A 72,089-nucleotide genomic window follows, 5' to 3' on the forward strand; every position below is an offset into this window, starting at 1 on the left:
AAAGAAAATGTGTTTTTACGAATACATATCTTTCTGATAAGAGTCTTTATAACATAAAGGTATTTAATGTGTGAGTAACCTAGCTTATGCCTTCTTACATCGGATATCTGCTTCATGATTTCTTACTTTATTATTAATGTGAGTGGCGTCACGGACCGAATGGTCTTTTTTAATAGCACCATAAAAATGCTGTTAAATTTAAATGTGATTTGATAACTTCCAGGTATAGCATAACGGGTCTGTATGTTAATTCCTTTTTATTTCCTCTGCCCTTTTTTCACAAATCCGATCTACCACATGTTTTTTTTTCTACAAAGTATACTTTAAAATATAGTTTCAATAAATTGTCTAACCAGAACAGCCATTGTGGTTAATTTTTCATGAATTCATACGATTGCGAGTACAGTTTCATAGATGGATAGAACGTTGAAGACGCGCAATACACATGAAACGGTACTGACAGAGACTTTAAGCTTTAATGGTTATAGTTCAAATATGGAGACTTGAAACATGTCCTGAACTTATTAGTAAAGTATAGCGCTTTGATGCGGCTTCAAATGGACTTGTTTGTTAAAAATTATTGGCTTTTAGATGAGTGTATGTCTCCTCAGATCATAAAATACCTTGCAAATAATTACTTTAAAATACCTTGAGTTTTCTATCGATGTTTGCTCATATTTATTTTTTTAATAATGCAACTTTAATGAGTTGATGCATATATGTTTTCATTTCTGTGTAAAAGTATAAGTTATAATACTTTAAGTTCCATAACATATCATTCGGCCTGATCCCATCTCTTAAACATGTTATCATTTTGAGCCAGTTTACACTTGAGGACAGCATTCTTCAAACCTATATAACATCAACGTCGTTAACTCGTTTGTAAGTGTCTGTGGAGAAGTCCTCTACCCCAATATGTGATGAATTAGATAAAGCGATGATGAAAATCCTATGTCGAAATAATGTCATTCGTCGTATTATCAAATAATTTTTGCAATGAAGGTACTGTTATCTCATAATAATATCATCCAATGTCATTTTCAATATATTTCGGTTCCATTGATTCAGGTATGCCGTTGACGTCCGTACATTTAATAAATCGTCAAATTACACTTCGTCAATACTGAATGCCGCTGTGATCAGGACCTTACGCATCTTATGAAACAATCATATTGATACGCTGAAACAAGATCTGGACGTCACAACAAAACGATATGGAAGGTTTTCGGAGGGTATGCATTATCCGGACATTAACTAGCCGATCATCTTTACAACAAAAATTCGTTTCTTATCAGGCACAAAGCCACAGTCTTAGTCCATTAAACGCAGTTGTCAATTCTGCTACTGATTGAATATAATAGTATAGTTATATTTTTTGTTTGATGACGACTCATAGCTGATCGCCTAAAAAACTCACTGTTGCGCTAGAGACCAAAACGCAAAGGAATGACCTGAATATCGGAAGTGTGCATGATGAGCGTTTTTGATATCGCAATACGGTCGATAAGGATGATCGGTCGTAACAAGACAATACGGTCGATAGGGATGATCGGTCGTGAAAAGGCAAAACGGTCAATGAGATGATCGGTCGTAACAAGGCGATACGGTCAATAGGGATGATGCGTCATACCAAAGACTGCACATATGAAGGTGTTGAAAGCGCAACTGTCAATTAACCATTGTATGCAGTCCTAAGGAACTTCAAAGGGCCCTCGGTCGTAACCGTCCCCAACATTTTATGTTCCGTCGTCATTTTGTGTCTGCATCCATAACAAACATTCTTACGACCGTATATCCAGGACGTCGTGGTCAGTATGCGAACTTATGCATTGGGCGGGGTGGGGTTTGGATTTGGGGACCGACCGAGACGCCTAAAACGCATTCAGGAGGCCAGTCAGTTTTGCATGGCCATTGTTAAATAAATAAAATATGGGACTGATGGAGACGCTTAAAAACGCATTCAGGAGACCATTCTGTTTTGCATGGCCATCTTTAGATAAATTAAATATTATTGCTAAATTTATATAGCCTTACAAATGGATTCAATGAAATGCAAATACATAGCTAACGATGTAATTAATCCTGTGTTATTGTAGTCGGGCTTTTGTTTGATTACAATTCGTTATCCCTCGTTGTTAAATAAGCTAATTATTCTCATGTAAATATTTGTGTGACCCTGTTTTAATATTTCGTTGCAGCCAGCCATATGCTCAATAGAGGTGATCTATGACTTAATATGTTGAGGTTATGTATACTCACAAGACCATTACTATAACGACTCCACGGGACTTCTTAATCATATTATGACGGACTGAGCCTAGTTCTTGAAGCAGCACGTTAGGTTGCCAATGTATTAAACACTGTACAGTGTGTTATAAAACGGAATATAGTTCTCACCGGTGATAAATTGATATACTGTTACTATATTCACCATTGAACATTTTAATAACGACTTCAAGTTACGGCTAATAACGATAATGAGGGATTTAGCTTAGTTCTTGGAGCAACATGCTAAGCTGCCAAGTAATAAAACATTGTAGCAGACTGATTTCGTGTTCACAACATTTATACTCTCAGTCACCATCTGCAATATTTATTTGGGGCGATATCACCAGAGAGAATAGTCCAAGTCAAAGGGGCATGCATTCAGATTGGGTAACATTATATTAAAACTTTGTTCCATATGACAGACAGAGTCTTACCTCGTTTTGTTGTAATTACTTTTGCGCATTTATCGTTTATGAAGGAAGATACTTTTTGAGAAATGTGTTCAATTATGGACACGATCGTCTGATTAATTAAACAACAGTAGCCTGAGGGTTTGAAATATCCATTTCAACTTTTCAACCATTCAAAGACTATTTGCTGTACTTCGACAAATCAATCCAAATTATAATTAAGTGTAAAATCTGTGTATTTTGTTAATTATTGATACATATTCGGAATGTATAGAAAAATAATCTGTGACATGAAAAACTGAAGAAGTATATACGCATGAATGCAATTTCAATCACTTTTTATACAGAACACAGATCTTCTTAAATTAAAACTAAAACATGTGAATTGACATCAATCGTGTAATCCCTGAATATATATCGATTAGCGAGTTTTATGAAGGCTGACATGTTGACATTTAAACAAGATTTTTTCTATAACGTCAAGTGAAAATAATTGTGTTAGGCTGTGTTAGTTCATGATAGGTAAACTTAAACTTCGTTACAAATTACACTGATATTTCTACATGTCTTGATTTCGCAGATCTCTGTGATCAAGAAGAAATCTTCTAAAAATCTGTACCGAGTTATTATTATTTGATAAAAATCTCAAATATGAACGTAAAAGTAAAATAGAAAGCAACATACAACTTCGACAGTCTTCATTTCTAGACCTGTCATATCTAATTCTGAACATCTGCCAAAATCTAAGTTAAAAATTGTTGGACTCGTTTTGGGAAAAGGTGGTTTTGGCAATGGGAATCCAACCTAATAACTGCTATAAAATCAGCAAACTATGGCCTTCAATATAAAATACTAAAGTCTTATTCTTTTGGGCATGCCATATAAATAAATAAATTAATAAATATAGATATATATATATTATCAGTATGTTTACTTGATGAAAGATATTTGCAATTTCATCAATGGCGACGTCATCATAATACAAATTCATTAACAACATTCTTGCATCATCTTGCGTTAAAAATACTTTATAATGATGTTCAAATTTATTTCAATACCCCAAAATGAAAATTGCATTCTAAAGAAAAATTTACATTAAATAGATGTTAGGCGTTCCTTTTTTGCAATTTATATTTAGTTTGGAATATCTGGGACACGAATATTTATATAAAAAATGCTTTTCAAAGAGTGTATTATATATGCAGTTAAACATTTGCGTAAGAGACCACTTTTGGTTACTCCCTTAAGTGGTCTCTAAATACAAGATTGACTGCATGTGGAATACATTTTGCATATTAATTTGTGACATTTAAATGTATTCTGCGCTTTTAGTCTTTTTTTTTGTATTGCAACCTAGTGTGTAATATTTGGATGATATGTTTACTGCTTATTGTGTTTGCAAAAATATAGAAATGACACCTTCCTTTGGATATCACTTACAATGAAAATGACATAGTCAAACGATGTATATTGGAAATTCATCATAACAATATTTCAGAAACTTCCGGGTCGAAACTAATTTGGGCAATCACGCGTTTGATATTCCAATAAAATAGAATGCAAATACAATTACGTCGAGTTCTCTGTAACCACCATTATGGACCATATCACTGCGTATGAGTGCTAATATGGTAGCAGGTCCAGACATTCCAGAACAGATGGCCATTTATGCTAATGTCATCCAATGGATGTAAGTAATCTGTCGTTCAAATAACATTACTGACGACGCTGATATACATGTATACCCTTATGTCGCACAATTGCTGTAAGCGGTGAGTAGTGCGAATGACATAACTGATGACATTAATTACATAAAAGAACTTCATAACCTATGAATATCAGTTGACAGCATGAAATCTGTTTAAAATGCATGACATGTGATTTTAATTGTTTTAACATACAGTGAATAAATATGTTTTATTCAATGAGAGGTACTAAATTTAAATAAAGGTGTTTAGTTCCGAGTCGGTGTATGTTCACTAGAGAAAGATCAAATTAGTTTGTTTATGTACAGTATTTGCAGTGGATAGATTGTCACTTGGATAACTAATGAATGCCATTTCAGTCCGGCAAATGGACATGATCAGAAAACCGCGGTATATGTATTACTTAGCATTGCTTGATTTCCGTTTTTTTCCAGTTAAACATTGCCCATTATGTTAACGTTTGCAGAAAACGCGTCAGTAAATAGAAACATGAAATGCTCTTTCCTCACGCTTGCACAATATAGGAGAAACATAACAACGATTTATTTAGGCTTATGGTTTATATATGTAAACAAATTACTAACAAATTTGAACTGCGATTTACGAATTCGGTTGCGAATGTTTGACCAATACTCTACAATATATCGACAAACATGTTGTTTCGCGTCCACAGACAACTTAATGTAGCACATTCAGTCAGAACGCAGGGTGCCGTTATAGGAAATGTGTAAATGTAAGGAATGGAGCTTTGATGCCAAAATTAGCGTTATTGAAAACATTTAAGAATTTAAAAAGTAAAGGTTTCAATTAGATTGTTATTTTAGGGAATTAGCCATTCATTCTCGACGATAGGGAAGGTCCACGTCGTTATATTACCATGTAAGCTAGGGACAATTTTCATTTCTTCTGGCATATACTTTTCAATGTAATTGTCAGCAAACCTTTAATTTTAAACATGCTATTTTCAGGAAATGTCTTGAAATAAAACACCATTTAATCACCACGATATTATTAGTTAAAAATCCCGATAAAAAAGGCAAAAAAACGGTTGAAAATCGTTACGGCGAATATCACATCTGATGCCAATTACAGTTGTTTCAAAATTTGCGGGAAAAAGGAAATGCCTACTATATAGTACTCTTAGTTTATAAATTTGTGTGAGCGAATACTTTATTTTATATTGTCGTTGATATCATGCAACGTTATGTCGTTATTAATTTCATCGTTAATTTATAGTAAATGTTGTTTTAAACGTTATATAGTAATAACTCTTACTTTCCCGATTTTCAAACCCAAGGCCTTATAACTTGAACTCATGTGTTATTCAAATTACATTATGATTATACGCATAATGAACGACGGACATTGTGGCACACTAAACCTTTGCAGCAAAATCAAGTTGTTTTTAGTCTACGCGTCGCACTGACTTGCAAATTAATGATTTTTCTTAAATATTTGCTTTTTGAAGGTTCGTTTATTTGTTCCAAGTATATTTATCTGCTATAAGAATGCAAGTAGGTAACAATCTTAAGTTTCGAAATCAACTTACTAGTTAGTATTACTCATCTGACGAGTTCGCATCAAAAAGACATATGGTTCAAGAATACTGTTCAAGATAAGTTAAAATAAGACATGTGTAGGCAGTAAATAAAAGCTATACACATATTTCCAATGCGAATGCTCTGTTTATAAGCTTACACACGTTGGTATATGGTTGTAACTTTATATAAAACATAATAAAAACTTAAGTGGCCATTTGTTTGTATTATTAACTCAACAATAGCAATTTCGGGCGGAAAAGGTTCTTTATGAATCTATTTATATTTGAAATAATAACGATGCTAAATGTCGTATATAAATTATCTGCCACTATAGCTTTATACATAAGCGTAATTAATGAAAGAAAAAAAGGAAATAATATAAATATATTTTTTTCATAATTTTGCGTTTGAAAAAAAAATCAAAGGACAAATAAAATGGAGTGGCAAAGCAGTTGGTACGTAATGAAGACTTGTGGCTCAGTTTAGTTGTTTTTAAATCTGTATTTGTCATTTTGAGGAATGCTTTTTTTTTTTGAAGCAGTGTCTGCATCTGCATTAATGATTGTATTTGCAAATCATTTAAGACAAATATAGGATCGTGATTTCTAGATAAATAAGCCATCGAACGTGTGTAAATAATAGCCATACCCAAAGTTATAAGAATGGCAGAATTCATCACGTTCTGAATTTGGACTTCATGCTTAACAAATATTGGTATTATGCCTTTGATGGATTGGATGTACTTTCATTACCATACTGTGACAAACTGAATATTGCTTGCACGAACATCAATCATCGAAAACATTTGAGTTTTAATCAGAAATACCCATACACAGAGTAAAGCTTCTTTTACTCAAGCATGTATTCTGCAAATATACGGTAACTATAACAAATATCTTTGTGTGAGCGTTTTATTCAAGCATGTATACTGAATATCTACGGTAACTAAAAGAAATACCTTTGTATGAGCGAAAGCGTTCATAGTTCAGTTAAAAATTGCACTCTTGAACTCGATCATCGACCAATCGAGCACAGGCAATCATGAACAACAATGTTTCAGATATTCTCTGACAGTTAAGTTATTATTTCCAACGTAAGATACGGAAATATGACACAGCGGGGTATCACGCGACCAAAAACATAACCAAACTAACCAAAATGGCTAAACCAACACTCGGTTAAGGACGAACATCTGAGGTATTCTCACATCTCCAAAGGCTGTTACAAGCGAGGTAGCCCATGGAAACATATGGTATTTTGGTATTTTCTGAGAAGTTTTGGTTTTGTCAAACACACAATAATCATCTAGAGATAATATCGAACATCGTACTAACAAGTTTTATGTACATTATATTGCTTTAAACGACGGTAATAAACTCATAAGCAACACTTTTTGTGTGAATAAATTGTTACTGTGTCGCTCACAAAATGATGCATTATGATTCACCCTTCTAAAAGAACACAAACGATGTTGTTAGACAAATAGACCATAAATATTAAGCCAAGATTTCACAAATACATTAAACAACTATAACATACAAATATGTCTCTTTCAAACCGAACGATCGTTGACTCATTTTATTTTCAATTTATTGTTTAAATTGTTTTGTATAGTTTTGTTTAGTATCTTGTAAAGCAAAATGTTAATCAGAGACATGATGTGTGCATGGTTGAATCATGTTAGTGTGGTAAATATAGGTTTTTAAAATGTCGGACGCGGTCCATTTTACAAATTCTTTGATAAAAAATATTCAAATCATGAGAACAATCTATTGAGAAATTCGAATAAAAGAACAACAAATGATTTTGTTTAAATTGAAATGGTTCGGAACGTATAATAGTACTTTTTGTTGGTAAATTGTTGAATTTATGAAATATTTCAAATTTGGATAGTGGACACCATACTTCAAAAAAAGCCTTCAAAATTACGTGTCCAACTCATGGTGGTTAAAGTAGAACACTTCATGACCAACTTTGAATTTGAATAATCACAAAACAAGGAAATAATCGTAGTTGTGGTTACACATATTTTGACTTCGTGGAGTGCGTATAATCAATTTCTTTATTCTCATAGAGGGCAGATATAACCTATGCAACACAGTTTTGTTAACCATAAAATGCGTCTGGTTATGGTTAAGTTCTTAAGTGGACCATTTTTGCTTTTAATAGGACACTCAAGACAAATGTGCAGGTTATAAATCGCCTGAACGTTCTTTTATGTAAATGCATCATCTGAACAGCTTCGATGCCCACACGAGGTTGAAAAAAAAATGAATAGAAAGATGAAAATCATGAAGAACAATATTATGATTGTTGTTTGTTTTCAAGGGTTTATAAAAATATGGTTCGATATGTTTAACATATATTTTCAATATAAACATATTCATTAAAAAAATTACACTGACGTTTATCCTTTATTCAGGCAATTAAAAAATATCAACGTCTTGTCCTTAAATGTCATACTAAAAAACAACACATTCAGAATTAATGACGCTGTGCTTGTGTTGAACATAATCTATGGATTAGTGCTGTAACATAACGTACATTTTGGAAATTATTGAATTTATATAAAATAATCGACATTTGTACCAATTTTAATACAATCTTAAATAGACAGTCACTTAGATCAACTTTTCAGTAGCCTCGGGTTATCAAACGTCAATAAGTACCAGGCACGAATATTTGCTTACCTTATGCGCCATTCTTCCGTCAATTCCGTATGTATTCGTTATGTGTCCGTTGCAAACGTCATATTTACGTTGCAGACACGTGATTTCACACGACCAATCAGAATTGCACACGTAGCAATCAAAGCTTTCGTTGTTTATATCTATATTAATAAGATAGTGAAAGGGCGCAGCCGAAAATAAAAGGCGCATTATTGCTTGCTGTAATGGGCAGGGGCCTGTTGTGGGTCTTTGCTTTTAATCTCGAATTTGACAAACATTTGGAAACGTTGTGTTGTGTTAATAAGCAGAAATACAACGTATAGAAATCAGAATTGAACTTTGTCCACGTTTATTGTGTTATTGCGTTTTCCGTCAACTACGTTACAGTGCGAGTGAATCTTCATTTTTGTTTGTTTAAAAATATGTCATTTTCATTCATTCTAACATAAGTTTTATTTAAAACTGTTCGAAAATTATATTTAACATGTAAAAAGAAGTCGACCTTTAAAGTGTAATACCTCTATTGTACTTCTGACTTTGATAAACATTTGATATTTTACAATTTAGATTTCTGCATTTCATCACGACATGTTACGTTTCATTGTTCGTTAACTTATGTTTCATATTTACTTATTTCATACATGGTTTCATACTCTTATATAAGTTTTTTGTTTAAATAATAATAATCTTATAGTCTCATATTAACGCAAAATCAGTAACAGGGTGACCTATTGTTTTTTATTTACAAATATTTTGCTCTCTATCAGAGCCTCTCTCCTCTATCGCGCGAGCGCGCTCGCGCTCTCGCTTCTCGCTTCTCGCGCGCTGCGCCGCTCTTCGCAGCCGCTCGGCTCTCCGCTCTCGCGCGCTCTCTCTCTCTCTCGAGATAGAGATATATATGAGATAGAGAGATAAGAAGGGCGGGCTCGCCTCTCTCTCTCTCTCTCTCTCTATATATAATATATATATATAATATATAATATATATATATATATATATATATATAAGGCTTTTAATTAAGTATACTAAACAACCAGTTTTTATTACATGCTTGTCGCTTTTGGCAAAAAAGACTGATTTGTTTGAAGGGTTGAGGGGGGAGATTGCATCTTTGTAACAGCATAATGCAAAAGAGACTTCATATGTAGGAAAATCATCCCAAAAAGCATGTTAAAAAATATGCTTGACAAAATCATGCGTTAAAGATGTAAATCACATTATGATCGGCGCAAGCCGATATGCGTCAACGCTGATTTAGAGGAATATCTGATAAATCAAAGCGGTAAGTTTAAAATTGCGAATCGATGACTTGACTCAATTGATAACCTCATTTTCAAATATTCATATTGTTAGCCAATTTAAACGTTGATGCAGGTACGTGCATTATTTTGTAACGATTCAAACAAAACGCGCTTATTAATTTTAATACTAGTTACGGTTCGATGCTGTCGTTAAATAAAAGTAGCAAATGTACGACACATTATGACTGTATAGCTACTACATGGTACAATGTGTGGAAACTCTTAGAGTACCAATACTTGTATAAATACACTTCCGAATGCACTTTCCTCATACAATTCTTTCCGTACACTTGTATTTTGTTGCAACCAGCACACACTATTGACATTTTCTTTGCTGATTTAGAATGTGTTTATTGAAGACCATACAATGTCCGCTCCAAATCCGTGCAAACTATAAACGAATACACATTCGCATGCAATCAATCAATGACACCGTTGCTGTTATAGTCTGGAGCAAAATTAATAACAATACTTCGTTATGGCATGTTATAGCTTGAGAGGGCGCCTGTTGAAGGTCCTACATTGCCGCCGAATGCTGATCTTCGTGTGCGTCCTTATCGTCCTCGAGTGTCTGTGTGTCATGGCGGAACTTATGATTGATCTTCATAGTCTTAGAGGTAACCCTGAGTGTATAAATACTATTACGTCTTTAATATCATTACTTTACTGTCATCTGCATATGGATGCCTAAGCACACTATTCGAATATACTCTTCGAATATACATGCACTAGTATATGATCAATACAGTATATAAAATAATACCTTACGCAGTTTTGTCGATATTTTTGTTCCTCAAACATTAAGACCATACCCTTTTCCCGAATCATGAAAAAGATCAGTAGTTCGATAAAAAATATAACTTTTAACTATTAGTTAAACATTTGTAAGTTTCCTGAGAGGTTTCCTCCATCTTTAAAGTAGTGCCTACCCACAGGTTATTTAAGAAGCAATAAAAGGGGGCACCAGGAAGTTGCCCTGGGGCCGTATTCCAGTAGGTTCTTAAGTTTAAAAGTAACTTAAGTTGAAATATTGCGCAATATGTTTTCTTATCTCCACCATTTTTTCTTTTAACATAAGATTTCACTTAAGTAAAATTCTTGTAGCTTAATAAATTAATACATTTCTTTACCATGTGTATTTTTTCCCATATATTTAAAATTAAGTTAACTTCCTTTTACTCTTAAAGCAATTTCTTAAAGAGAAATACTAAGCGTCTCATTTTTTTACATTTCAAATTTAACTTTAGAAATTTATTTAAGAAATTTCTTAACTTAAGTGAAAACTTAAGAAGCTACTGGAATACGGCCCCTGGTATTGATTACCAGCTTGTCGATGTCAGGTGACATAGACCATAATAAAACCTCCCATTACCCGAACAATATATTAGATATTTAAATAGTTGATAATAGAGAGCGATGCGATGTTTATGTGTCACGTGTTGCATCAGAGTCTAGTCAATAGTGCATACTCAATAGACAGAACATTAACCAATACCCAACCATCATATTGCTATGTATTATGCATATATTTTTGTGAATAAAAACGATGCATCTGTACATGTTTACAGTGCAATATTAAATAACGCACGACCTTTTATTGATATAGGGTTTTAACCGATAATGGACTTTTTTATTGCTCGCATGAGTGCATTGGCCTTATGTTTAAGTGCTTGCTTTTTAAAATAACATAAAACCCCGTAAAGGTCTGTATTAATAAATTGCTCAGTGCAGGTATTAACTTTTTCTTTATCTAAACTTGCTTTGCTTTGTTTTCATTTTCACGGAAATGAGAATGGGATCACCGTTATAAAAGGTTTGATTATAACCCACATTTTTAAATAGAGCATTATTACAAAAAGGGCAGATATCCACATTAAATGTGTATTGATGTTTTACGGAGCAGCTAACATAACGATGGCTCAAGTGATCACTCTGCTTCATGTCTATTTAATTTCCATCGCATGCATTATTCCTGAATTTGATTCGAGCCAACGTTAACATATATTATACCAGAGAGACTCTAGCCTAATCCTTTGGACTTAAATGCAGGGCCAACAAAATAACAAAACAAAAGGGCAATTATATAAACATATCTTTATATCCTAGTCATCATGTAAGGAAAAACCGTCTAAGCTGTTGTCATTTTAAAATATTGCTTGATATCCGAACCACTTGGCAGACTTTTTGTGAATTGGTATTCACTTTTTAATGTGCATGGTTATTTTTCTGACCAGAGTTATATTACAGCCGCCAAATAGAACTTCTTTTACATTATGTTCAGTTATCGAAGCTAAACATGACTATTTTTTTCTAATATAAAACGCCAATTTGATTATGCTTCTCGTTTAATTAAAACGACAATCAATTAAATAAAACACATACTGACAGCATAAAACCCTGTTATAACGATATGCATTCTGTATTTAATTGAAAGGCTGAAGTAATGAACTGCCCAATGTCAATGTTTCAGTCAGATTTGATCATGAGGAGTTGGAGATCAAGAAGTTAATTAATGAAATACGCTCTGACGCATCGCAAGGTCTGCAGGATATCCAGTCAACCACCGACCTTCTAAAATATCTTCGCACCAGGTCCCTTACAGAAAAGAACACTAACCGTAGTGCGTGTGAAATCGAAACGAGAACTACACGTTCCCTATCGACTCCGGAGCTTTTCAGCGGTGGGCGCGCACATTCTACAGTAGAAGTATTGCGACGACCAGGATTTCATAATCGCACTGACGTATCAGATAAACACGAGATGAAAGGGCCTTATTACCGCTCTCTTAGACGGGGAGGCCCTCGAACATACGCAAAGCTGACGCGGTATAAAAGTTTGGTCCAAACCAATGAGCATAGTGTTAATAACATAAACGAAAGTCCAAACGAAACAGTGAACAATGAAAATACACAAAGTGATGCGAGCCAAATGACAACTGTATCACCTAAGTCAGCCGATGAACAGAGATCTAACGTCATCGAAGGCGACTCAAAATCGAGAACCGGTCATTTAAAAACTAATCAAGCTGCATACATCTTTGAGAAAGACAAATATACCGAACCAATTGCAGACAAATATACCGAACCAATTGCAGACAAAACCAAAGATGAAATAAAATCAGATGACGATACTGACAGATCAGTTGATGGCAGCATCAATAAAGTAAGCAAAAGGAGTAGTGATTACAAAGAAACCATCGAATGTTCGGTGGTGAAAAACTTTGTTTTCTCTTTTCAAACGGATACCTATAAGCACTTTTACATTCGTTCATTTGATGAATTGGATAACCGGGGTATCCTCGACGAAGACGAATTTATGTACTATCAGAAAAAGTACGGAGATTTCCAAAAGGCTGCTCACTTTGTCAAATATCTAGGATTTGCTGTGGTATCAGTGATGATGTTTGAGGTAAAGTGTGTTTATATTACTTGTATTTTTAATATTAGGTAAACCAACTGATTGGCATAGACTGCTTATAACATTATAGTTGAGTTAGATTCAATCCATGTTCATATTATAAACACTTAATTACTTTTTCTGAAGTAGTCATCTCTTTGTTCACAATGACTGCGGTTCACATCTGTTATCCAAAACATTATAATATTATCCTCGCTCTGACAAAATTAGGCCAAATGCATTTGAGTAAAACAAAGTCGTCCAAAATTCGCCTGTGCAGTCCGAACAGGCTAATCAAGAACGCTATGTTTCTTTTCAAATTGACTTTCGTTGAGAAGAAATATCCTTAAAATAAAAATTCCATTAAAGGGGAAAGGGTCGTCCCTGTTTAGCCTGTGCGTACTGCACGCGCTACTACTGGGCTACAATTTACGCCTAAACGTTAATCTTAATTTTTCCACAACGAACCTCGTATGTTGGAAAACAAAATTTGTTTCGAACGTTCATATACAAAATATAAGGGTTAGATTGATCCGTGCTCTGTGAAAATGGTGTTTAATACATGTGCGCAAAATGTCGTCCCAGATTAGCCTTTGAAGTTCGTACAAGCTAATCAGGGACGACACTTTACGCATAAACTAGATTTTTGTTACGAAAAATATCATTTAAACGGAAAGTGTCTTTCTGATAAGCCTGTGCTGACTTCACAGGCTAATCTGTGAAGAAACTCTACGCACGTGTATTAAACCCCATTTTCCTAGAGCACGTCCCATATTAATTCAATCATAACATAATGTATGAAAGACTTGAAAATGTGTGAACAAATACATATGTTGACTTGTTTTGGAATACAATTGTTGACGCGATTGCAAATTATTTACATTTCTACAATATTTGTACGTGCACTTTTTAGCTCACCTGAGCACAATGTGCTCATGGTGAGCTTTTGTGATCGCCTTTTGTCCGTCGTCCGTCGTGCGTCGTGCGTTGTGCGGCGTCAACATTTGCCATGGCTGCCAAGGGGCGGGGCATTTTTCCTTATATGGCTATATATGGCTATAGTAAAATTTTGTTGACACTGTAGAGGCCACATTTATTGTCAGATCTTCATGAAATTTGGTTAGAAGGTTCATCCCAATGATATCTTGGATGAGTTCGAAAACGGTTTTGGTTGCTTTAAAAACATGGCCACCAGGGGGGGGGGGGGCGGGGCATTTTTCCTTATATGGCTATATATGGCTTTAGTAAAACCTTGTTAACACTCTAGATGCCACATTTATTGTCCAATCTTCATGACATTTGGTCACAAGATTGGCCTCAAAGATATCTTGGATGAATTCGAAAATGGTTACGTTTGCTTGAAAAACATGGCTGCCAAAGGGCGGGGCATTTTTCCTGATATGGCTATATATGGCTATAGTGAAATCTTGTTAACACTCTAGAGGCCACATTTATTGTTCGATCTTTATAAAACTTGGTAAGAAGATTTATCCTAATTATATCTTGGACAAGTTAAAAAATGATGCCGGTTTGTTAAAAAATATGGCCGCAAGGGGGCGGGGCATTTTTCCTTATATGGCTATAGTAAAACCTTGTTAACACTCTATACGCCACATTTATTTTCCGATCTTCATTAAACTTGGTCAGAAGATTTGTCCCAATGATATCTTAGATGAGTTCGAAAATGGTTACGGTTGCTATAAAAACATGGCCACTAGAGGGCGGGGCATTTTTCCAAATATGGCTATATATTGCTTTAGTAAAACCTTATAAACACTCTAGAGGCCACATTTATTGTCCGATCATCATGAAACTTGATCACAAAATTTGTACGAATGATATCTTGGATGAGTTCGAAAATGGTTCTAGTTGCTTTAAAAACATGGTCACCAGGGGGCGGGGCATTTTTCCTTATATGGCTTCATGAATCTTCATGAAACTTTGTCAGAATATTTTTAAATGATATCTTAGATGTGTATGAAAATGGTTTCGGTCTGGTCAAAAACATGGCTGCCAGGGTGTTCACTAGTCATGAAAGTTGGTTGAACATTTTGTTCTAATGACATCTTGGGCCGCACAGAACAGGTCAGTTCCTTTGAATCTCAGGTGAGCGACTTCGGGCCTTACAGGCCCTCTTTTTATATTGTTATTTTCTTCATATCAAATAAATAACGTTTTGTACTATTAAAAAAGAATCAACCATCCAAAGTACACTTTGTCATGACGTACATATCGGTATGAGCATTTATCCACCGTTCGAAAATAAGTAAATTTCCTGTAAAATGCAGTTACAGTCGGTGATCAAATTTTTTAACGAAAACATGTCAGTTTCATTTCATTTCTTAAATATTTTGACCGTGCCTCGGCTACTTAAAGGATCTTTGTTTATACCTTCTTCTATTTTTATTGCCGCAATTTATTGCACTTATATACCAAACACATAAAAACACTAGAAATCGGGTGTAAACACTTGAGATTACATACAACTTAATTTATAGGGATGACTATATATAGTCCTGTTGTGACAATGCAGACGGTAAGGAACATCGTTTTTAAAGCTAATAGGTAAATGTTATTTCTCTAAACCGTTTTATGCCACGGAAATGTGACACAAATTGTATAGATGGCATTTAAAACCTTATTAGATCTAAGCATTTACAAATACTATTAGAATATTTCAAGCGAGTGTATACTACTCTTGACAATATAGAAAAATAACAAATTTTCATATCATTTATTTAAAAAATCACGTAGTGCTTTTCCGGTGCTCGTTATGTAGTTTGCAGATAATAAAACAAATTAATAATATAACATAGTAGTATGTACTTTTATATATTGCAATAATTTTGTTTTATATATAAACACGTAAATCGTTAAATGCTGTCAAGAAATGAAAACAAAACGGTGAATTCAATTATCGAGTTTTTAAAATGTAATATTGCGTTAATAAATCGTTTCTAAAGGTACGGAACATGTATTTCCTATGTTTATTTTCATGGATATCATTGAAACATCAAGCTTTTTGTTAAAAACTATACATTCACATTTAAAAAAATAACCATGGATATTATGTTTAGGATTTGGTGTCTAGCCTTCATTTTCATATGTCACGTTTTCTTAACTCATTTATACCTAGAGTCTATAAATAAGGCCTTGGCAAACAGCGTAGACCCATATGAGACGTCGCATGATGTGGCGTCTCATCAAGGTCTGCCCTGCTTGCTTAAAGGAGTTTCTGTAAGAAAATTTCTAAATATAGAAATAAATATACTAGACATCCCTAATTTTGGAAATAAATTGATCAAATTCAGAAGGATGGGAGAGTCCACTAGGCATAAATGGGTTAAAAAATTCCCCAACAATATTCGTCGTACGTGTCGCCAGCATCCTCTGGACCTTATTACATGCCAAACTGTCTTTTAATATGTTGTCATCTTATTGCAGATAGCGCTTAAGTTTATTTGCCTAGGATCAACATTTTTCCGCAAGAAGATCGAGGTATGACCATTTAGTATTAGCATTAAACCCTCTTGAGCAGTTATATGATCACTATAGCTGTTTTACTAAGAGACATATGTGGGAAAGATTTTAATAAAATGCCATTGATACAACGTAGAAACCTATTTTGACGATGTTGTTTATTTTGAATAGTTTAGGAGTAGTTGTAACTGACATTTGATAAATTAAATATCACTTAAAATGCCTTTATACTTATTAAAACAGTATACTTTGGCAAATAATTATTCGATTGCTATAAGTTGATAAAATTATGTTATTTATGTATATATTTCAAACTATTTAACGTTTTCATTATGTGTTTAGTTCATTGATAACATTTAGTTAAAAAGTAAAATTACATTTATATAATTTTTTTAGTAAACAGTAAACACGGAGCATAATTAAAGAACAAAAAAAAGTTTTCACAGCTCGGTCCATTGTGTATAGTGACATACGTTAAACAACTTTTCTTATGACCTATATATTCCCTTGAAATACTTTATAATATTGTATCCGCTCTTTGGCTCGCGTGTACTTACTTTCCCCTTTGCGTGTTAAATAGTATGATTATCTAATGCCTTATTTCCACGTCGCTCGCTTTCAAATAGCCTTTTCCTACGTCTCTCTCCTGTAAAATATTCCACCTATTTAGGTTTGCAGACCTCGACGTCAAAAAGCCCTCCTGTATTATTTAAAAAAGAAAAGCTACAGTATGTACATGTACTATACATCATTATGTACGACAAGATGGTAATTATTTGCTCTGCTATTAAAAGGTATTTGATGTATGCATCGTCATCATATCGTTCGTCCTCGACGTTGTGTTTATCGACAGCAAATGGTATGAATCGAGGAAGGACGCCACCACCATCCTGGTTTTACTTATGCCCTGGAGAGTTGTGCGCATTGTTAACAGTAAGTGTTTGTAACTTGGAACCAAAATGTTATGTTTCAACTATGTACTCATCTTTGAGAACTCCAGAGTTACATAAACATGTCTAAATGTACTTCAAGATGTAAATCGTACAAGAAATATACGTTTTCACTTAAAAAATTGCATACAATAAATGTTAAGTAAACCATTAACAGCCAGTTTTCTTTCAGACCAGTGGTATATGCACGTTTTACTCAAACGTAGTGTTTTATAAATACAGGATTTATGAACTCGTGTTCATGGCTTAATATGTGGTATTGATTTAAAACAACAACAGCATAATTGTTCTTATACATTTCACTGTCATTTTGGCGAACCGATTGTCAGAACATGGGAATCAGAGCAAATTGTTACATCATGAGAGCAGTGTCCAATTATCTACCGTGTCGTTAATACGACTGCGACAATCACATTTCGCTGTTGAACGTTCTCCATGTACATCGTTTTACCATTTTTCTTCAAGGCTGCACGTAACAGAGGAATATGGCGAAATGATATGCCAATATTCAGGCCTGTTTATTCGCGGTTGTTTTAATGGACAGAAAAAAAAGCATATATGAGTTTTAAACTTTCTCTCCTGATATAAAGAGAATTTTGCAACTTAGCTATTTCTTTTGCGTTTTTGTTCTACTATCTTACACAACACGTAAACATACATTATGTGTATGTTGATGGGGATTTGGTCGAAATATGATTAATCCGTAACAACAGCATACTCATTTGTTGCCAATACTTTAAAACTCGTGGCCACGACTTCATACATCTTGGCCTCAAAGACACGCTTACATACATATAATGACATTTCAACATTAATTAATGCTGTCTTGCTGGTATTCTTATGGCGAACCTCCACAGGACAAAGACGCCAACAATATGCCAAGACTGTAGGCTTGGTTTACAGCATGAGATCGGTGACATTCCTGAAGCCGTTTTCGAAATTGCAGGTTTTTATTACATATAGGTCGCCGTGGTGTAATGGATATGATGTCCGCCTAGCGACCGGGAGGTCAAGGGTTTGATCCCCACCGTGAGAGCGTTCTTTAGATCTCCCCAAAAGACACAAAGTACTGGTTCTAGGCCCAGGAAACGGACTCGAGAGCATTTATACAAGCCTTAGGCTTTCGATGCAATCGAGCTAAAAAAAAATAGGTTTAAACTAAAACTGCAGGTTTCCTGATGACGATCAACCACAAGCATCACATAGAAATGCTGACCCTGAGGCGGGCAAAGAAGAGGGTCGACCTTAAGCTGAAAAAACTGCGACATCTCATGCTAGAAATGCGGGTAAAAAGGCAGGATACGATCTTTGAAAATATAATTTTGTTAATTTGCCCGAGAAGATTATTATAGATAGAACATATGCATATGTTTAAAGTTTGTACTAGATCAGAAGCTAAAGGACGTAAATGAATATGTTGTAGATGTATTCTAAGAGTTGATCAAATGACAAATGAATCCAGATTACGGAACAGATGCCACTTTGTTTACTTAAAATAAAAGAAAAATATTATCACCACACAATTGTGATAAATTATAATATTTTTGATTTGAATAAAAGACGCAATCTTCCAAAATAGTTATTTATAATACATGTACTATACAAATAAGGTTTCAACGTTGTTGCTTTTCTAAACTATTTGTAAAGGAAAAATGATTTTCCATCTTCACAAATATAAAGCGTTTCAGTAATCTCGCTTCGTAAAACTCATAAATATCAATTTGATGTCAATAATAAAGAGAAGCTACGGTTCAAGACATAAGCCAGTCCCTTCTACTGTAATAAATCTGACGAAAATCAAAATCTTCATAAATATGTCGTCTGTCGTCTGCAGTAGACAATTAAGCAGACGAGATTTGTTTGGAGTAAGGCTGTCATCGCCCGGTCAAAAACGATAATGCCGAATGACAATATTTGCATAGACATCGGAGTACGCTCCTTCATGGCAGTAAATCCATTTTCTCTTTCAGCGCGATATTGATTTGCTTATCGGGCTTGCCAAACAGCATGGGGCGACAGAACCGGAAATCGTCAATTGTATTTGTGAGTATTTTCTTACACTGCGATCGGTAATTTCAATATTAGGAATTCTCTTAATTTCTAATCAATACGTATAATTAAAATAACGTTTTTGTTCCGCCTCTGCCTTTTCGAGAAAAAGGACATTCTCAACTGTAACGCATAGGTTAGTCAAAAGCAGACGGTGGGCTGGTTCGATCATTCATAGATGATGTATTTTGATACGTCTGTCGTGAACTCATTTGTTAAAGTAAACCTGTGTACAAGCATGATTGCAATATTTAAAGGACAATATCTTTAAACAGATTTATGACTTAATTTTAATAGTAGTCGTGTAGAAACACCCTAATGAGTCCACCTGATATTACATTAAACGCACAACTGGTATCTGCCATATGACTTTTTTTGAGGCAAACATCAGTAAATATATTTCAAATTTGGCTATTAACGACATTCCATTGTGTACGTTAATTGCGACATTTCTGACATTGTATGGAGACAAAGAAAATATTAACACGTTTGAATCATACAACAGTCTTTCTTAGATCTATCAACATGTTTCCAAAGCTAGTTGTGTGCTGTCATGTAATGAAAACTCTTAATTAATCGACCGTGTCTTTACTTCCGAAGGTTATAATACATTCTGTTTCAGACGGGCAAGGTCGCGGAACAAAATCCCTTGCGGCAATCACCGGCCTGGCTTCCCTTATGTTCATCAGCACACTGGGTAAAGAGCCCAACGCTCCCATCGACCCCAACGAGAACAATTACATGTACAACATGCTCATCAAGGAAATACTAAGCGACGAAGAGGACGCGGATAACTCGGATCCCTTTACGATGGACACTACCGATACTAAAGTAGGACTTTAGCCTTTAGCAGCAAAGTTTTGAGCAATGATCGCTTAAATTACTCATTATAAATGAGCAAACATTTAATTTAGAAGGATCAAGAATAAAACATCTATTATTCTATATTTTGCTCCTTCTGCTTTACCGAAATTTGAACGTATGTACCGCTTTTGAGTTTGCAATAACTCAGCTCACTCTGAGAAACGATTTCGAAGAAAATGGAGCTTTTACAATATACACCACGATAAATAACATCGATGGCAAGCGGAACTGCAAATTTAGATGTAGTTGAATGGATCGCATTTAATTTTGTAGTTAGTTTGTTTTGGTTTGTTGTTCATAGGTTCATTGGTCCACTGAGGGATTGCATGTGTGTGAATAATTTAACTTGTTCATTAGACCTATATCATCAGCATCTTGCCAATAATACATTCATTAATTTTGAAACAAGATTCATGCAGAATCAATTTTTTTGAAAATATGCGTATGTTTTAAAGTAGATTTTTGCAAGCCGGAGTCTTCCACTGTTCAACCCTATGAATGTCCTTTCATTGCAATCCGTCGTTATATGATATTGGAATTCGATTTTAAATGGCTAAATAATAGGGGAAGTAACGAATGTGCATACTGTTGATTTACGAATATTTTGTTGTCTCCCTTAAATTTATGTTAACTTATATAGAAACACTTATAATCCTCTAAAAAAAACTATTGTTCGATTCATAAATGAATGTAATTGAATTGGTTGGTATAGTGGTCGTAAGACAGAAATATCGTATGCTCGAATCCTGTTTCTTAGCATGTTTTAATATTTTTCCCACGGGCTTTAAATTACATGTATGAACACGTAACCGGGGGCATCGATATGAATGATATTATTCACAAAATTCGTTTGGTGCGTAGTTCATCGTTTAAACAAAAAATGCGCGTGTAACGCAAGTTTAAGACGGTCGGGTTTTAATGAGTCATCTCAATACATTTATATTAAGTAGGATCATAGAATATGATCTGAAAATCACTTAAAACATGCTGACCTCAGCCTTGTCTCGATCTAGTTTGCCTTTCAACCAGCGATCATAGTCAGTGGCCCGCTAGCAAATAATTGAGCCGCGTTCGGAGAAAACTGGGCATTTTGCATGTGCGTAAAGTGTCGTCTCAGATTAGCCTGTGCAGTCCGCATAGACTAATCTGGAACGACATTGTCCGCTTTTATGGTATTTTTAGTTTCAAGGAAGTCCCTCCTTTCCTTACCGAAAATCACGTTTAGGCGGAAAGTGTCGTCCCTGATTAGCCTGTGCGGAATACAGAGAAAGCCGAATTATTGACTAACTTTATTACCGTAACACAATTATCACTTGAAATTGTGATGGAATATCATTTGCTTCAAGCATTCACCCTCAGTGGTAGAAATACGTAAGGTAGAAAGGCACGTTGTATAAAGAGCATTACATATGGTGCCAAAAATTTTATTTTTCTATGACGTCAACATGAGAACGGATATCAGCCCGTTTCAAGCACTGATTCGAATGTTATAATTGTGTAGTAGAAATGGTTTTAAAGTTAAAAGTATCAAGGGGTTTACAGTTTTAATTCGCATGATTCAATTGTATGTGAGCGACATGGTGGACATCGTATTGCAAACGAATTTATGATGTAAGCTGATTACAGAAATAAAGTCTCTTTGTCGAATGGCATTCTTTCCATGAAATATATGTTTAATAATTAAAGTACATGACACTATCCTTTTTCCAATAAGTGTTCCACGAGGTGTCATAAAATAAAACGAGTAATGTGATAGCTACATATGATATGAGTAGCATGCTAGAGCCGACGTGTCTATGTGCATGTGATTATAACTCAGGTAAATATGTGTCTTGTTCTATAAAAATTGGGCAAAATGCATGTGCGTAAAGTGTCGTCCCATATTAGCCTGTGCAGTCCGCACATGCTTATCAGGGACGACACTTTCCGCTTTTATGGTATTTTTAGTTTCAAGGAAGTCACTCCTTACCGAAAATCAAGTCTAGGCGGACTGCACATGCTTATCTGGGATGACACTTTACGCACATGCTTTAAGCCCAGTTTTCTCAAAACAAGGCTAAATTGTATATTATTTTTGCTTATCGTTGTTAACCTTCCTAATAAAACGTAACGTGGCTTGATTTCTACGCATCAAAACTGCACATAATTGTTTATTACCTGATACACATATTTTACTGTAAGTAATGTCTTAGACATGTATATGAAGGTAAACTAACCATTCAAAGTATTAACACATTCTATTCACTGATTTTTCTCTTCGTAGATAACAAAACCATATAACGGCTCTTGACCACTTCAAAAACAATACATTCAAACAACAGCCCAAACAACGAAAAATTGGTTGACAAACGATTATCAGTCGAACGTCATTTCTAAATTTAAATTTTCAGTTGGAATGCGAAGAGGCAGGAATCTGCATGGAAGAAAAGGACATTCGACCACAGCACGTTAAGGAAATCAGGGAAGTAAAGAAGATTCGCCGGCGCGTGACGTTACCAAGACGACACAGAAGTTGTAGCGATGATGAAAAAGCGGTGTATTACATTAATGACGGATATGACGTTACATATGACGTCGAAAATACCGAAAAGGAAGGAACTACAGGCCAGTTTTCACGACGAGATAATAATTCTGTTAAAAGCATGCCGTACTTTGAAACTACCCAAGACGGAAAATCGATTTTGGTACGTAAAGTAATTCTATTTATATTTAAGAAAATCGGGCCCCGATTTCCCGAACAATCTTAAGCCTGTTATAAACATGATTTACTTGATAAGTGTGAGAATTGTGTAATAAGTAAGATTACCACTCTTTGAACTAATATTACTTGTTAATAACCAAGAAGGTCTGCTTTGTTGATAAATGTAAACTTTATAAAGTACTTTTAAATAAGCAACTTGAGCCAGATACTTCTGAAACTACCTTTATAATGCTTTAGAAATGGACTGTTTATCAACACTACAAAACGAGGTGGAAATATTTAAATATTTGAATTTGCTCAATTATTCTGACCACACACAGCTATGATGTAAGCAAATAATACAAAAATAAAGTCAGCTAAAAGAGAAACGGCGAAAACGAGAGTTTTTTCATTGCACTAATTTTTATGCCCCCGGTAAGGTGGCATATAGCAGTTGAACTGTCCGTCAATCAGTATGTCAGCATGTGTGTACGTCCGTCCGTCCGAAAAAAACTTCAACATTGGCCATAACTTTTTCACTATTGAAGATAGCAACTTGATATTTGGCATGCATGTGTATCTCATGGAGCTAAACATTTTGAGTAGTGAAAGGGGAAGGTCATCCTTCAAGGTCAAATGTCAAATATATGGCGTCTGTCCGTCCGAAAACTTTAACATTGGCCATAACTTTTTCAATATTGAAGATAGAAACTTGATATTTGGCATGCATGTGTATCTCATAAAGCTGCACATTTTGAGTGGTGGAAGTTCAAGGTCAAGGTCATCCTTCAAGGTCAAGGGTAAAAAAAGTAAAAAACACAATTCGAAGCGGCGTTTTTATGAAGCTGCACATTTTGAGTGGTGGAAGTTCAAGGTCAAGGTCATCCTTCAAGGTCAAGGTCATCCTTCAAGGTCAAAGGTCAATTTTTTTCCAAAGCGGCGTTCTCATGAAGCTGCACATTTTGAGTGGTGGAAGTTCAAGGTCACGGTCATCCTTCAAGGTCAAGGTCATCCTTTAAGGTCAAGGTCATCCTTCAAGGTCAAAGGTAAAAAAAAATCAAAGCGGCGTTATCATGAAGCTGCACATTTTGAGTCGTGGACGTTCAAGGTCAAGGTCATTCTTCAAGGTCAAAGGTAAAAAAAAAAATCAAAGCGGCGTTATCATGAAGTTGCACATTTTGAGTGGTGGAAGTTCAAGGTCAAGGTCATCCTTCAAGGTCAAGGTCATCTTTCAAGTTCAAAGGTTAAAAAAAATAATTTCAAAGCGGCGTTCTCATGAAGCTGCACATTTTGAGTTGTGTATGTTCAAGGTCAAGGTCATCCTTCAAGGTCAAAGGTAAAAAAAACACAATTTCAAAATGGCGCAATAGGGGGCATTGTATTTCTGACGAACACATCTCTTGTTTGGGATAGGTCGATAATTATGTTGCAAATCATCCATCACAATATTATACCGCTGATTCGCTGGATATTTTCTAAACGCATTTAATTACTGGATGATGGATATATTCGCTAATAATGTAATTTGCATTGATTGTTGCCACTTAACACATGTTCACAAATACTAGTATATACTAGCAAGTTAATTTACTCAAAACAACATACAAAACAAATGAGCATTATATGAAATTCTGTCGTTTTATCAAGTATTTTCAAAACACACTCTTTATCTAAGTAAATGACACTTATTTGATTCACTTTTTTCTATTTGAGACGTTTGAATTCACCACGCAGGTTTGGTGACTTTTATTTGCTTTACTTTTATTATTTCAGACGTTTGAATTCACAACGCAGGTTTCGTATTTGTGAATCAGAAAAATGCTTCAGAAGTTTCGCTGAACTTTGCTTGCAAATTCCCGGTGGACCAAGTTGACTGCATAAAATCGTTGCCACGATCAACGTCCACGTTACCGCAGTTTAATGATTTAGTCATGTCATGGCCTACACAGAAAACCCAAAATAGTCATCGTTAATGATCGTTATTTAATGTCACGTGAATATAAAGGCCACATGTGGCATCAGATAAGGATGGAGCTGTTTAAAGCTGGCCTCAGTCTAAGATTTGTAGTAGCAATTTGAATAGTATTTGGGTCCGCTATTGATATATAAAGTGTGTGTACAGCTGCCAGCGTGTTCTTTTAATGCACAGGGGAAACCCGGTAATTAAACAGCACTAAAGGCTTCGGTTCTTAAATTAAGTTTGGTTTTGCTTGGTACTTGTAGTTTTTGTCACTAATATGATCACACTGTGCTCATTGTCAGATTTCGTGATCGCCTTTTGTTCGGCGTTCGTCGTCCGTCCGTTGTTCGTAAAAAGTTTCGCTCGAACGATATTGCATCATAAACCGCTTAGTTGCTTTTAACCAAATTGCACAGGATTTATCCTCGGGTGACCCTGTTTCCTAAGTTGTCTGTATAGTTCCGGTGGGCTTCATATGATGGTCACAAGTTTTGAAAGAGATTAGAAAATATGCTAACAATCTTTCCACAGAAAGCGCAAGGCTGAATGCTGATATATATGGAACGTGAAATTTTGTTGTCGTCTCTTATTAAGCCTGTCCAAATTAAAAGCGATCATCTTTCCTTGTGCAGGTATGAAAACTACATGTCTCACATGTCCAGTATTTGCTAAAGAATGTATTAATGTGGCCCTCTGAAAATATTCTTGAAACTATGCTCCCGAAGCCGTTGACATATTTGTATGTGGTAACGTACATAACATCATGATGGGCTTCTGGGCTTCTAAAATGTTTCTCATTATGGCCTTATGTGAAAAAGGCCGTACCCCGCTTACGGGATCATTTGCTCTTGTTGATCTCACTACGTATTATTAAATGACTTTAACCATTTTCTTAACATTCATGTGCTTTTGTGTTCTTTTATTTTACAAACAATACACCTGGTGTCATTAGATACCACGCTTTTTAGTCACGTTGCTTATTACTTAAATTAGAAAACAATATATATAAATTTTAACTTACAATAAGTTATTTTACATCAAGTCGTGGAGTTTGAAAGTCATTTCATTAAGTAAAAACTGGGCAACCCGGATATCGTTTGGATCGTTTTAGTCTTGATATAAAAATCACCAAAAACCTCCAGAACGCAAATACGAGACCATCATAATAAGGAGAGCGATCTAGGTGAATTAACCCTCTCATTTTGCTTTAAGATATGTTTATATTTGGAATTGAATGGCAGATGCTCGCATGTTTCAATAATACAGCATAGTGAACAATACAAAATGTTCATCCGTTTTAACGATTTCAAGAATGGACGAATGGCGATAACATGTTTGCATTTACTAATTGGAACGTTAAGGTTGTTTATTTACATGATATTTACTGTGAACATTGTAAATACCTGTATAAGTCACTGTATTGTAAATGTTTTTTTTAAAGTATGCGTATTTTATCAGAGCAATGTTTAACCCATATACGTTATAAGTCGTTTTGAACAATTGCATTTTGTGAAGTATTATTTAATAAAAAAAATAAAGTGCGTGAATATTTATATTTGCACCCGATCTCTTGTCCTTTATGTTTAATTTATTTACCTTCTTGCAACTCCTTTATGAAAAACCCAAACACGCCGCCATCTTGGAAATAAGTTCCAACTAACCTCGCTTTAACCCGGTAAGCTTCCGTATACGCAATCCCCCCCCCCCCACCCGCCCTGGTAAACGACTTGTTCCAGCCGACCCAAATGGATACGTTCGAATATTTTATTAGCGGTTTCGAAAGAAATCCCTAGAAACATTGGCTACACTTATAATAAGCCATGTGGGGACACGTATAATGTCATATCCCGGATTGTATTTATTTCTACGAATACTATTGTTTGGTTTGAATATACGCGCACTTAAAAACTCACATTTAATAAGATGGATTTGCGACCCACAAGTGAAAAACAATAACAACAACAATTTAAAGTATGTTTTTTATTTAATTATTTAAAAAGGAAATTGTTTTCAACTTTCTTTCAATATAAGGTTATACGCCGAATATATTTTAAACAAAGTTCGTGTTTAATATTGCCTTCACTACCCACATTAGCTAAACACATATACACCTATATATACAGCTGCACTAAGATTGTTTTGAGTTAATGAATTCTGATTTGTCTTACGTGGCGTTAGGCAACCTTTTAATTACGGCATTGCAAAACAAATTGATTAATTTTCAAACGATTAAAAAAATATGCGTGTTCATGAAAAGCTGCACACAAAGACTCGCTGGCAATTACGTAATTTTCGTAATTGGCACAGATAATAACGTAAAACTTGTCTTAGAAATTGGTCAAATATAAAAAGATCTTCGATTGGTTGTCATATTGAATTATACGATTGTGCGTTTTTGGATATGCATTTTTGTGTACATGGGTATGGTCCCAACTGTCCATTTAGATTTGGTCCCTCGACAAGATGAACACATTTGCATTTTTAGACATTCAGACGTTTTACCGTAATCGTTAAAAATACATGTCATGTAAAGATATTGTTTTAAGGTGGATGTGGGAGTTTGACCTCAGAAAGCATGGTGGTAAATGAAAACGTATATCAGAAATGGTACACAGTTCGAGCTCCTGAAATAGATTCCATGTACACTTCTTTTTAAAAATTATATATTACATAATCAGTCCACTAAGATATACCGTGTTTTGTGTTAAACTTAATATATTAAATTACAAGCGATATGCGAATTGACACGTGAAAGGCTAGTTTATGTATTCATAAACCCATTTTAATAAATAAGCATATGAAACGTTATCAATTACAGAATTATTGGTCTTGTTTTTTTTTGGAATGTAATTTTGCGTGCTCTAAATGTCGTTCCTCGATTGCCGTAAAACGGAACTGGGATACAACATACTGCTCAAAAGCAATAATTCTGATTACGAATTCACATGTTATTTGTATTAAAGGGACCTGCTGTTATATTACTACTTTTTGTGTGCAAATTGATTCCTTAAAGGATCAATCTTTAAAAAGATATTCGGTGTATATTCTGATTTTAAAACTTAAGCTTGACCATTTACATTTTGAGATAATAAGATTAACAGCAGAGTTTTATTTTTGTATGTTTACAGTTGTTTTGTTTGTTATCCAACGCATGCAATGTTTTTTATTAAACGGTGGTTTGCTTATTAATGCAAACACATGTTAATTATGGTCGATACAGTTTATATATCATTTCAGTGTTATTATCACATTCCATGTTTGTTTGTGTACGTACATAATCTGTTTTTTTTTTAAATATAAGACATTCCAGAACATATTTGCATTACATATAAATGTAGAGGGAATTACATTTACTATTGTTGTGTAATTTATTACGTGATGCTAAGCATAAACAATTGTTCGGCTTCCCTATGAGTAGTTTTATATGTGTCGGGCCTAATATCTTGCGATCGATTCCAAATAACTGCTTAAACCTCCAGAGATTGACTAATATTAACGATTACTTACGTAAAACAAAGCACATCAGCAACCTTTGTATAAGGCCGAATTCAGCGTAGAGGTATGATATTAATATATTAAAACTGCAAACTTGCATACGTATATATAAATGATACCACATCAAATCATGTAACTGTATGTGTCCTCAAACAGCATATCATGTATCTAAGATTAGTTTCTTAAATGTTCAGAAAAGCGTGTTATATTAGCATTTCACTATGAAGCAGTTTTCTTTCCGCACATTCAGATCACAAAATAATATCACGTTGCGTTTTGTAAATAAACAATCAAATTGCTATTCGTTTAGATGGATAATTGGTTACAGTCTGTGTTATCAAAAGCAAACTGACAACCTTGACATAACTTAGTCTTACCTTGACTTACGATGTGAAGACAGACCTTCTGACTATTGACCTTACTCACCAGCGAGATGGAAAGTATTGCGCTTAAAGAAGTACACAATGTTTGTACTGGAAAGCTTGCTGATGAAAAACCCAATAATTTCATATGCTTGCATTTAAATATATAACTATATAACATCACTTTTCGTAATTATATCAGGGTAGGGAAAAATGGGAAAAGCAATATTTTCATAGTATGAAAACATTGGAGCACAATATGAAGATAATCTTGAAAATTCAAAACGTAGCCTTTAGAAGGAACGAATTGGCTGGTGAAAAGGGTCGGGCAAACACAATAATTATTTGAAGCGTTAAGTGTAATACGGTTAAATACGCGATTTAGTTATGTATGGATGTGCAATAGTTAATGCTCAACATTTGTTTATCATGGTTTCAAAACGAAATACAATATTCCTATACTTTTAAATAAGCCAATCCAATTTAAAAGTATCCCTTGGCGGGAAAATGCATCCAAAAATTGTCATGAATTTTGTAAAGTGTCATGGTGAAAGGCTGGGTTAGACCATAGGGACCCGGCACAAAACAATAATATTAAACAATCATATATGATGTATAATATATAGGCAAGGGGTTGAACGTGCAAAATAAGCAAAATGTCACAAATTCAACAAAAGAGCCAAAAAAGTTATTATCGTTTAAAATGTATAAACCTATATATAAAACTGTAGCTAAATATCACCTGAAAACGTTGGCCATACAAAATTGGCCTCATTTCAACCATTTAAGAATAACAAACTGACACATCGGACGAAATCGACAGTTTTTGCCACGTAAGACAAAACCACGCACTCTGATCTAACCATAACCCTACGTGTAAATGCGTGCTAACAAACAATACAATCACATTTTATCGCTTTACAATGATGAAAAATGAGCCAAATAAACAACTTACCACTAAAAACGTATTCCAATACAATCAAAATGAGTAAGTATTTTGAATTTATTTACATCGATTCATTGAAAGTAATCAGGATCGCCATTTGTCGAAGCGTCGTTGTTGTTGTGACCAGTTTTCCAACAAGTAATTTCATTGGTTGATACCTGGCTCCCGGCACTGTAGTCGTTTATTCAGGAAGCTGTAACAATATCACGGTAAAAGAAACGAATTACAACAACAAGTAACGAATGTAAACAAAATCACATTTTCTGTAAAAAGAACATAAAAGTTAAAATAATTTTAAATAAAAAACAAAAGATTGCATTTCATATTGCAAGCGGAGGTCACAGCCTTTTGTAATAAGGATCGGCCGGAACTGGTAAAAGCCATGTTATTAAAGAAATCTGTAAGGAACTTACAGAAAAGGGTAAACAAGTGCAACTGACGCGCAGCATTGGAATACCTTGTACTGTGTACCCTACCCATTTGAATCCATTAACAGTGCACACATTCACTGGAATAGATGATTGAAGACATGACTCCACGGAAATTGCATCAGTATTAAATAACAATGCTAAAAATGATAAAATTGTAAATGCAATAATGGAAACTGATGTATTAATTGTTGACAAGTGCTCAATGATAAATAAACGTACATTTAAGTCCATAAAAATGTTTGTGGCATTAAAAATCCTGATAAAACCTTTAGAGGCATCTAGGTGATATTCAGTGGTGACTTTTTTTCAGTTGCCACCGGTACCTAACAAAAGCTACAGTGATGATGGCACTTTTTGTTTTTAAGTGAATCGGTATTTGCTCATGTAGTAACATTTAGTGAAAATGTACGCCAAAATGATGAACTTTTTGTTCAAGTCATTTCCGATATTTATCGAGGTGAATTTTCAGAGTGTGTTAACACTTTTATGAACAGTGCCAGTAAACCTTTACCAGAAGGTTGCAAAAGTGTGAAATTATTTTCAACCAATTTACTTGTTGACATGTACAATAGAAATCGTTGAATGAAATTCAGCCGGAGACATGTATGAATTCAAAGCGACAGAATTAACAGATTTGACTGTTCCTAAGACATTATGGTTGAAGGTTGGATGTCCAGTTATTTTACTGCGCAATTTAAGTGATTATCTTGTGAATGGTTTAACGGGAACTTTGAGATCTGCTTCTAAAAACACAGCTAGAAGTATACTTCCCAACTCAACAAAAGAATCATATCTTACATAAAGAGTCATTTACAGGTAAAAATAACTTGTCATGTTTTGCTATATAATATGTATGAAGTAATAAGGCCACATGTTTGTAATTATTGATGTTACAGTTTACCATAATACTTAACCAAATCAAATGCAAGCATTTCAGAAAAAGAAATACTTCATTTTAGTCTGATTGGCTTCCCTTGTTTTAAATTTATTAGAAATATAATAATTGAGCAATAACATATACTAAATAATTAAATGTTTCCTTGTTACAATGTTAGTGAAATAAATTAGTCGGTTTCGTACATTTTAACAGAATGTTTCTTTATTTTACAGTGTTTTATCCAAAAACAAACACAATCATTGCAAGCAGACTTCAGTTTCCGGTAAAGCCTGCATATGCCCTTACAATCCATAAAGCACAGGGAAGTACACTACCTTGGTAAATATAGTAAATAAAGTACATACAGTTCAATGCTATCTGTTAACATCATGCAACATTATAACATGGCCAATAGCTGTATATGAATTAAAATAAAAGTAATAAAAAATGTTATGGCCTAGTTTTAAATTGAGTTATTTATATAAGGAGTAAAACTACATGCAAGTACATGTATTACAATTGTTAGCAATTTAATAAGTTAGTAATATATAATCCACAATGGAATAATTGTATTATGAACAGAATAACGATATTATTTTATGCATTATTTTATTTAATGTTTAAGGGTTCAAGTAGACTGTTATGATATATTCAAGCCAGGCAAGCTTTGAGTTGCAACTTCTAGAGTTAAGTCTTCTGATGGGTTACGTGTCTTAAATTTTCACCCTCGGCACATCTGCAGCCCACCTGTTGTTATACGGAAGATATTGAATATGAAAAGCATGGAAACAGTTGGAGATTTAGGCTGCTGTAGAAAGAAAAGGTATCTATACATTAAAGCATTATTGGTACATGTACCACCACCAATAGATTTTTCTCTAATTTATTTTTAAGCGCAACATGGACATACATCTTACTCACTATATGGAACTGCCAATAACTTGTGATAACAATTTTGTTGTCAACTTCATGTTATGATGGTGGTGACTTGAAACTTCACACAATGTTGGTCACGTCATTCAGATCAAAGTATTTTGCACATCATTCAGAATTACTTCTGCAACGCCAAAAATTGTTTTAAGATTTGTAGTCCTGACTGAATGAAATTGTCACTTTCAAATTTCTTTTCTACAAATTGCATACAAAATCACTGTAGTTATTCTTGCAATCCCGTGTAATTCATCTGTATAATTGTCTTGTGAAAAAAAGCACTTCCACAATCTGTACCCTTCTTGCTAACCTATATAATTCAATAATGAACTACCGTCCGACCTGTGTTAGCGGTCAGCTCTTTTAAGCAAAAACCTGCCATAAGCAGCCACACTTTTCATTTCCAAAATGACCTTCTATTGTGCATATGCACCTCTGTTAAGCAACCACCTGCTGTAAGTGGACACTTCTGCTGCTTCCCATAGGTGGCTGTTTATTACAGGTTCAACTGTATACATGAACCTTTCTTGCGAATTCATGAAGTACACTTGTTGATATACTGTGATGTAAATACTAAAACAGTTTCCTTGATATGACTTGAAATGCAGTATACACATACATTTTTGAAGACCGAACAGTTAAGTACTATCTTATTACCTTAAATTCACTGAAAGTAGAACTAGAAGGTCTTTTTTGTAATGACTGCTTTATATCCAAATGGCATGGTTCATATTCTACTTTGGTATTACCAGCATTAGACTTTTTAGACACAACATTTTGCCCAACAAGAATACTTTTAACAGCTCTCTGGTATTGTAAGGCACTAGGATTGGTATTTGCTCCGTGGTATGTTGACCTTTGCTGGTTAAAAATGTTTTCAATAACATCGTAGTTGACCAGTCCTGAAGTTAAATACATTACAAATGACTTACTGAGAACTGTTTTACAAAGTGCTGTAAAACTAAAAATACATGATTGCATATCTTCAGAACACTGTTGTGATAACAGCCTTTTCTTTCTGTCTTTTCCTGGAATTCCGGGACAATTCAAAATGAAATTATCCCAGTTAGACAACCATGTAGCCACATCATGTAGTGTAGATATTCTGTTGTCATCTAAAGATTTTATCTCAAGTCACGAACAATATCTATAGGTTTGGATGTATTTTCCAGCAGTTTAATCACTCCATTTAAAGCCTCTATAGCGCTCAAAATCAACGAAAATTTCGTAAAGTGTTTCGAAAGAATAAAGTAAACACCTAAACAATCAGTGTTCCTTTTTCATTATTGTTTTGCATATTTAATTCCGTTTAAATTTCGATATCTATTCATACGACACATGACCACTAATATGGCACCATTTTAGTGTTCGTGTGTCGTATGGTTAGATTTATTCGCGGGAAATTAAAATGGAATTAATTGTCACAAATAAATAAAAACGAGCATTTTGCATCTACAAAAATCTATGCAATCATACCACATCTAGCGTTGAATTGTGGCTATTTCTATAAGGAACGCTGATTGTTTAGGTGTTAACTTTATTTTACGAAATACTTAAGGAAATTTTCGTAGATTTTGAGCGTTATAGAGGCTTTAAAGGGGCCTTTTCACAGATTTTGGCATTTTTTTTAACTTATTCATTAAATGCTTTATATTGATAAATGTAAACATTGGATCGTAAAAGCTCCAGTAAAAAATCTAGAAAAAAATAAAAAAAGGAAAAGAACATTGCCCGGAGCAGGTTTCGAACCAGTTACCCCTGGAGTCCTGAAGTAAAAACGCTTTAGCCTACTGAGCTATTCCGCCGAGTACACATTCTTGACGTATTTTATACCTTATATATGCAATCTTCGAAGTTTCACAAAATTTAACGACAAAAACAGAACTCTCCAAATTATTCAATCGTTTCGCGTTGCAACGCTTTATAATTTTTAGGTTTTAAAATCGTCAAAAGATGCATATAATGGCTATATTAGAGCATGGTTAATGTTTAGTATTACTGTTTCCTCACAAATATCATAACTAAAACGAAAACTTACGAATCTGAAACAACTTTTTTCAATTTTGTCAATTTACCAAAGCGTGAAAAGATCCCTTTAATACTTCACCCTTTTCACCCAGATTTTTATGCTCCCCGAAAATTTTCGGGGAGCATATAGTTGCCAGTTTGTTCTTCCTCACTTTCTTACTTCCGTAACACCTTTGTCACAGTTTCTCATAGCACCTTCAATACTTTACCGATCTCTTTCATATTTGGCATGTAGGTACCTTGCATGGACCTCTACTTTTTGATGAGGTTTGAGGTCACTGGGGTCAAGGTCAAGGTTACTGAGGCTAATAATAGATTTTTCCGTCACACTTTTGTTACAGTTTCTCATAGAACCTTCAATACTTTACCGATTTCTTTCATATTTGGCATGTAGGTACCTTGCATAGACCTATACCTTTTGATGAGGTTTGAGGTCCCTGGGGTCAAGGTCATCGAGGCTAATAATAGATTTTTCCGTTACACGTTTGTTACAGTTTCTTATACCACCTTCAATAGTTTACCGATCTCTTCTAGTTTGGCATGTAGGTACCTTGCATGGACCTCTACCTTTTGATGAGGTTTGAGGTCAAAGGGGTCAAGGTCACCGAGGCTAATAATAGATTTTTCCGTCACACTTTTGTTACAGTTTCTTATAGCACCTTCAATACTTTACCGATCTCTTTCATATTTGGCATGTAGGTACCTTGCATGGACCTCTACCTTTTGATGAGGTTTGAGGTCAAAGGGGTCAAGGTCACCGAGGCTAATAATAGATTTTTCCGTCACACTTTTGTTACAGTTTCTTATAGCACCTTCAATACTTTACCGATCTCTTTCTTATTTGGCATGTAGGTACCTTGCATAGACCTCTACCTTTTGATGAGGTTTGAGGTCACTGGGGTCAAGGTCAAGGTTACTGAGGCTAATAATAGATTTTTCCGTCATGCTTTTGTTACAGTTTCTCATAGCACCTTCAATACTTTACCGATCTCTTTCTTATTTGGCATGTAGGTACCTTGCATGGACCTCTACCTTTTGATGAGGTTTGAGGTCACTGGGATCAAGGTCACTGAGGCTAATAATAGTTTTTTTTCGTCATGCTTTTGTTACAGTTTCTTATAGCACCTTCAATACTTTACCGATCTCTTTCATATTTGGCATGTAGGTACCTTAGACGGGCCTCTACCTTTTGATGAGGTTTGAGGTAACATGGGGTCAAGGTCAAGGTCATCGAGGCTAATACAAGATTTGTTTAGGTGGTTATTAACACATAGATTGACAAAGCGCATCATCGGGGAGCATCCATCAGTTTCACTGATATTCTTGTTTAAATATAATTTCATGGAATTCAGCATTTCAGAATTAAGTACATCTTTTGCTAGATGGTTTCTCATTTTTAATTGTGATTCAAGATGAAAATGTTTTCTTGATAACTTCTTGTGAGTTTGTAGAGCATTTTGTTGGTCCCAGTTGAAAAAGTCATTGCCAATGAAAAGTGTAAAAACTAAGGAATGTCAAAATTCTGGTACTTTTGGGATGAATTCCACTTTAAAGAATGTTATTTATTTATTTTACATGTGAAAAATCCAAAAAATATGATGTCGTTTGATGAACATGGGCTTCTTAGCTGCTATATAATTATGAGGCTTACCTCCTAATCACATATGCATGAATGATCGGTTAGCTTGAGAACCGTCCAAACATGTATATAGAACTGTAAATCCCGCAGACCTTAATACATATACAGCTTTCCAGAACATACCAAATAGCTCAGATGCCTGTACACCATTGGTAATGAAAAACGAAAACGGGAATCGAAAACCATTAGTTCCCAGGAAAAGAAATTGGAGAGGATTTTTTCCTAACTTGTATTCATTTGACCCTTGCTTCAGGGCATAGCAGGAGTCTCCCTCATTTCCATAATCCGTGAACCCAGAGATTTATACAATGTCACCATCTTTATCAATTTGTATGTCTGTCTATATTGCCATTTCATCAAATAGTATCCCCCATTTCTCTCCCCATCTGGTATGTTCTATCTATTTGCATCAGTATACATCCACCGGAAAACATCATCATCAAATAGTGGTTTTTGTTCTATTAAATTTTTGTACAAAGTTAGCAACGATTTAGAAGGCAGGACTAATAACTTGCTTGAATATAACAGTTCATAGCAATTCGGACGTCTATTGTACCTTTGGATACATACACCAAAACATTTGTTAGACCATCTTCGTCCTTTACGGTGTCTTCCAACATTGTTTGCCGGTTCAACCAGTAATTCAATCATATTTTCATCTGCTTCTGGGAATAGCCATCTCACTTCATTAATCAATGGTTCAGGAACATAAATATGTTGTACAGGCTCATTTTCCTTATTACCAGATTTTGAAAATGTCATTTTTTGACATATTCTACACGACAAAACAAGACTAAGGCACCACTTTTTTACACATGTATGACTTAACTGATCTTTCTTCTTATTCACCAGATGTTTTCCATAAGTCTATTTGTGGTATCTACTGACAATTATTGATTTTGTCACCTTAAGGCCACTACAAAGTTTGATATTCACTACAGCATTAAAAACTTCTGTCACACCTTTAACACTTAAGTGAAATGTTCCTTCAATATAAATCTTAGACAAGTCTACAATTTTTCCTGCAATTTTAAATTGCCATATGTTGTTATTGTGAACTATTATTGTTTTTGATACATTGTTGCCATTTCTCATGTATCAACTTTCTGATTCTCAAACAATATCTTCAGATGAACTCTTCTTTATGTAATAATGTTCTGGCACTGATTTACTTATATCTGACCAGATTATATCAGAAACAGAGGAAATTGCATCAATATGATTAAGGCAGACACCTTTGTAAAATGTTTTGAACGATGTTCCAACCTCCTCACACTGTTAATACCAGGAATTAATGTTTTTACATGTTCTATGAAAATGATAGAGCTAGGTATTGGATACTCTTTTCTTGATTCCACACACTAAAATTTAAAGTCCCATAAAGCTTATTTATCTCCTTTTCTCCCTCACTTTTTGGAGACAGTCTGGACAAAATCCTAGTAAAAAAGAGGAAATACAAATGTTAATTGTTAGTTTAAAGTCTCTATAACGCTCAAAATCAACGAAAATTTCGTATGGTAATTCGTAAAATAAATTTAACACCTAAACAATCAGTCTTCCTTATAGCATTAGTCACAATTTCAACGCTAGATGTGGTATGATTACATAGATTTTTGTAGATACAAAATGCTCGTTTTTTTATCTGTGCCCAAAATAAATTCCATGTTAATTTCCTGCGAGTATATCTATTGATACGACACACGAACACTAAAATAGTAACATGTAAAAACCATAATAAAAACGAGCATTTTGTATCCACAAACATCTATTTTACCAGACCACATCTGGCTATGATATTTCGACAATGGCCATACGGAACAATGATTGTTAATTGTTTAGCTTTATTTTACGAAATATTGTACGAAATTTTCGTTGATTTTGAGTAGTAATGTTACTTAAATTAAAATACAATTTAAGATGTGCTGTGTATTTTTGAATATGGAATGTTAAGGATAAAGTTGTAAAATTTGTACTTCCAATTTAGATCATTGTAGAATTTAGCTTTCGTCAATTTTTTTATGTATTCTTTACTTATTAATTTTTAGAAATTCTTTTAACATATATACATGTATGTACACGGATACTTCATGTCAATAGTTATTACCTTTGGTGAGTGGAAAATAAAGCATGAATGAGATATATAGCCGACAAATGAGGGTTATTTAATAATAAAAAGGCAATATTTTACTATTCACCCTCAGTAACTTATAAAATATAAAACAAATATATTACATTGCAAATTTATTATTTACTATCATTTTAATTAAAAGCAAGATGAAGTGTTGACAATGCATTGATTTTATTGTGTCTTAATTTTGAAAGCTGTATCCATTACTGCAAATTTTTCTATTTTCCATAGAAATGAAAAGACTTTCCCTCAACAAATACAGTTTCATATTGTTGTAACAAAACATTGACCCTAATTGTTTACCAGTACTAGATTACTTTAACTAACGATAGTTAATCTTTGAATAAATTGCCATAACTTTATTGTCAATCAAGCTGATATAAATATGTTTAAATCAAATCAATTTGAAACTTTTTTCAGTGTCTTACACAGGTTTGACTGTAGATGTTGACAATGCATTTAATTCTTAAAACTTGTTATTTTTTAAATGGTATGCGAAGACCTCTAAACAAATCAGCAATTCATTTATCGTATTTTGGGGTTAATGCCTTCAAAAAGTAACATCATGTTTAATTTAAGTACTGTAATCGTGTGTAACCTTGTAATATATTTAACTCTGATAAAAGTAATTGATGGCAATAATTTCACCAATATCAACAAAAATAAAAGGTTATAACAATTGCAGATTATGGTGAGTATAATATTAACATGCAAAGAATTTTTAGTATTTCCGCATTTGTTGTACAACCATATTCTACAAGTATTCAAGCAATTGGAGGCTGTTCAGAAAGCCATGTTGTTGGTTGTAATGCCACATTTTCATTTTTTATTTAATGTAACATGTCCGGTTTATAGATGTATTCATTAAATTTATTAAGTGATATCATGGGCATTTTTCACTATTGAATTGAGCTGAAAAGAATTAACAGGTCAAAAGAGTTCGTTACAATGTGGTAACTGACCAATTATCTGCAACTCATCTTGCTACCAGTTGTTTATAAAAATATATATTACATTCGATATTGAACATGACTGTCCCAGTCCTCTAAACCGAGCGGAACTGTTTTTATTAGGATCGGAGTGAGTGTTCATGTTTCGTATGAATAGATATCGTTGCAGGAAATTAAAATGATCCGTAAAACAAAATTGTGTCTTTGTGTCGTATGAACGAATCTACACTAAAACTAAATTTAGATTCACATCGTACACGTACATCGAATCATTTCTGTCGTCAGTTGTCAAAGCGAAAGTACGGTTGATATTCAAATACATTATTTTTCTCTTTCCGGGATATTGTTATAGTGTGTTGATGCTTATTTAACAAATATAAGTGTATCTAAAGTGAAAACATCAAAAATAAACAACGGCTGCGATGGACACCTATAAACATAGCATATATACTGTTAGATGCATATAATGTCACTTTAATGTCTAAAAGTTTTATATCACTAAATGTATTACAACTTGACATATTACCTTTGTAAATGACTAGTTCTTTTTAGAAGGAAAAATACAGATATTTATCTTCTAACATTATGTTACCTTTTGAAACACGTATTGGTGTTCTGGTAAAGTGTTATTCTTAGTAATTCTACTATGTTGTATTCATCAGTTAATAGTTTCAGTCTATTTTTTTCATTTAGTGAAAGCATTCATCTTTATTACAATCTATCAGTTTTTTCCCTTAAATAAAACGCAATTTGGAGGTCTAATTAAGATCAGTTTTCATCAGAAAACATTATAAAAAACATGAAATTTCTCAAAATGTATTGGTCCTATGAAAATGTACGTGTACATTTTAATGTAGCTAATTACCAGATCAACCATACTTTTATTTTAGTCAGTGAGTCATGAGTGTTTAATTAATAACATTTTGTTTTACATACATTTCAGTAATAAACCTGAGTATATGTCAGTGGCAGCTACAGATTTCAAGCAGACACTACAAGCACTACAGATAACTATGAAATGGATCTTGATGATGATTTTAATGACATTCTGACATCTATTGACAGTGACGAACAAGAGGTACTACAGTTTGATATCTATGATAACTTTGACATGATGAAAATGATTAAAGATATTTGTTTCAAAACCCCATTTGGTACATTACAACCAAAGTGCAATGTAATCATATCACAACTTGACCCCGCAGACCCCAGACTGCTTACTTTCATAAAGAGGATATTTGTTAAAATGTCGAATGTGTCAAAAGAACTAGGTATAGATGGTACTGAACCTATTGCTGAGAGTTTCCTTAATAAATCTTAAATAAATCTGTATGAGGACGCTGTTGATTTACAATATACCATACACTGCCTAACTTTGTTCAACATCGGAACTGATAATGTATTTGAAGAGAAGCACACACTTGTTTGCTATAAGATTTGTATGTCCATCACCACTATAGTGGGGAACATATTGCTTTTGCCCTGTCTGTTGGTTTGTTTGCCCAAACTTTAACATTTTGCCATAAGTTTTGCAATATTGAAGATAGCAACTTCATATTTGGCATGCATGTGTATCTCATGGAGCTGCACATTTTGGTGGAAGGTCAATGTCATCCTTTAAGGTCAAAGGTAAAAAAAAAGTCAAAGCGGCGCAGAAGGGGACATAGTGCTTCTGACAAACACATTTCTTGTTGAATATATAAGAGAATTTATGTTGCCACAAAAGGTTCAGTTACTAAGTGAATGTAGTTTGAATATTTATAAAAGAACGGTTACAGATGCTTCGAGGCCATGAATTCGCTATGTGGCAAGATACTGCGTGGCAAAGCTCAGAGAAAAGTATGTGTAAGTTTTGAAATATAATATGTTCTCTAATAGTAAAGCATCATCAACAATATTCAAGGAAGCTATACACTACTTATTCTTAACTCATTAAAGGAAGACGAACATTATTTACAACAAATGACATTTGAACCCGACTCCCTGATTGACACTGAAAGCAAACAAAATAAAAGGCATGGACTAACTAATGTAACAGATGGCACTGAATATAATTAGTTGTGTTTGACAAAACTTGTGAATGAAAAGGGCTAGGTTCACGAAGGGTTGAAATATGCCCTGTTTCAGAATTAAATGAATTTACTTTTATCTTATAGGGCAAACTATTGTATATAGGAAAACAACATATTTATAATTAGTATCGCTTTATTATGGTTGCTATGGCAACATGATAAATACGTGAGAATATTTGTTATGATATATAAAAATCAATTGCAAACGTATATATATACATTATACGTCATCATGAAAATTATAAAATTGTACATGAGTATTGAATACACACAGCATGTTGTAAAAAAGCAACAAATAGTTGTTGGTTGTCATGGTAACGAGTAAGACATTGACATTTTTCTACATTTTTTGTCAAAGAAATCAAAGAATATAAAGTATAATTTAACATGCACAGCATACTTTGCCTAATGCATACCCAATTGATCGGAATATATGCAGGTAAGTTTTAATTAATAATTTCTGAAACTACAATTGTCGTTTCCATGGAAACAATTTAAATGTATATGATATATGCCACTTTTTAAAGTAAATATCGATCGGCAAACAACATAAACCGAACAACTTAAAAATATATCTTAATTATTGTATTATTCAATTGTTTAATTACTGCAATAAAAAATGAATCTTTGATGATTAAGATGTTACTATGGTAACGGATTTTTAATTAGAATGCAAACAAATAATGTACATACTAAATACAAGCTTAACATAAAGCATCCGGTTGGCAATTTAAAATAATAAACCAGTTACCCAGTATTACATTATGATAACAATTTGTTATAATTCACAATACTTCATGGTATTACATATCATAAACAACAGTATTTTATACAAGATTTGACGTCTTCAGCGTTACAAACGCATCAACGTATCAAAATGTTACTGACATAAGCAGACTTGCATATGATAATGTATTATAATGCACAATACCTCATGGTATTACATATCATAAACAACAGTATTGTATACAAGATTTGACGTCTTCAGCGTTACAAACGCATCAACGTATCAAAATGTTACTGACATAAGCAGTCCTGCATATGATAACAATGTGTTATAATGCACAACACTTCATGGTATTACATATCATAAACTACAGTATTTTACACAAGATTTGACGTCTTCAGCGTTACAAACGCATCAACGTATCAAAATGTTACTGACATAAGCAGGCCTGCATATGATAACAATTTGTTATAATGCACAACACTTCATGGTATTACATATCATAAACAACAGTATTTTATACAAGATTTGACGTCTTCAGCGTTACAAACGCATCAACGTATCAAAATGTTACTGACATAAGCAGACTTGCATATGATAATGTATTATAATGCACAATACCTCATGGTATTACATATCATAAACAACAGTATTTTATACAAGATTTGACGTCTTCAGCGTTACAAACGCATCAACGTATCAAAATGTTACTGACATAAGCAGTCCTGCATATGATAACAATGTGTTATAATGCACAACACTTCATGGTATTACATATCATAAACTACAGTATTTTACACAAGATTTGACGTCTTCAGCGTTACAAACGCATCAACGTATCAAAATGTTACTGACATAAGCAGTCCTGCATATGATAACAATGTGTTATAATGCACAATACCTCATGGTATTACATATCATAAACAACAGTATTTTATACAAGATTTGACGTCTTCAGCGTTACAAACGCATCAACGTATCAAAATGTTACTGACATAAGCAGTCCTGCATATGATAACAATTTGTTATAATGCACAACACTTCATGGTATTAAATATCATAAACAACAGTATTTTATACAAGAATTGACGTCTTCAGCGTTACAAACGCATCAACGTATCAAAATGTTACTGACACAAGCAGTCCTGCATATACCTTAATTACGTCAAATAACGTACAAATGTCTCATCTATGAGTGTATACTTTTCACTTCACAGACAACGGATTTTAGTTATGTAACAAAATGATACAATATTACATTTAAATATTCCTATCATCCCAAAAAGATTAACGTGTTTTATCAGCCGAAAGCTTTTAACAACAGCTGGCAAGGGACTATAAAAGCGAATGTACCGGGTGTTTCACATAAATCTTATACGTGACACGCACATATGTATCTATTAAGTACGGAATCCGGATAGTTCCATCTATAATCTCGCCCTTCTTTCATCAAGGGCGACACACGAAGCGACGCACGAATTTTTGCGCGACAATCGCGGCGACGCACCATATTATGCGCGACAGTCGCGGTGACGCACGATATATTTAACACGATACATCGCCCTTGTGTAGGTAGCCCATAAGGCTATATGTCGCGCCGAATATCTCGTGCGACGCCGCGACTGTCGCGCAAATTATCCTGCGTCGCCGCGACTGTCGCGCAAATTACCCTGCGTCGCCGCGACTGTCGCGCAAAATATCGGGTATCGCTTCGTGTGTCATGTGTCGCCCTTGATGAAAGATCGATATTATGGCTGGCACTATCCGGATTCCGTACTTAAGGCTGATCTGTTTGTGAAAATGTATATTTTGCCAGGTTTAAAATTTTTATTACCATAAAACTTCTATTACGTATCTTTCCGCTACATAATATATAAAAGCTTAATACAATATGTCCGACTGTTGAAACAATTACAGGTTAAAAGTCGAGATACGCCTTTAGCTAATTCAGATAGTTTTACCAGTAGAAAATACCGACATATTGAGGAGTAAATAAGACCTTAGTCGTCGATATATTCCGTCAAAAATATTCCAAAGACTTAAGACTTATTTACTCCTCGACAGTTCTGACATCTGACTCGGAGTCGGAAGTGTCCACAGTTTGTGGCACATGAGACGCGTCATCAATATATTTGCCCCAGTCCTGAATGCCACAATCATTTATTGGCCCGGATAAACCAGACAAATACCAAATGACAGATGCAACGTGCGAACACGTGCCAACAGTACGCGCACCTGCCCGGCATTGACAATACCATGCTTTAACATGGTCTGAGTCATATTGAATCCAGACCTGATAAGTCTTTGATGAAATATGACGGCTTTGAAGACGGACACGAATGAGATCACAAGTTTCTCTGAACACATCGATTGTGCATTCAGAGCCCATATATTCTTGAATGTAAGACGGACAGAGCTTCAACTGGTAGGTGCCTAGCGTCAGGAGTTTAAGCATTGTTTCGTCAAGTTGAGGAAAGTTGGAAACAGATTCGTTAACAGACGACCATTTACTGATACTACGGCGATGGAAGTTATTATCTTCTACAAATTTTTGCAATTTATTTTCTTCTTTTAGTTTGGCCATCATCCTTTCCGCACATAAAAAATCTTCAGACGACTCACAGTTGGCACTCAAAGGTGGAAGAAACTTGTTACATAAACTAAAAATAATTTTAATATAGTCGCCTATGTATGGCACTTGATTCGTTGGCAAGATGTGGTCCAAATACTTCCACCGCTTGATTCTAGCGTTAGCCGCTTCAACTACCCATCTTACCTAAAAAGGTATTGTAAAATATTTAAAAGTCAATAACTCAACTTTACAGCTTATATTTGGTTTAAATTAGCTCACTACCGTACAGCGTTCGATGTTTTCCCCTATAAACATAAGTTAATTGATCCGATGCATAGAAATTAAGTTAAGATCGGTATGCTGACATAAGACTTTCATGCATGGGCTCATTTGTAGATTAAATAATACTACTATATATTCATTTTCATTTCCGTCCCAACATAACAATACAATCAATTATAATAATAAGACAAAAATACAAAGTAGAGATTTCAATTTGCATCGTCAATGTCTATTTGGTGCTTAAACAAAGGCGATTTTTTGTTTCTTCTCCGAACAAATAGTATTACACACCCGTTACATCTGCATTACACGGTATAACCCTTTCAGTAATTATTAAATCGTCTTACATGGGTCCTATAAATGACACATAGTTATTCCACATTGTGCTGTTCATGTTTTAGCGTATAATCTGACGGTGTATTGTGCAAATAAAGCAAACATACCTTTGTAACTAGCCGTGAAGAGTTTGCCAAATCAGTTGGTAGTTGTTTGCTTCCTCGCGGCAAAAATGACGGCATCTGCGCGTGGATCCCGAGCTCTTCAAGCAGAGAGGTGGCATCACGGAAGCCTCTGTCGACAACAAATATGTCGTTTTCCTTGACCCAGTTTTTAATTTCTTCGATGTTGTTTTTAATTATATGATGCAGAATTGATGCGTCGTTATTTTTGCTGTTGGCCAAATATGGACCGATTACGGAAATAAAATATCCAATAACCATGGGTTTAACTAATGGTCTTCCCTTGTGCATACTATACGTTTGCCGTTGAAATTGAAAGTTTCCACTTTTTTGAATGTAGATGTAGGTTCCGTCGAGAACGAGGATGACTTGTTCCTTATTTTCCGTGAAAAGAAGTTGTGCCAAATTACGCGTATGTTTATTTATTACATCTTCGCGTGAAATGTGTGAAAAGCCAAGATTAAAAGGCACAAAGTCGGTCATAAGTACTTTTCTGGATGTTTGTATGGCTCTTCTGACGCTTGATTTTGAAACGTCAAACAAAGTTGACAGGACCTTATTTGATAGACCTGACTTTAACTTAAACAAGAAAATTCCAATAGTAGTTGCTACAGTTCTAGCAGGCGTGTTTCTTATTGATAATTCGACGGCTTTCAAGAGTGCTAAAAAGTTCGACACCGAAATGCCGGTAAGATTTAACAAGTCTTCTTCACTGAAAATTGTTAAGTCATCAAACGACAGCCTCTTACTTTTTGAACATACGCAGTACTCTCGAACTGCAGTAAGAAGATTAAGAAGAGATGATCTGTTTAAAAAAACATTGTCTATTGTAGACAATTTTGAAATTACATTTTCTTCAAAGGATGTACCATTTTGCTTGAAATGACAGGGACAACACCTACTTTCCGTTGTTATTAAAATATTATGTTGAATGAAGGTTTCTGTCCTTGTAGAAGTAGGAACGACAATCAATTTTGGTCCAGGTTTCTTGCAAATGAAACAATAAGCATGGCTTTTTGATGTTGTTTTAATATTCAATTTGATTGAAGGAGGACTGTTTGGGAGAACATTTTGCGGCGGCAATGAGCTGGTAGAGGCACAAGAAGGTTGTTGTGCACAAGAAGGTTGTTGTGATGCAGCGTAATACGCTGGCCGACTACACTTGCCACAAATAAATTGATCTTGTGTTGTTTCTATCAGGAAATTATTTTTTAAATATTTTGCGACATGTTTATTTACAGGACGGCGTTGGTGTATTTTGAGCCGTTTTTCGCATAAAATACACGCTTTGAGAGGCATTCTGCAAGAAAAAGAAAAATTATATGAGATGTTTCTCTTTAACACAAATATAATACTAAAAAAACGTTAAAAAATTAGGTGCAATATTTTTTACAAAGTTACGTTTTTATTTTTGCAGTTATTGTAACAAAAAAAATCACTTTATCGAGAATCGAACTACAACCATCCGCGTGGAAGTCTGACACTACATCCATTACACCACACAGACAATCGTAAAAATATCGATAATGATGTATATTTATTGAGCAATATGACGTTCACTGCAAGTGTCGTTTGTCATCTTAAATGGTTTTAATTGTTTAAATCGTAATTTCTCTCAACTTGCATGTTTTCAAAAGCTTGAACATTTTTTCAACCAATTCTATACAACTATATATAAATTGCGATAGAAAACAACGGTTTTCACAACAATATTGCTGGAGTCGTCTGCAGTCGCAATACACCAGAATAATCGAATAGATCTGTCAACAATTTATTGACTATTTCAACAGAAGGAACACCATTTTTACGATAATAAAACATTTAAAATGGTAATTTTAAATGTATGAAAGTAAAATAAAGATTAAAACTTACGTGAATGCTAGTGATCCTTTAAAATTATCGATCTGAGTGTTGACTACATGTTGTCATGGAGCGATGTAAACAATCATGCAAGAGTTGATGCCCTTACTAACAGTAGTTAACAAAATTCGTATATTTACAAAAAAATATTTTATCTTCGCATAAATGAAAAGACACATTACACTGTGCATGGAAAACGTGTTCTAAATATAACCACAGTATGAATCAACAACAAAACACATATAATTTACTTTGTGTTTTAATGTGCAAAACAACGAGGCATTTGGGTTACACTGTAACTTACATCTACCAATATTAAAATTCACAAAAGTTCAAAATTAAATATGAAGGCATATTTCCGACACAAAGTAATTTTTTTATTGCATCTAACTCCGAAATATGAATCAAAACTTAAAATATGAAAGTGTGGGAAACTTGCCTTCATATTCTATTATGTCATTAAATGTCCAAAAATTGTCAAAATTTAGGTTTATTTTGCTGAACTATACATGTTTGTGGTCAATTGTAGAGATGTTAAACGCAATTTGTAAGGCAAAAGTGCTTTTTAATGAGACAGATAAGATGTTAAGCTCCACAAATATACCAAATTTATGATGATTTTTGAAACTTATTTTTTTACAATTTCATAGGGCATATAAAGCTGCTTCGTGAACCTAGTCCTTTAACCAAATATGGACAAACAATCTCTAATAATTGTACGGATCACCTACTTTGTGAAACGAATTTATATGAGCAGTTTCAACATATGGTTATTCAAAAATTGAAAGGAGAAACCAATGAAGAATTTTTTTTCAGTAAGGAACATGTGATTATATCAGAAATTGTGGATTCTTTAGTTCTTACCTCTGCACAGACTTGCACCATATAGTATGAACTTGTTAAAAATTACTTTCTGGTTTTGCAGAGATGTTAAAGGAATTTTTAATTTTACAAAAACAAAGGCTCATGGGAAGCAAATAAAAGTTTCTAAATCTTTTGAAAAATAAAAAAACATACAGTAAACAAACTACATAATCATTGGAACTAATGGATCACACTGTACAATCACCCATGCTGCCTGTCCAACAAGATTCAGAGCCTGAACCCCAACCTAGACCATCACAATTGAAAAGTGATCTTTGTAAAAAGTGTCTCAGGGCAGAAGGAAAATTGTGGATTCAGTGTGATTTATGTAATTCTTGATTACACAGAAAATGCGCAGGTTTTGCAAAATGAAAAAAGGAAGAAATATTCAAAGGATGGAGCTGAATGGAACTGCACGGATTGTAAATAATTAACATCTTTTGATTGCTTATTAAATTCATTCCAAATCATTTTTTGGAAAGAGAACAATCCATAGAATTGAAAAACAATGTTGAAAATAAACAATGAGCTTCTTTCGTGTTTAATGAGAGAGTTTAGTATTGTTATAAATTAATAGACAAACTCTTTCTTATCAATTTACAAGCAATCAGGAATAATTTCAGTGAAGAACTGGATAAAAAAATATAAAAAAATATCCGACGAAACCCACACGTGCTCTTGAACCCGGCTTAGCAGTGAATTACACTGACAGAGCCAGGCACAGAATCACCCAATCAATGAACGGCTTACAACCGGAGTCGGTTAGTAACAACGTGACTTGGACAACAACAACGACGCTTCGACAAATGGCGACCCTGATTACTTTCAATGAATCGATGTAAATACAATGTATATTCAAAATACTTACTCATTCTGATTGTATCGGACTTAGTTTTCAGTGGTAAGCTGTTTATTTAACTCGTTTCCACCAATGTAAAGCGATACATTGTGATTGTATTGTTTGTAAGCACGCATTTACACGTAGGGTTATGGTTAGATCGGAGTGCGGGGTTTTTTCTTACCTAGCGAAAACTGTCGATTTCGTCCGAATTGTCAGTTTGTTATTCTTAAACGGTTGAAATGAGGCCAATTTGTTATGGCCATCGTTTGCAGAAGATACTTAGCTACAAGTGTATATATAGGTTTATACATTTTGAACGATAATGACTTTGTTTTTTGCACTTTTGTTGAATTTGTGACATTATGCCTATTTGGCATGTTCAACCCCTTGTCTATATATTATATATCGTATATGTTTGTTTTTGTGCCGGATCCCTATGGGTTAAACAGCTGCGCCGAAAAACAAATAAGACAATAACATCGGTGGAACGGCATTATAGTAACAAGAATGTTGGTTTAATGATTTAAACAAAAGTCTGCCTAGTGGACTAGAGCCAGTATGCTTGAGGATTAAATTTTGTTGAATGAGATGCATAAGATACACGACCATTCTGAATAGTCTTTCAAGTGACCAACGTACGTCAGAAACTTAAAAAGAAAACAATAGAAAAATACTAAATTATTGAATTGTTTTGCAGTTCTAACATAACCGAGTGTGCAATTTTAAAGTCAGCTAAAAACCTGCAACAGTTCTGCAATAAACTTATTAACATACATTATATAATTTTTACATTCCCAAAAATATGAGCTCGATTGTTCCCGGCAAATCATGACAGAAAGAGCATTTTGCTGATTCCTTAAAGTTGCTTTTATACAAAAGATAATTGTACCAATAATTCGGTGCATAATTCTATACTGAAATCATTGAAGTGTAAAATCTTTTATTATAAAAAAAACAGCATTCCAAAAATATGGTTCCAGTCTTTTATTTCAATAGTTTCGAAAATTCTCTTCTATATTGACATACATGTAGGTGAATTGCCATTTGTTTTTGCAATAATATACCTGGGTTGAAGACGTAACAAACACAAGTTAAAACAAATATGCAATAAGGTGATGTATCGCACAAAGCATATTTCATCAGGTATTTAGTTACATCATTAGAAATACATATATAATGCAAGTGGTTTGGATAGAAATCATATTAAACAGATCTTCCTAGCCATATAAATCTAGTCCCTTGTAGTTTTTAATCAAATTGCCTTTAAAATGTATACCATTTTCAAAACATGTTTTAGGAAACGCTTTTATTACCGATCGTTATATCTGGATTATAAAATATTGGGTTTTTTAATGTGTACTTCAAATTAAATTATTAAGCTTTGCGGAAGACGCAAAACGTTTTTTTAAGTGTCTTTCCAAAAAAACTATGCCTTTATGTATAATTTTTTCCGGATGGTGAACACCACAATTGTAAAAGTTTGGATATCTATTTACATTTTATTTTTCGGCTTTAAAACAGTATCTTTTAATCTAAACAATATATCCGTATAACTAAAATCGATCACCATTACAAGATAAACATGAAAAGTTTAACCAAGCATATCGGAAGTCTGCTTGGTTCCATTGTAACTTCGATATAGTTTTGATACTTTCAAAACTGAATTTATGTTTTCTAAACCAAACTACTTTAGTTTCGTCGAAGTTTACCTTAAAACCAGAGCATACTTTGAAAATCAGCAATTCGTCTAACGTTTCAATAAGGGATTCTGCACAGAAATCTAGGATAATAGATATATCATCAGCACTTTGCGATAATTCATATTCCAAATTATGGATTCTGTAATTTGCTGAACTGTTAGCAAAATAAGATACGTGTCGTTCAAGCATTCTGTAAACAAGTCCTTATAATTATGAAACGTGTGTATGGTGAATTAAAGCCCACATTCACAGATTTGTGATATAATGTCAACATTTTTTTATTAATTTTAAAGGGATCTTTTCACGCTTTGGTAAATTGACAAAATTGAAAAAAGTTGTTTCAGATTCGCAAATTTTCGTTTTAGTTATGATATTTGTGAGAAAACAGTAATACTGAACATTTACCATGGTCTAATATAACTATTATATGCATCTTTTGACGATTTTAAAACCTAAAAATTATAAAGCGTTGCAACGCGAAACGATTGAATAATTTGGAGAGTTCTGTTTTTGTCGTTAAATTTTGTGAAACTACAAAGATTGCTTATATAAGGTATAAAATACGTCAAGTATGTGTATTCGGCGGAATAGCTCAGTAGGCTAAGACGTTTTTACTTCAGGACTCTGGCAGGACTCCAGGGGTCACTGGTTCGAAACCTGGACAGGGCAATGTTCTTTTCCTTTTTTAAATTTTATTCTTGATTTTTTACTGGAGCTGTTACGATCCAATGTTTACATTTATCGATATAAAGCATTTAATGAATAAGTTAAAAAATGCCAAAATCTGTGAAAAGGCCCCTTTAATAGATATAAAATAAATGCGCATCTAACAGTATATGCTATGTTTATAGGTGACTATCGCAACCGTTGTTTATGTTTGGTGTTTTCACTTCATATACACGTATATTTGTTAATGCAGCATCAACATACCAAAACAATATCCCGGAAAGAGAAAAATAATGCATTTGAATATCAACCGTACTTTCATTTGACAACTGATCATGCATGAACGATGTGAATCTAAATTTAGTTTTAGTGCAGATTCGTTCATACGACACAATTTTGTTTTACGGATCATTTTAATGTCCTGCAACAATATCTATTCATACGACACACGAACACTAAGTCCGATCCTAATACAAAGACAGTTCCGCTCGGCTTAGAGGACTGGGACAGTCATGTAAAATATCGAATATAAATATATTTTATATAGACGACTGGTAGCAAGATGAGTTGCAGATAATCGGTCAGTTACCACATTTAATTTAACTCATTTGACCTGTTAATTCTTTTCCGCTCAATTCAACAGTGAAACATTAGCATAATATCACTTTAAAGCCCAACAGATTGGGAATATGCTGAATACCGTTCATGACATTGCAATGCTGCAACTGTGCTTTCCGAGGATAAGTAACTATGTTATTATTTTAAGTTTTTCTATTGGATAAATAATGCGATAAACAGTTTGTCTGTATACAAAGCAAATTAACGCGATTAACGTTCGTTTGCTGCACACTAATTGCAAGATCCTAACAAACCATCCAGTGACATAGATTGGTTAATAGGTTTCTAATATTGTAACATCGCAAATATTAAGCCTATCTAGAAATACACAATTCCATAGATTGTATGATACACATTCAGTCACTTAATAACGATACAAAATGCGCACTTCTGCCTAGGAGAATAAATAGCGAGTCAGATAAATGCCATATGAGGGTTCAATAGTTTCCGGAACATCACGTTTTATCAATAAAATCTCCGTATTGCCCTTGCGGAAAGTAAGCCATTTTTACTACCCACATTTGTTTGAACCAAGTGTTGTCCCTTGCTGATCGTTCAGCCGACCTGTGGGAAATATAAACGTTTGAAATAGCAACCACCTAGGACATTTTTCTATTTAATTTAGTTAATGGTCATCAAATTTCGAAACCATTACGAAAAGCAATTTCATATGGTGATATGAAATTATTTATAGTCGTTTCCATGTTTATGTTCTACGAATAGACGGATTATAAACGATTTACTGGTAAATACTAATTTGTATGCGTTTTGTTGATTGTCTAACCTTGAGCCGTTAAAACCTCATGCTATTGTTTGCTGCTGATTTCCTTAAATAAACACACTTTTTCAGTGAATTGTATACGTTTTACATTCAGTTATTTTATATTGCGCAAATTTGACTATGAATGCATAAACATGTTTTTTCTTTCACTGATAAATTGTACAGGGCAATACAAATAGCTTATAGCCCAAACGCTTAAGATGCATTCACACACAATGGAAAAGTTATTGCGATTTAGACTGTAAGATGTTTTTGGTGAAAACGTATGCTCATACCTTACTTATTTCATAGTAATGCCATATGTCGTTTAGTTCGAAGCAATAATTAGTTTAAGAATATATAATATTTGGCTTCGCTTGGTTAATGCTTTATATATAGGTACAAATTTATGACAATCGCGAAGGGCTATATAAATTAAGCTATGTTATATTCAAACTGTCAGTCCTAAACTATGTATTTCGGGACGATAATAGTTGTTGCTCGTCTAATCATTTCATTTATAATAATTTCCCCGCTAAGACCCCAAAAAGACAACGGTTCAAGTCCAGCATCAAAAAGGCGTCACAAGAACATTTCCTTGCGCAGACATTGGCAGAGTCTATGACTAAGTGCTCACCACCATAAAGCTGAAGTTAAGAGCAAACGCATCACGAAAAACCGTCGCGTTAAATTTGAATTGGAAAAATTGAAAGATCCAGTGATGATATTTTGAAAAGTAAAGACGTTGAACTGTTTGCAGAATAGCAGGCTGGATTCAGAGCTAGGCGAAGCGTAGTTTAACATATCTTCAACTGCGGAATCAAAACTGAAAAACACCTGCAACATCAGAGCGAGCTCTTTCTCAACTTCATTTACTTTAAGAAAGCTTTTGACCGCGTGTGGCATGATGGCCTATGTAATGTTATGAGATGTTCCAACATTGACTAAGGACTGTTGCAAGTCATCCAAGAAATCTACGGAAACGCCAGCAGCGCAGTTCTTCTTAACGGACAGACTGGTGACTTCTTTAGGACATAATTGGTCGTCCGTCAGGGCTGTTTGCCGTTTCCCGTCCTGTTCAACTTTTTCATTGAAAAGATAATTCTGGAAACTCCCCATGATCACCACACCTCTATCTCCATCGGTGGGAAACCAATCTCCAACTTGAAATTCGCTGATGACATTGACCTCATGGGTGGCACCAGCATCGAACTTCACGATATAACCAACAGACTCTATAAAAGAGCAGGAGCATACGGTTGGAGGTCAGCACGGAAAATGTCGAAGATCATTGTGAATAGCACAAACAACGCCAGTGGATACATCACCATGAACGGCGAGAAGTAAGTAAAAGCGACCAGCTCCAAGTACTTGGGCGCAACTTTGTCCAAGGATGGTACCAGTACCGCTGAGGACCGAATAAAAATTGCAATAGCGACCGCAGCGACGGCAAGACTGGGCAGGTTGTTGACAAGCAGTTCCATCAGCTTCGCTACCAAGTACAGGCTGTAAAAGCCCCTGGTAAGTCAGAATCCTACTCTACGACTGCAAGAACTGGCCGCTTCACGCATTACAGAACGCAGTATACAGGCATTTGGACATAAATGTCTCTGAAGACTGCTTCGCATCTCCAATACCAATGAGTACGTCCAGAACATGACTGTAACACTTGTTGGTCCACATGAGCCTCTACTGGCGACCGTCAAAGGACGAAACGTGGCTTGGTTTGGACACGTCCCCAGGAACGACTCTCTGTGCGAGGCTTCTCTAAAGAACACGCAAGAGGAAGGTCGACGTCCATTTCATATGCTCTTGTGTTTGGGCGTATTATATGCTACGTTAAAACATCAAAATAAGCCTTTTTGTTCAAATAAAATTTATCATAGATAATTATTACAAACGCGATCGGCAAAGTCGTTTGTTTTTTCTTAATACTATATACATTGGGCACGGGCATTTTGTGGAATTGCTTGAATATAGTTATGTTTGATTTGTGTTAAAGGACACACCTGTCCGCAAACATATATGTGCAAAAAAGGAAATATAATTATTCAAACATTTGCTTGATGATGCCTTAACAATGTTGTGTGTAACATTAATTTAAGCTTCTGAATATGTGCTTACACCTGATAACAAAAAGTGGTTGAATATCAAGCATACAATTATACGTCACTTAATACTCAATTTAAAATGGATAAACGGGCTTTGATGATAAACGCTTATGATACGAGATTATTGAACGTTCGCACCCAAAGTTACAATACACGTGTATAAAAAAGGCTAATCAGGGAAATCATTTTTTGAGGTTATGATAGTTTTCGTTTAAAGAACGTCCTGTCATAGCAAAAATCCAGTTGAAGCGGAAAGTGTCGTACCTTGGTGAATGTTTTAAACATATGTATGCTTTTAGTATTTGTGAATGACAGTAGTAAGAATTCTATGCTACATTCAACATATTGAAGTCTTAAGCTATGTTATTCAGGACAATACAAATGGTTTCCCCTTAATTCAATTCTTTTTTAAGAATGGTGTCGTACGTTGTGCGGTGCCGTGTTTCAAAGCAGACACTCTTTCGCAAAGCCCATACACGATGATACATAAAATACCATACCCTTAATATACACATACAAAACGCATTACTGCCACATAAAAAAACATTAAATAGGAACAAGTGCACGACAAGTAAGCCCTATTTTAGAGAGGACCACATCACCTACTCATATTTACTAAAAATTTTTTTTTTTTTTTTTTTTTTTTCATTGTTTTTTTTTTTATTCAATATCATACATACGATGTAAACATGTTTATGATCATACAACATAGTGATTGTACAAAAGCAATAAAGTTCAGACATGTTGTACACGATATGCTAATATATATATATATATTTTTTTTTAGAGAGAAAAGAAAAGAACAACAGAGGAATAGTTATGAAAAGTTATGAGTTGTATAAAGTCGGAAGAAAGCATACTGGACTTGTGTGTTTTGTTGTATATTCACAATGATCTTGTCAGATTGAAAAATAAAAATAAAAAAATAGACAAAACTATTTTTGAGAGATAAACTAACATGAGAGTGAAATGTATATAAGTGGACAAAACATTATGAGAATTTAATCCGATCCCATTTTTGTTCAAAGATTTGTAATGTGTCATTACTGAGGGCTATTTCTTTCTCAATCTGGATTTTTAGTTTAAGACTATGGACAAAACAATTAAAATTTGGTACTTGTTTTTTGTACTTCATGTTTAAGATAAAATATTTCATCAATATAACCATAAAATTCACAATATTATTATAGTCTATTGATTTCAATGAGTTAATTCCGAAACTTACATTTAAGAAAGATAGTTTAACGTTTAGTTGATGTTGTTCAAGAAAAGTTATTAATTGATTCCAAATCGGCTGGATGTGTTTGCACTCCCAAAAAAGATGTTCTATAGTTTCAATGTTTTCACTGCAGAAGTCACACAGATTTGAGTTAGATAATTTGCATTTATAGAGATATTTATTTGTAGCTATAATTCTATGGATGTATTTATATTGAAAATTTCTCAGTGTGCTTTCAATAGTTGCTTTATATGGCATGGTAAATATGTGTTTCCAATTAAGTTCATTTTCTCCAAAAAGGGCTTGCCATTTATTTTGGATTTTGGAGTTTTCTGTAGGGTTTTTAATTTGTGGTGTGTAAAATATTTTATTTGTTTTGTTTTTTCTTCCAAGTATGTTTTCTACAAATGTTGTTTGAGTACATGGTGTATTATTTGTATTGATTTCAGATTTAATATGTATGGGTATTCTTTTGATTAGTGTGTAGTAATTCAGAAAATTTTTTGAAGGTATTCCGTATATGTAGCATATATTATCAAAGGAGTAGAAATCCTTAATTCTGTAGTCATATAATTGGTCGACATATTTAATGCTTCGTTCAAACCAGTCTTTATAGAAAAACGTCTTATTGTTTGAAGTTATGTCTTTATTGTTCCATAAAATTGTTTTACTGCTGGTTTGGGTTTCTAAGTTATGAGTGACATCACTCCACGCTGATAGAACATCAGACAGAAATATGTTTTCGTTTGCAATTTCATGTAATATAGTATTGCTGATGTTACATTCAAAGAGTAGGGAGTCACCATATTTTTTTAGGATTTTCTGGTAGAATAATTTCCATTTACTCGTATTGGTATTGTCTAGGTATCGTTTAACCCAGCTGCATTTGATTGCATTCAAGAATGAGTCAATGTCCGTTAATTGAATACCTCCATTTTCTACAGATTGAATTAACTGAGTTCTTTTTATTTTATCAGGCTTACCGTCCCATATGAAATTAAATATTGCTGATTTAATATCGTTAATAACATCATTTGGTGGGTTTGGGAGAACTGTTAATACATATATTAATTTAGGAAGTGCAAACGTTTTCAAAACTGTGTTTTTTCCGATTAGTGTAATTTTACGATGGTGCCATGATTTTAAGCAGTTTTTAAAATTCTGTAATTTGGGTAGTATGTTTTTAAGAACTGTATCCTTTTCATTATTTGTGAATGTTATTCCTAACGTTGTGGCTTCATCGGATGTCCAATTAAATTTCATTTCTTTTTTATATTGAACATTACTTTGTTTTAATTTACCTACTCGTAGCACAGTACATTTACTTTTGTTTAGTTTAAGACCCGATGTCATTCCGTAAAGGGTTAGCGACTCTATTAGGTTATGGAAAGAATCGTAATTGTCATTTAAAAAATAAGTTGCATCGTCAGCAAATAGGGATTGTTTGATTTCTTCGTCAGGTTCTAGTGATATGCCTTTTATGTGTTTATTTGATTGGATGTGATGTGATAGATACTCGATGCAAATAATTAATAGGGATGATGAGAGTGGACATCCTTGTCGAACACCTCGTTCGATGTTAAAACTGTTTGAAAAGAAGCCATTGTTAATGATTATACTGTTAATATCGGTATAAAATAGTTTGACCCATTGAATGAGACTTTCACCAAAGTTCATATTTTCTAAGCAGGAGAACATAAATGAATGATCAAGAGAATCGAATGCCTTTTCAAAGTCTGCAAAGAATATTAGACCAGGATTATTTGATTTGTTGAAATAGTTTATGCATTCTTGGATAAGACGAACGTTTTCACCAATGTAACGTCCTTTTATGAAACCAGATTGAGATTTTGAAATGATTGATGGTAATATTTTTTTTATTCTGTTTGCAATACTTTTAGTTGCAATTTTATAATCATTGTTTAGTAAACTAATTGGGCGCCAGTTTGATAAGGATTCTAAGTTTTTTCCAGGTTTTGGAATTAGTGATATAATACCTTGTTTTTGTAGCGTCGTTAAGTTTTCGTTGTTAAATGAATAGTTAAGTGAATTAATTAGATGTGTTTTTATATCATTCCAGAATATTTTATAAAATTCGATTGTGATGCCATCAGATCCTGGGCTTTTGTTATTTTGCATTTCTTTTAGGGCTAATCCACATTCATATTCATTAAGCAATCCGTCGCACAGTTCTTTTTCCTCCTGGTTTAAGGCGCGATGTGTGTTTTTAAAAAGGGTGTTAGTTTCAACATTTTTTCGTTTATAGAGGGTTTCGAAAAATAAACGTTGTTCTTCTAGTATTTGAGTTCTGTTTGTTATATCTTTGTCATTGACTACTAATTTGTGTACAGTTTTTTGTTCACTTCTACGTTTTTCAATGTTTGCGAAATATTTTGTATTTTTTTCATTGTGTTCAACATGCTGTGCACGCGCTCTTAGCATTATTCCATTGAGATGTGTATGGTAGATTCTATCTAATATTTGTTCTTTTAATGTTATTTCATTTTCAATGTCGGTGGTATCATTTGTATTTGTTTGATGCAATTGTTTTTTAAGTGTTTCAATGGTTTTGATGGTTTCAGTTTCAAGTGTGTGTGTTTCTTTTTGTTTAAATGATGTGTATCTAATTGTTGTGTTACGTATATTTCCTTTAATTACTTCCCATAAGGTGTTTGGGTTTGCATCTTTATTATTTTGAACTGTATTTAATATTTCCTGTTTTATTTGTGTTTGATATTGTGTATCTAATAAGATGCTGTTGTTAATTTTAAAGTATCCTGGGTCTCTTTCAGGTTGTATATTGTGCAGTTTAAGTTCAACTAGAGAGTGGTCAGTCATAAATCCTGGTTTTATGTTACATGTGTCAATAATGTTGCAAAGTGATTCAGATATTAAAAAATAGTCTAATCTACAAAATATTGTTGGTTTTGTGTTGGAGTGCCAGGTGAATTTGCTTTCGTTTGGGTATACTGTACGCCAGATATCTAACATATTGTAGTTTTGAATTATGTTATTTAAAATGTTTCTATTTTTAGGATGAGTATAAAGGTTCCCCTTCTTTTTATCTAATAATGGGTTAAGAACAGTATTGAAATCACCACCGACTATAATATTTTTATCTTGGTTATTAATTATAAAGGATTGTAATGTTTCGTAAAATGTGGAATCGTCAATGTTAGGGCCGTAAACGTTGATTAATGTTAGTTGTGTTTCATGTATTTTGATATCTATACTTGCTTGTCTGCCAATTATTATTTCGTTAAAGTTATCGACTGTGATCCCTTTATTATTTTTTATCAGAAAGGCAATGCCTTGTTTATTAGAATGCTGTCCACTGAGATAGATGTCTCCGTCCCATTCATCATTTAAGGTTTGTGCAAAAGTATGTGTCAAGTGACTTTCTTGTAATAGGCATATACTATATATTTTTTCGTTTAACCATTTGAAGATTTTTACGCGTTTATCTTTATTGTTTAGCCCTTTTACATTCAAAGTGCATAATTTAATCATTTAAAGAGGTGGAGGGTGATGTAAACGATAATGTGTGTGTGTTTGTCCAGTAAGTTTCTATTTTAAAACATGTCCAGTTGTTTTCTATTATACGACATAAGATTTCTACATATACAAACAAAAATAGAAAACAAAAATGAGGGATACAAAAAGATGAATATTCCATAGAAATGAAACAGTAAAAAGAAATAATCACGAAAGTGAGAAGAAAAAAACAATAAATAACTAGTCCCCAATAGAGACACAAAAATATCATATTAATCCTCCGAGATTATAAAGAATAAAGATACATTCGGAGCAAACCATAAACTTCAATGCATCAATAAAGCAACAATTTACATGTACTATAAGGTATATGTACATTGAGGCAGGAAAGGTCACTAAAAACAATAATACAGGCACATGCATATTGGATAAAATTCTCAATACAAAAGCAAATATCGTTGAAAAGTGAATGAAAATTAAATCTCAAACAAAACACAATAAAACTTGTTTTGTATGGCCCAAAACCTTTGACCCGGCACCCGTAAACTAGATTAACATTTTCAATTTTACGCATAGGTTTTTCCTTTTATGCATATCAGTAATATTCGTGCACGTTTTGCACGAGTTTAATGTGGCAAGAACAGTATACTTAGTGAGAAAACCCCCCACAAAAGATTAGAAAAAACTTCAAGTTCACAAATAAATTGATTCTTTGTTACGGTACTTTATATATTCATAGAGTTAGGGCAGTATGGCAGTATATGTACTATAAACTATATGTTAAGAGGCACAGAGGAAAAACAAACTCGCCAAAAACAATACAAAAATACATACACATGCCTATTGAATTATAGTACTCATTATAAAAACAAACATCATTGTAATATATTTGACATTTTGATATTTCGAAAGATAGAGCAAACTAATACACTATGAAAACAAGCCCTGAACTGTTAGCAGAACATAATGACAATTGTTTGTGGAGCTCGACAATATTAATCCGGCGTCCTTGATCTCCATTAGCATTTCGCTTTTTTACGCGATAGTTGCTCCCTATATTTGCATTCAGTTTAATCGGCACGTTTTGCACGAGTTGTATGTGGTAATAACAGTTTACTAAGCGAGAAGTAGAGAGACATACTTAACCAATAATACAAAGTATTTTCGTACTATAAACAATGTGTAAATTGACAAAGAAACACTCTTCAAAAACAATAAAAAAATCAAATATGTGATCATGCATGTAGAAAAACAACAATATGCAGTATTATAACAAACATCGTTTTAATTCATTTGACAATGTGCTATTTTTAATGTTTATAGCAGTATAGACGCAAGAAAAATGGAGACAAACAAAAAGCACTGAAAAAAAGGATTTGTGTGGCTCGACAGCATTGAACCGGCGCGAGTGAGTTCCATTTGCATTTATGTTTCATGCATTGCCTGTTCCTTATATTTACAAACAGCTTTAAGTGTGCACGTTTTGCACGAGTTTTATAAGGCCATAACAGTATATTTAGTGAGAAAAACGTTTTAATTGAAGAAAATCGTTTGTAATATGGAAATTAATTATTTTGTTTTCCGTAACAGTATTTCAATGAATTTAAATTGTAAAATTATAGTAACTATACCCAACTAATTTATAATATGTATATGTACATATACCCAACTAATTTATAATATGTATATGTACATACAAATGCAATAGGGAATAAATCTTATGTAAGGTATGCACTTAAACTATTTAGGTATGTAATTACGCAGGAAAGTAGGTGCGGTATGCTTACATGAAGGTAGGTATGTTTACGGGAAGCTAGGTATATTTACACGAAGATAGGTATGTTAACAGGAATGTGGGTACATAATTATACAGGAGGTAGGTACATGTAATCATGACATGTTGTGGCAAATATTGATATATGTATAAGTGAATGCAACTTGAAAACAAATTATCTTACTAAAAATAATATTCTTCAATGTTTTATGTACAAATCAGTGTAAAGCTGGTGATTTCAATACGATCGGCTATTTAAATGATGTAATAAACTGCTGTCATTTAAGGTTTACACACTTCATTTTTGTCACACTTTTCACATTTTTTTAGTGTTAAATCTGTTTGGGTGATCGGAGAATAGTAAATGCAGCTTTCTTGGCGTATGTGGTGGTCTCTTTTTGTGGCCACGGTTTGCTTAGCCAGTTTTGATATTGTTTATAGTCCACGTGTTCATTGCGATCAATGCCCTTGTACCTCACAAACAGTTTGCCTTCGTGAGACCAGGCCCTTTCAACACGGCTTGGCTCCTTGAGACGCAGGGATGCTAGCACCTCGGCGTTTATTTTGGTCAAGTCTTCGTTGATGTAAATGCCTGTGCCCTTTAGTTGTTTTGCGCGCTTCATGACATCAATTTTTGTTTGTCGACGCACAAATTTAACTATCACAGCTCTATTTTTGTTTGGTATATATTTCCCGAGCCTGTGGGCGATATCGATGTCTTTGTATTCAAGACGTACGTTTAAATGGTGACTCATCATTTTCGCCGTGTGTTCAGCAACTTGAATCGATGTTTGATTTTCTGAGTCAAATGAGAGGCCAGAAATTCGAATACTGTTCCGGCGGCCATACTGCTCGAGGTCATTGATACCGGCCTCGTAAGTCTGGTTTTTGGAATGGTCAGATTGTTTTAGAATGTTAATCTCCTGATCCTTTGCACTGAGTTGCTGTTTAAGTGAAGCCAATTCTTTTGCCTGGTCAAACATGTTGCTTTCGAGAATTTCGATTTGTTTAACAACGGATCCGAGTTATTGTTCTTTGAGGCCTTCGAGCGATTCTTTTATTATGTTTTTAATAATGTCTGTATCGCTTCTTGTAAGGACATTGGATAGTTTTGCGCTTATTTCGTCTAAACGCTTTTCAATACTAGGTGATTCTGTTTTGTTTTGTTTGGTTTCATTTTCTTTTGTTGTTATGAATTCTGTCATGCTTTTTTGACCTGCTGTCTCTTTATCTGTTTTTTTCTTTTTATTAGTTTTTTTGCCCTGCTTGGGTACTTTGGGTGATTCGAAAAGTGACGAATCTAGAAGGCTCGCGTCAGTAACCGCCCCTTCGCTTGCTGTAGAGGAATAGGCCCTTTTATTCATTTTAAGTTACAATACACAACACGTTGTCTTACACATCAGACTATTATTCAATCACTGTTACCACATAGATGTATCTGAATGGCTTTGATTGGATGCGCTTCGCCGCTTCGCAGCATTGGATGATTATCGTCGATTAGAGTTCAATAGATTTGGTCATGTTGTTCGACAAGGTATTTTGAAGGTTTGGTAAAAAAAGAGACTTTTTGGTGACATTTTTATGATATGGAATGGCTCTTTAGAAGATTTAAACACTTATTAATACTTTCAATATCTTTTATTCCACCATAAAATCTACCTCTAATATATCTCAACAGTCTGTATCTTACCTTCATGTGTCTATATCAAAAAGTGAACTTGACACTGTTGTTACAAATATTTTTTGTAAACCCACTAATATGCATTTATACTTTATACTTTTACGTAATCGCATCCCATGTCCTGTAAGCGGAGTATTTCATACAGTCAGGCAAAGCGCTATATTTTGTCCCATCCTCACCGCAACATTGACGGTATAACACCCCATGAAATAAATTAGCCTGTATCCCACCTTGTTGAATATACCTGTCGCGTGCACGGACTACTTTTTATTATACCACTGAATGATTTTTCATAAGATATCTCTAGAGTCAAGAAAACTTTAGCTTAAAAAATTATACGACCATCAACCTTCTGATCTGGTCAAGGGACATCATTTTTCACCATCCGTATAATACATCAGCTAATTTATGGCGTTATAAAATGACATACTTATTGCGTCATTCTCCAATAATATGTGATGTCATATTTTGGTGTACACGAAACTAGAATGCGATATCTGGGAATAAAACATTGAAGACGCGCATTTTTCGTGTTAACGTATCCTGGATGTAATTATGATAACGTGCATATTCTATGGACTTCTTACCTCGGATGGAACCGGTGAGACGAAGGATTTAGATCTTCATGTAGATCTAGCTTATTCGTGTTATTGATTTTCAGAATGTGCGTGCCTATTTGGATGTGAAATTGTGTGTTTAGAACATACTGATGGGTGTGTATTTTGGTTCAGTAGTCAAGTGAAAAGTCAAGTAATATTTATTTATAAAGTCGGGTATATAAACATTTTAACACAAGCTCTGAAAAGCTTTTAAAGCCGACTTATAAGCTAAACATTTGCATGATAACACAATGGCACATACAGTTACATAACTTAAGACACATTATTAAAAATGTTAAACATGACAAAATAAACAATAAATGGCAACACATATTGGATAACACAGTTAATTATTTATCTAACCAATCAATTAATTAACTATTTAGATAACCAAACAATCACCCAAGCAATGGACTAAAATTGAGACTACTCAAACAAAGATATCTGCAGATACATAATATGAAACAGCATAATCATTATTATAGCAGACAAATATATAAAATAAACTGACTTAAGTTATTAATCATGGATATTTAAATAGGTTAAGCACAATAAGGTTATATATCACTAATTTCAATGTGTATTCTACAATATGAAAATAAAGCAATTAGACACATATAGTATTTTCTTATCCTCTGGAGAGGGAGGAGGCTAAATTATAACAAGTTTCATACATGCATATCACATTGTAGCATAGGCTTGAAAGAACTTGGTAAGAAATAAATTAAAATAAATAAAACTTAATATAGAACTTAAATTAAAAACTTGAAACTTGTGGGATATCTGCTGATCTTGACCATGAAGGCCTAAACACTGCTCTAAAAGTAAATGAAATAAGACGCTGAAGACTGAAATAAACACAAAAGTGTGATCAATAAAACGATTTTAAAACACTTTTCCCCCAAAATCAGATTTGGAGAAAACTGATCAGCAGCTACCTCACAGGAAACTCAAATACATGGTATTTCAGCATAGGATTGGCTACCTAGCAGAAGAATTGCCTACATACATATTAACAAGCATGCATAACAGCCCCGCAGGAGAAAGCTAACTAGAGCGAAGCAAAACATAATTATGGATACAAGCAAGCAGACAATAGCAAACTTATAGCAGGCTAAGGGAAAAAGGCACAAAGTAAAGGGAACAAAAATAAAAAGCATACAGAGGATAGGGTAACATAATACTATAAAGTATTGTACCTGCCCAGCCAGCATGTCAGCACTCCCTACCGGACACATGCAGAACAGCTTCAATCGGGTCCATTCCATTGGTTGATCAGGGATTTGAACTGGTTATAAGACGAGCACTGTCTGAATGTGTCTGGCAGAGTGTTCCACATACTGGCTGCAGAGTAACGGAAAAAGTTTCTGCCATACCTTTCAGTTCTAGGTCTAGGAAGTTCCACACAGTTAGTAAACCTAAAATTATATTTAGAGTCTTTAAATTTAACAAGATCATGTAGATAACTTGGTCCCTCTTTGTTTATTATTTTAAAGGTCTCTTAAGCCACACTTCTCATTCTTCTAACTTTAAGAGATGGGAGCCCAGATAAAAGCAAGAAAACATGATATGACCTTGAGTAATCATCATAAATTAAAATTAATTCTCTTTCCTGCAAATTTTCGATTTTCTTGGTATTAGTTTCCCCTGTAAAATGTCATGCTAATGGACAGTATTTTAGATATGACATAATAAAAGAATAGTACATAGTAAGCCTTCTAAGTTTGTTAATATTTCTAACTGTTCTTTTCATGACATTTAATTGCCTAGCAGCTTTCTAGCATATATTTGCTAAATGGGCATTGAAATTTAGCATATAATCAAAGGTTACGCCAAGTAATTTGACTTCCTCGTCACACTTTATATTTACGCCATTGAGATTAAAAGATATTTGTACATTGTGTGGGTTTTTGTTTCAAAGGCAATGGCTTGAAATTTTTTCAGGATTGGCTTTCATGTGGTTTTCGTTAAACCATTTGATAAGTTTCAAGCTGTCATTTTCTAGAGTTTAAACCAAAGTGTCAGGATTTTTACCTTTGAAAGATAAAGTATTGTCATCGGCATAATTATATAAATCACTTTGCTTCACAAATTCAAAAAGGTCATTGATAAAGATATCAAAGAATAGTGGTCCAAGAATGGAGCCCTGGTGTACACCTTTTATAATTGATTCGAAAGTACTAAAGTACTAAAGTTATCACCTATTTTAACTAATTGTTTTCTATTGGACAGATAACTATTTACCAAATCAAGAGCAGGGTCAGAAAGACCCTAATGTTTGCATTTTAATATAAGTAAGATGTGAGGTAAACAGTCGAATGCCTTTGAGAGGCCCGTGAGCACAGCTGCCAGATAGTTATCTTCATCTAGAGCCCGTTTCCAGTCTTCTGCAATCTTGAGAAGGGTTGTACTGCACCCTTGGCTGGTCTGAAGGCACTTAACATAGGGTTAAATATGTTTTCTAGATGATCCAGCAGCTGTGTGTACATGGCTTTGTCAAAGATCTTTGACGTTCTAGGGAGTATACGAACAGGGCGATAGTTTCCCTTATCTAGAGTACTATTATTCTTATATATTGGGACTACCTGAGCTATTTTCATACACTCTGGGAAAACACTGAATGACCTATTTACAAGATTTGATAGTGGATTTAAAATGATTGGACTATGATTTAACAAATAAATTGTCATAACCTGTGGCTTTCCTAGCATTCATATTATTGTTTCATCACAAAATCTTTAATTGGCTTAAAATGCATATTTTTCTCTTTACCTACCATTATTGTATCTATTTTCTCAATGCTGGAATGCTTATTATAAAAAATTACGCTACTACCACCCATTCTTTCGCTTCATTAACTTAAAAATCATTAAAATGTCACATATCTCTTTTTGGTCTGTAATAGGTTTTTCATTTTCTAATAAAACCGTGTTTTTGCTACAGATAGTTCTTTTATTTTTCAAAAATGGTTTGATGGTGTTCCATAAATCCCTACTCTTACTTCCCTCGAGCATCTTTCTATAAAATATTGTCTTACAGACTTCTTTCTTTATTCACTAAATTTACAATTAATCTGAATAATGCCAATTTTTATCTGATTTTACATTCTGAAATTTATTAAAAAGCATTCTCTTTGTGTATACTAGCTATTTCAGATTTGAGTTCATGAAAGGGGCTGGACATCTAGGTTGTTTCCTTGTTTTGACTTATCATGTTTATACATTTAATAATTTCTGTTCCAAAATCCACTGCTGCTTGTTCACTATTTTGTTGATAAACCATTTCATTAAAATCAACATTTGATAAATCACTATGAAAAGATAAACGGTCAAAATTTTTGAAGCTCCTGTATTTAATCCACTTAGTACGAGGAACATCTGGAAGCATATCATATTGTGACAATCACTAAGACCATAATTAAAATTTAATATGTGTACACATTTATCAGGCATATTGGTCAGAATAACATCAATCAGACTAGTAGTATATTCGAAATGTTTTGCTTTTGGATGTAAGTAAACGTAAAGGTCTTTGATGAACAAACTTTGTCTTTGTTATTTTATCAAATAAAGTCTATTCAGTAAGAATAACCCGTTTGCAACAAGTGTTTCAAAGCTTAATAGAATCATTACGAATGATCTTGTGTTTGGTTCTCAAAGTACAGGATGAGAAGGCTAGATCTAGACGCCAACAAAATCTGCAACGTCCATGAAAAAATTAGGCGAGTATAGAGTTTTTGATAATTTATGTTCAGAACGACTCTGTGTGTAAATCTACATGTACATGTATGTTGACATCGACATCATTTTGTCAGGAGCCATCGCCGCGATATTGGATTTTGTTCATTTTCTTTCGAAAATAAAATAAATTATTTATTTTTTTATTAAAGTACCATTCTTTTTACGGTCGTTATGTGTTACAATTGGAGGCATATGGTGATATTTTTCTCGTTTCACAGTTTTTGTAAGAAATGTTTTGAGACTATTTTGCGTACCAGAACAAATACATTCTATATCACTACGCATGGTTACATTCGTTAGATATATATTTTAAGCGCTTTTAATGATGAATTAAAATTATTGTTAAGGTTATTAGATCAATTTATATTAAATTTCACATTGAAAAAAATCAATGGGATAAATAGAATACTAGGATAAGCGTTGGATAGAGAGAAGTTTATGTTGCTCGGCTCAAACACCGAAAGCGCTCGCCAAGGCTCGCGCTCCCGGTGTTCTAAGCCTCGCAACATAAACTTCTTTTTATTCAACGCTAACCTAGTATTCTCTATATTTCTGATGACGATGTATTCAATCAGTCCTTATCTAGTTTATTGAAATATTTTAAAAGTAGAAATTATCCAATAAATGTTATTCAACATGGATTTTCTCAAGTGAAAAATATGACACAGAAAAGTGCAGTATGTGTTACTCAGAGAAATACCGATTCAATAATACCATTTACTGTATGTTTTAACACATCAATTCCAAATATTGCTAAAATTGGTAAGATGATCAAACAAGGACAGTGTTAAGTATTTACATTCATTTAAACCTATGTTGGCCTATAAAAGACCTAAGAATATACGTCACTTCTTTATATTGTAAGATGTTCAGTGTCTTATAACAGTGCTGATATACATTTATCGGGTCAGTGTAACCGCCCAAGATGTACACATTGCAATAATATAAACATAAATTCAAATTTAAATAGTAGTGTTACTGGTTTATCGTATGATTTACGCTATGATGTTGATTGTACTTCGCGCAATGTTAAATATCTTATTACATGTAAAAATTGTAATAAACAATACGTCGGACAAACTGATCAGAATGTTTCCCGCAGAATGAATAGCCATAGATTTGATATCAGAAATTGTTAAATAAATCCTATTTCACATGTTGCTACACATTTTGGATCCACCGACAATGATTGCACTTTATCAGATTCTCTTTTATACCTATTGATGTTGTTCAAAACAATCTAGACCGTTTATGCAAAGAAACATTGGATACATAAATTAAAAAATAATTATTATGATTCCTAACGGTCTAAATAATAAACTGCTTAATGACAAATAGTACATAAACATAATTAACATATACATTAGATGTTTGTCTATTACTATGTTTTTTTAAATATTATTACTAATAGGCTGTTGTATCATCACTGATCCATCTTTGTATTATCACCATACCCTGTTACCCATGTAATATAACCATTACATATATTTGTATCTTACGCATGCGTAATATACTTTTTAAGCGTTTTCATTGGCTTAGTTTTCGTTTATTGACCAATCGCATTTTGTTATTTTGCTGAAATGACAATGCAGCGTCAAATGACGTCACGAAAAGTAAACAACATTCGGGAGTTATCATTATGTTTGCATACATATTTATTTAATTTGCTCATTTAAAAGCATGTGATAAAAAAGATCTGACACTCGTTGTCATATCATACCATATTTTATTACACGAGTTCAGGAATTTTGTTAGTAAGCGAGCCTTTGGTGAGCTTACTAACGAATTGTCTGGACGAGTTTAATAAAAAATGGTATGATATGACAACTCGTGCCAGATCCTATATTTATGTAATATGTACTATATATTTTTTTGCCGCCAAACGACGTTACGTTATTGTATGACGTTGACGTTACTTCCTATGTATTTGTTTATACGCATGTACTACTGATGAAGGCTATGTCCGAAATATGTTTGGTACTTAAGACATTTAAATAAACAAAAGTGACGTGTTTGTACGATTTATTTTATTTTATGAAGGTTTGGTAACAAACTCAAAGAGGTTGTATTATAATAACCAGACAAACATTCAATAAGTTGCTGGAAAGATTGTATTTAAAATGTGCATAATAATGGTTAAGTTATCGTATTTCAAAAGTGTTGAAAATGATCCGGTCTGCTAAAGGTCATTTATATATTGTTTTTTTTTAATTTCCTCTAAACTCGCAAGGGTCAGAAGTTAAATATTTGGCAGCACGCATTGGGGTTCTATACAAAGGTATAATAAAACCGTATTTTGGAATCGAAACTGGTCACTTTTCACGGGTAACATCATTGTTGATAAAAAATATATATATAAACATATATCTTATGTTTATCTCTAAGACAAGGCGAAAACATTAAATGCTTCGCATGCAGCATCATGTAGTTGGACATAACTCTGGCGTTAAGATCACGTCTCTGAAGTAAAATTTGGTCCTGTACGGGTTTGTGGGAGGGTCAAATTACTTATAAATACAAATACAAATACATGTCACTTATATAGCGCAAAAATTATTATTAAAATATTCTATTGCGCTTCGCAAACACTGCACATTGGTTATCCGTGAAAAAGATTGAACAAATGAGTTTTTAGTCTTGATCTAAAACAGCCCTCATTGTCAATGATTTTTAAGTAGCTTGGTAGATTGTTCCACCACTTCGGGCCAACAACAGCTTAAGATCTATCCGCCATCTTAGTTCGCCTCCCGGGAATAACAAGATTACAGTCAAAAAAAGATTCAAGGAAGAAAAAAGTAGAAGATGATGCTCCCAAACAAAAATCTATAAAATCCATGTTAAGTCAGCAAAACGCAGATGTTACCACTGAAAAGTCTATTCGGTCCATAGAAACACGTCTATATGAGATTAGCCTGCAAACTGTCCACATAGATATGTTACACATATCTATTCAGATGTGTATAAATATAAATAATGATAATAAATATAAAATTTAAAAACAAATGTGTATAAATATATAAATAATGATAACAACTAGATTTCTAACTTATATCAAGATGTGTATACATATAAACAATACTGATTCCTTCATTCATCTATTAAGATGAAATGATTTTTTTTAAATGTTAAGAAATCGAATGTAAAACCTTTGCCTGCAAGATAACAATCATGTTCTGTCTTTGCAAATATGTAGCTTACTCATTTAGGGTTATACTATACTAAAATAATTTTGACAACATCTTAGACTCAGATGGGTATACATACAAATAATGATAATCCTCTATGCTAATGCTTTTCTAGAATGTATACCAAATTGCATACATAACCAAATGTATTAATTCTTTGTTCCACGAATGCGAACCAAATTGTATAGAGAACTAATGCTGGAGTTTCTTTTTTCCTCAATTTTTTTCTTCGGGTTGTGTTATCCGGACAATAATAATACTATTATGCTAGTGTTTTTCGAGAATTGTTACAGATTTTGTACACCGAACTAAATATAGAAGTTCTTTTTTCCAATATTGTGAACCAAACTATACAGATAATTTAATATAGTAGTTTTTTTTACAATTATGCATACCACATTATATAAAGAATTAAATATTTGTATTTGCCCTTTTTCTCAAATATAGCAATTGGAAAGATCATTAGAATACCTAACCATGCTTGTTATTATGAATACTCGTTTTTCAATTTGTACAGATAACCTAATGTAGTATTTCTTTTTTGCAATTTTCTGAGCCAAGTTGTATAGAGGACTAAATGTTTGTAGATGCTTTTTTTCCTCAATGTTTTTCTTCTTCAAAGAAAGGAACAAATACAGGAATCAAAAGGCTCATTAGAGTACCTAATCATGTTTGTTATTATGAATACTCATTTTTCAATTTTACTACTGAAAACGTTGCTTCTGCTTCCCTTTTGTTTTCGCTGGAAGCATTTAATACTACTAACCATGTATAGGATACTCGCTACTAATAGCCTTTTAAAAAAAAATGTTCATAACATTATTCCGATTTTAAAAACCTAAATATGCGAACGTTATGCTCCTCTTCTCATCCGTCTTTTTTTACAGTCAAATAATATAAAACGTAGAAAAATATTTCATATACGGTTATTCATATTAAATATATATATAAATATTGTGTTTTTTCCTGAGTAAAAAGACATAATGTAGGGAGTATGTTTTTAATTCATGCATACTTATTATGTACATACAAACATTATTTTAACTGGACCACTTCACACGTGTTTTTTTCCTACGTGTTTGTTATTTAATCCAAATATTTTGTTGTTTTTTTTTTTCCGGCGTACGAAAGTTCGCACTTGTGTATGTCTCTATTGGGACAAGTCTTGTTTTGTGTGTTGCCTTTTTCCCTATTTTTTCATTATATCTATGTATTTCTTTATTTCTATGGATTTTCCATTTTTTTTTTATCCTCAGTATTCTTTTTTTTTTCTTTATCTTCTGTGAAGACATTTTCGTCTGTGGAATTATCATGTATTCTGTTTTTCCTTTTTGTTTTCTTTTTTTGTTTGTATTAATGGACATATAATGTCTTATCATAGAAAACAACTGGACATTTTTTTAAATACAAACCAACTGGACAAGCACACACAAATTATCATCTATATCACCCTCCATCTCTTTAAATGGTTAAAATATGTACTTTAAGTGTAAAAGGGCTCAACAATAAAGACAAACGCATAAAAATCTTCAAATGGTTAGACGAAAAAAAAAGTATGCTTATTACAAGAAAGTCACTTGACACACACTTTAGCACAAACCTTAAAACATAAATGGGACGGGGACATCTACCTCAGTGGACAATATACTAATAAACAAGGCATTGCCTTTCTGATAAAAAGTAGCATAGGGATCACAGTTGATAACCTTAACGAAATAATAATTGTCAGACTAGCAAGTATAGATATCAAAATACATGAAACACAACTAACATTAATCAATGTTTACGGTCCTAACATAGATGAT

The 72,089-nt window shown here is 33.7% G+C and overlaps 1 protein-coding gene across 1 annotated transcript; it reads left to right on the plus strand.

Moving 5' to 3' along the window:
• The first annotated feature begins 12,823 nt into the window (after positions 1 to 12,823).
• LOC127854215 (uncharacterized) lies at positions 12,824 to 26,739 on the plus strand. Its single transcript, XM_052389275.1, has 7 exons — positions 12,824 to 13,057; positions 17,566 to 17,704; positions 18,892 to 19,007; positions 19,692 to 19,764; positions 20,393 to 20,601; positions 23,025 to 23,318; positions 25,088 to 26,739. The coding sequence occupies exons 1-7, from the start codon at positions 12,824 to 12,826 to the stop codon at positions 25,121 to 25,123; spliced, it is 1,101 nt and encodes a 366-aa protein (XP_052245235.1). The 3' UTR covers positions 25,124 to 26,739.
• The last annotated feature ends 45,350 nt before the right edge of the window (positions 26,740 to 72,089 follow it).

This window comes from Dreissena polymorpha, chromosome 1 (genome assembly GCF_020536995.1).
Source record: "Dreissena polymorpha isolate Duluth1 chromosome 1, UMN_Dpol_1.0, whole genome shotgun sequence".
Classification (NCBI taxonomy): Eukaryota; Metazoa; Mollusca; class Bivalvia; order Myida; family Dreissenidae; genus Dreissena; species Dreissena polymorpha.

Coding starts and splice junctions, on each gene's coding strand:
- LOC127854215 (XM_052389275.1), top strand. CDS start 12,824: ATGACAACTGTATCACCTAAGTCAGCCGATGAACAGAGATCTAACGTC. Junction 20,602..23,024: donor TGGACACTACCGATACTAAA/GTAGGACTTTAG, acceptor TTAAATTTTCAG/TTGGAATGCGAAGAGGCAGG. Junction 23,319..25,087: donor AAGACGGAAAATCGATTTTG/GTACGTAAAGTA, acceptor TTATTATTTCAG/ACGTTTGAATTCACAACGCA.